At 48.5% G+C, this 71,155-nt stretch overlaps 2 protein-coding genes across 3 annotated transcripts in view; both read right to left on the bottom strand.

Annotated features, from left to right (window-relative positions):
* The window catches only part of NEIL2 (nei like DNA glycosylase 2), a 14,767-nt gene extending 11,271 nt beyond the window's left edge, over positions 1-3,496 (bottom strand). Inside the window, exons 1-2 of the mRNA XM_027087928.1 lie at positions 3,366-3,496; positions 1,400-1,539 (exon numbers count right to left, since the gene is read on the bottom strand). Of these exons, the coding sequence (XP_026943729.1) occupies positions 1,400-1,537 (138 nt within the window). The 5' untranslated portion in view covers positions 1,538-1,539; positions 3,366-3,496. The remainder of the gene's footprint in view (positions 1-1,399; positions 1,540-3,365) is intronic.
* An 8,346-nt stretch (positions 3,497-11,842) lies between these two features.
* GATA4 (GATA binding protein 4) lies at positions 11,843-61,458 on the bottom strand. 2 transcript variants are annotated; one of them, XM_027087975.1, is made up of 6 exons: positions 60,639-61,458; positions 25,283-25,452; positions 24,136-24,261; positions 16,332-16,419; positions 14,638-14,765; positions 11,843-13,569 (listed from the first exon to the last, which is right to left on the bottom strand). In XM_027087975.1, the coding sequence occupies exons 1-6, from the start codon at positions 61,252-61,254 to the stop codon at positions 13,387-13,389; spliced, it is 1,311 nt and encodes a 436-aa protein (XP_026943776.1). In that variant the 5' UTR covers positions 61,255-61,458; the 3' UTR covers positions 11,843-13,386. The 2 variants fall into 2 exon arrangements, with proteins under 2 accessions (XP_026943776.1, XP_026943775.1); XM_027087974.1 differs by having other exon boundaries at positions 25,283-25,449.
* Positions 61,459-71,155: the final 9,697 nt, after the last annotated feature.

Raw genomic sequence — 71,155 nt, 5'->3', positions numbered from 1 at the left:
GTGGAAGACAGAGAACTAGTATTTACTGACCACCTATTATGTGCCAGGTGTGTGTGCGTGTGTGTGTGCATGTGTGTGTGTGTGTGTGTCTGTGTGTGAGAGAAGGGCAAGGTGGAAGACAGAGAACTAGTATTTAGTGAGCACCTATTATGTGCCAGGCATAAAGTCGGCTTAATTCAACCATTTTAACTGGTAGGTGTTTATCCCCATTTTACAACTCTAGCAGACACTAGAGCTAAGAGGTTATGTAACTTGCTTAGAAACACACAGCTAAGAAGCAGCAGAAACCCTTGGTTTTTCTACCGCCAATTACCAAATGCCTCCTAAGTGCCGGGCACTCAGTTAGGTGCCAGGAATACAATATTGCGCCCTGTTTACTTGTCTCCTCCACTCAACAGGCAGGACAAATTCAGCAGTGAGCATCCAGCAAGAGGTACAGGGTGCCCGGGAAGCACAGCAGAGTCTCTTCTCCAACTCAGAGCAGGCAAGGCAGGCTTCTCAGAGGATGTGATGGCAAGGCTGAATCCAGAAGGAGACCAGGAATTACCATGGTAACATGAAGGGACAGGAATGGGGGTGGAGCTGGGAGAAAAAGGAAGACCTGCCCGCACAGGGGAGCAGCACATCACCATGAAGGACTGTGAGAGGAGCTCTAGATAGTTCAAAATGATTGGAGAGAGATCTGGGGCAGGGTGAACTGCAGGCCAGAGAGGGAGGCATGAGTCAGACCACAAAGAGCTCTGCGAGCCCCTTAGGGCAGGGGTCCCCTAACCCCGGTACCGGGCCGGGCCGCGGCCTGTTAGGAACCGGGCCGCACAGCAGGAGAGGAGCGGCGGGCGGAAGAGCAAGCGAAGCTTCATCTGCAGCTCCCCATCGCTCACATTACCGCCTGAAGCATCCCCCCCACCCCACCGCCCCCGCCATCCGTGGAAAAACTGTCTTCCAGGAAACTGGTTCCTGGTGGCAAAAAGGTTGGGGACTGCTGCCTTAGGGAATTCTGACTCATGCTCAAAGCAAAGATGAGTCAGGCTGAAACCCAGATCAGAAGGCTATGCTCTTTCCTCACCTCCTTGCTGGCCCCACAGAATTAAACACGGTTTCCAAACAAGGTGCACATCAGTCTGTCGGAGTCATCACCACCACTCCAGACGCTGAATGTGAATACCCAGCTCGTGCACATGTATTTTTTATAGTTCCACAGGCCACTGTGCTGCTCACCCGAGGCTGAGAAATGTCAGAAGGGGAGCTGCGTGGACTCCCAGCATGGTCGCCTCAGGCTCCAGGAAGTGACAGCATGAAAAGTCTTGAGATAAATTTAGGGGCGGTACAGGGTGTGCTGATGGAGTCGGCCCGCTGGGGTGAGCTGTGGAACGAGCCCGTCAGAAGATGACGAACTCACCTGGGTGTCCTGCAGCCACAGGGACTGGAAGCCCGCAGGGTTCAGCTTCTTACTGCTGCCCCCTGTCTTGACCACCTGCTGCCCCACGAAGGGGGAGACCAGATGGTGAAACTTCCTCACAGACGGCCCCTCCGGCATCCCTGCAGGCAGAAATGTGGAAAAGAGGCCACTGACTTAGCTGGTTTCTCTAGCACTTCTGATGGGTGCCAAGCTCCACACAGCCGTTTTTTGGGGTATTTTCGCCATCAACTTTAAGAGCATATATGGCCAAAAAGGCAATGTGCTGGGAAGGGGGGGGTCGGATCAAAGAGAAAGCCCCGGTGCAGCAGGCTGTGAGCCAGCTTCCTGAGGACCGTTGCCCCATCCCAGCCCCTCTCGCCTTTCTTCAGGCAGCACCAACAGTGTGCCAGGCATCACACCACAAGCGCCCTCCGCTTTGATCCTGTGGCAGCCTAGACGGGAGCCCACCCTTGTTACTTGTTTCCTGGACTGTGGTCCTAACTCATCTCCAGGCTTTCTCTGTCCTCCTTCTGCCTCCCCAAACCAATCATTCCAGCCCACTGCTGCTGCTTTATCTCCCCTCTTTCAGTGGAGAGATGGTCGAGGTAGAGAAGGCTGTAAGGGACACAGACACAGACGCAGATCCAGCCCTGCCAGGATCACCCTGCTAGTAGCAGCACTGCGTATGTGACAACAATGCAGGGCTCAGAATCATGACAGGTGCAGACACAGGGTCATGTCAGGTCAGATCAGGGAGACGCCACATCCGGCTTACCTAGAGAAGATTATCCCTGGTAACTGAGAAACAGCTGGGGCTCCATTTTAACCGTGATGTAGGGTGACCTGTGACCCCCACCTCTTCCTGCCCAAATCATCCAAGTTCACTGCGAGCTTGTGCGGGAGGCATTCATATGTTTGGGCCTGAGCGCTCGGCACCCCAGCTTCTAAGACACAGAAGGCATTCCCCCCACCCTTACCCTACTTATCCACCTGTTTCCTTACCTGCACAAGACTGCAAGTTATGATGAAAACCCAAAGAACTAAGCAGTTTCCTGGCACAGTGGTAGCTACTGCATTTCAATAATTTTAAGTAATATTTTAAAATCTCTGAAATGGCGGTGCCTCTTACAGTCCATGCTTTCTCAGAGTTTAATTAGCAGCACATTCCATAATATGTATTTTTAATTTGATGGTGCTTTAAACTCACTAAAATGTAGTACAATTGCCCCTAATCAGACCTTCAAGTCACTCGAGAGGCTCTCCTGACAAAACTGCGGGGCTGCAGGAAGACCGGCCACAGTGCAGCCGACCTGAACCTCTACCAGCTCTGCGCCCTGGTCTCTCCAACCGTGGAAGCTTCTGGAAAAGCTCCCCTCTGAAATGCCTCTGATGCTTAAAATCTTTCAACACAAGGGCATGTTTCTTTCTCGGGTTTATTTATGGAGATGGAAAGCTGGGCAGCGAGCTGCCTCTACCACAGCCTTAAAAGATAAGAAGCCGAAGGGACACAGGTCCCTCGTTAACCAAGGGTTAACGGGGTAAGGGGCTGGCTAGCGGACCACACTGACAGAGGAGAGGGCGTCACCGCCGCCCCCGGGAGAGTCTAAAATGCCTGCTTTGCCCAGCGCCTTCTCGGGGTGATGCGGGGGAGAAGCGGGCGCAGAGACGGGACTGACGGTCACTGCAGTAGCCTCGGTCGGGGGGGGGGGAAATGTTAAAAAGTGGTAAACAGCCAAAAAAGAAAGAAAAATTCAACCCGGGCTGCGGGTTTCTATGAGGGACGCTTCTAAAAGGTTCGGTAACTGAGTTTTCACGCCGGTAACAAGGTGACGAGGGTAAAGCTGGGGAAAGCCCTGCATTTCCGACGGGGTAGGTGGACCCGTTACAGCCAAGGACGCGCCGCTCCGCCCCCTCCCCACCCGCGCACGTTCCGCGACGCCGCAGCGGGACTCGTGGCGGGACTTACCGGCTCCCCGCCCGCAGACGCCGGGACCCCAGCGCCTGCGAGGCCCGCAGACCGCCTCCGCGCGGGCCGTGGAACACCCGGCGCCCCGTGTGCGCGCGGGTTGCTCCCGGGGTGCGCGCTTGACTCTGTCGTAGGCGGGCGGGAGAAGCAGACCTCTCACTGGAGTTGGGGAGTGGGTAGAGCGAGGCTCCTCCCTCGAGGGGGTGGGGTAGCTCGGGGCTCCGCCCCCCGGTGAGCGTAGGAGGCGGGGCTCGCCCTGCGTGGGTGGGGTTCGGGATTTCGTTGTCCAAACAGGTGCGGGGCTCTGTCCTGGGAGGCGGGAGCGGGGGGGGTCTCGCCCTTGGGAGAGCTGGTGAAGGTGCGGAGCTCCTCCCCTAAGGAGGTCGCTGGGCGCTGGGCCAATGCCGAGTGTCGCGGCTAAAGGGTGGAGAGAGAGTGAGTCTGAGCAGATGCGGGGGAAGAAGCAAACGCGTTTGGAACGTTTATTGTCTTACGAAGATAGAGAAAATTAAGTTGCTGAATAGGAGAACTTTAGGTGGTCAGGCAAAGGCAAGCCTTTGGTTTTGCTGGGCCTCCGAGCCCGGCGAGGTAATTGTGAAAAGGAAACAGGTTGTCAAGAAATCTCATGAAGTTTTTAAAGGGTGGGATTTTTTTTTTTTTTTTTACTTTATATGATTTGAATATTATTATTTGAATTTTTACCATAAGCAAATTTTGCTTTAAAGGTAATATTAAATTTTTCCAGACAATAAAAAAGATAAAATAGTAGACTATTTTAAAATAAGAATGTTCCATTGTTGTTAATTCTCCAAAGAGGATGGGGAGCCAGCACTTTCCAAGAAGTCAGCAGGGAAGTTTGGGGAAACTGATCCGGATGGCAGGCACCAGGGACCTAGCTGAGTGGGCCCTGGGGAGGTCTTGGCCAGCACAGGGAGACAGGCCCAGCCCCTCCCCAGGTTGTGTCCTGCTGATCCAGCCAGAGCAGTACGGGTGGCCCTTCTACTGAACCGGCTAGGGCAGGAAGTGAGGAGAGGAAGGCTGGAAGGTCTGTGTGCTGAGGGTGCTCAGCACAGAGGAGCCCTGGAGGGGGGATGAGGTTTGAGGGGATGGTGTTTCCATCCCCCCTGGGCCTTCTGGTCTCCCTCTTTCTGTACCTGGCGTCTTCTGGGAACAACATACCCACCACAGGATGCCACCTGCTATAGGATCAAGCACACCCTAACCGTAGCTTCTGGAGCCCCTAACTCCCCATTCTGTAGACTCTGGCTGAGCTGGGAAGGAAGCCAGAGACACAGTCCTTGCCTCACCTCTTGGACTGAATGCCTGGTGCCTAAGAGAGCTCTTCTGAGGCCGAAGGGTTGTAGAGTTGAGCAACCACGTGGTTCACAGCTTACCTCTGTCATTTACAGCATAGCTGTTGTTTGCTGAGCACATGCACTGTTCTAAGCTCCTTACATATATTGCCTCAATAGTAGTTATGGGGAGACAAGCAAGTCACAGTACCTCTGAATCTATTCAGCATGAAGTGGGATAGCTATTTCATGGTGTTATTATGGAAATATCACAAAGCAAGGTTTGTAGCAGGGCCCAAGATTTTGCCTTTTTCCCACAAGCTCACGGATGCTGCTGCTGCTGGAGGTCCAGGGACACAAGGTGGAGCAGCGAGGACTTAGGAGCACAGTGGTTGGCAGTTGGTGGGCACTTAGTAAATATTCTTTGAATGAATGGCTAAATGAGGTCTTAGATACGAAACTCATAAACTGTAAAGTGCGGTGCAAAGGTATGCAATCACCATACTAAGACAATAGAGCTGGGGAATCTGCCTGGAGAAGGGCAAGCTTCCAGAAGCGCAACTCTACAGGATAGCAGTGAAGAACACTGTTGCTGCCTCAGACTACCTGAGTCCAAATCCCACCGCTTAGTGCGCAGAGCTGGGCGAGTAATTTAACCTTTCCATACCTTAGTTTATTCGTCTGTAAAATGCAGTGAAATGCCTACCTCACTGGGTTATGGTGGGATTTACTGAGATGATTCACCTAAATCTCTTAGCACTTAGCCTGACATGTAGCAATAGATCAATATGTTCTTAGTTATTATTAGTTGCGTCCTGGACGGGGACGGGGGGCAACCTCAAAGCCCACAGGAGCCTGGGCCTCAGCACTACGGGGGGCAGCACCCAGTTTTCTAAGGGCCGTGGAGCCAATTTCTCCCTCTCCCTTTGTGCCGGTGACATCTTAAACAGGATTAAAGTTCCAATGACCATGAAAATCGATTAAAGCAAGAAAGGATGTGATGGAGAAAAGCAGTACGATGTGGTGAGGAATCTGACTGCCAATGAATGAGCTTGGGGTCCTGAACCACATGGAGGAGGTTTCATGTGTCTCTAGGAACACCTGGGGAGCCTGGAGAGCTGAGAGTGAGGCTCCCGGGTCCATTCCAGTTGCCCCTCTTTTTTGGACGTGTGACTGTGGACGGTGAGCCCTATTTTCCAGTGGTTCTAGGGCCTTCTTTCATCATGTCTAAATTGGAGAATTCGGAACCAAGGATTCTCCCCAACTTCTAGAAAGACGTTGAAAGACTTCAGCTTGGAGTGGGACCCCAGGTTGTGTGGGGTTTTCAGCTTTTAGGTTTCCACTCTTTGGGAGAGGCAGGGGGGCGGTGTTAAAGCTCAGATTCTGCAGTCAGGTTTGAATCCTGGTTCTGCATGTACTAGTTCTGTGGCCTAAGGGAGCTACTTAAAATCCATGGGCTGTATCTCCTTCGTGTGCAAAACGTGGTTGTGAGGATACAGGAAAGTTTTAATGGATGTATAATGCTACTTACTAGCGCAGCTGATTTGCAGGAGTGCTTGGTAAGTGGCAGGTACTTTTTTTAGCACAGTTTCCGGGGTGGTCTCAGATTGAATGTTTGAAAATCAGGCTGTTGCATTGTGGAGGCCACAAGGAAGAGAACGCCGGCGCCCCCAAATGGTGAGCGCATTAACTGCAAGGGAGGTATCTTTAGGCCAGTCTCGGCCTCCTTAGTGAGGGTAGGTGCTCAGTAAGTGCCCCTCTTCCTCATGCCAGCTCTGTGGCCTTGGGCAATTTCCCTCGACGATGGTGGGACAAGAGGGTTTGGACCCGATGATCTCTGAGACCCCTCATGATCTGTAAATGAGTCAGGCATGGCCTCCCAATCCAGGCATCCTTTTTCCTAGTGGGGTTATTTCCCTTCAATTCGACTTGCTCTGGTCAGCTGAGGAAGGAAACCTCAGCAATACTACCCCCAGTCCTTAGCAGCTCGTGTCCTGTAACCCCTCCTGTACTCCCACAGACTCCAGGCCCAAACCCTCCTGTAAGGAAGGGGCTACCAGGAATTCTTCAGCCCTGTCCCTGTGCATACTGCTAGATTTTAGGCTGCAGGACCTCCAGGGGGGCCTAGGGCCTTGACAACTGCCCTGGGACTGTCCCACTGCTTTACTTCATAGCTAAATGGCAAGGTTTGCTCTGGGTCCCAAGTACCAGGACACCCTGGTCAGATGGAGCTGACCTGGTCAGTTCGACCAACACAGCCTTGCAGCCCTGGACTAAACTGGAGCCTGAGTGTAGGCGTTCTTAACCTGGGGAATATGGAGAAGTTTCCAGAGTTCATAGAACCCCTGAAATTGTGAATGGTGTATGTGTACCACTCATATATGTGTACCTTTCTAGGAAAGTGGTCATGGATTTTGTTACATTTTCAGAGAGGTCTGGGACTCCAAAAATTTAAAAAAAAAACACTGCCCCAAATTGCAGAAATGACTTTCTTCAAGCATTCTCCAAGCAGGACCCTGTTCCGGTCCCATAACCTGCAGCGCCTCTCAAACCTCATCAACGCGGCTGGGTAGTGAGGGAAGACACCAAGGTCATTTGATGGACGTAAGAAAACACAGCACAACTACAGCATGGCATGCTGTCCCCATCAGTGTGACAGTGGTAAAAAACCTGAAAATGTTTCCCATCGATCTGCTTCCTCCACTGAAATCAGCTTCCAGAGCCTACAGTCCTTTCTTCACTAGCTCTTCATGATGGCAAATTTCTATTCTTTGAAGGGGGCGTTTAGGATCAGGACAGGTGACAAAAATTGGTCAAGTGATGTAATTCTATTTGGGACCCCCAAATTCTGTTTGTGGCTGAGAAGCAATAAGCTTGGTTCTTTTAGGCTGATCTGAGCAGGTCTGGAGAGCCTCTAAAGGGAGTTCCAACCTGTGTTTTCACCGTGGCTGAAACAGTGGAATTAGTAGTTTCCAAGGCAGCTACTTTGAGAGGCAATGCTCATTTGGATGAAAAGCTTCTGAAACATTTTTAAACCTCATTACTTGGGTCACAGTAAAGGTACTATTTTCCGCTTGGAGAACATCCAACCGGAGTCTCCAGAGGGAGTATTTTCAAATCTTGGGGCCCTGAGATTTCATCTGTACCAACAAGAGTATGTAAGACTCAGAGAGATGAGCCACTTTGCTCAACTTGTGGTTTCAGAGCTGCTGGTCCAAAGTGCTGGATGCTGTATCAAGTTCAGTGTGACCTCAGGGATGAATTTCTTCATGTCTTTTCCTGACCATCCTCACAGCATGACACCAACCAGCATGGGACTTGTGCTCCCTGCGTGATACCAGATATGGCAAGGATAATTTCGGATTATTTCTGCTCTCACAACTGCTTAGAGCTTAAAGAGAACTTAAAGATTCCCTCCTCCAAAACATTTGCAGATGAAGCTGCTGAGGTGAAGAGCAGTTTGGTGAAATGCCCAGAGTCACACAGCTAGACACTGGCCAAACCTGGGCTAGAATTCTGAAACCTCAGAATCCCGTGTCTAGCTCTTTCTGGTGGGCTCCTCCCTTACTTTTCTTTTCTTTCTTTTTTTTGGCCGTGCCACACAGCTTGTGGGATCTTAGCTCCCCGACCAGGGATTGAATCCGCGTCCTTGGCAGTGAAAGTGTGGAGTCCTAACCACTGGACCGCCAGGGAAGTCCCTCCCCTTACTTTTCAAGGAAGCAGAAGCACAGGGGGAAATGGGTACAGAATCTGTTCCAGGAAGTGCTTGTATGATAGTGGTCCCCTCCGAGAGCCCCCGGGACCCAGAGATTCACCCAATAGGACCCCATGAGCCATTTTCAAATAGTCAAAAAAGCCCCAAGGTAACCATCTATCCGATAGCCATACCAAGAGTGCAGAGCAACCTAAATCGGGCATCTCTGCCTAAGACGGGAATTCAATCAGCTTAGTGTTACGGACTATCTGGTAGTACTTGTCAGCAGAGATGAGCAGTTATGCTTTCTGTTCTTTAAAAAACTGAAGTGTAATTTATATGCAGTTTGGGTTTTGATCTATAAAAAGTGAGAAAAGCCCAAGTAATTATGTAGACAAAATAATTTCAAAACGTAGGGTGGGGTAAAGGGGGAACTTTGGCTATGGTAAGGCTGGAGGCCACATTAAGGAAACCTGCAAGGATGTTAAGGGGTGGGGGGACAGGAAGACTTCCTGAAAGTGTGTCCAGCCCATACCACTCCAGAGAAGTCTGGGGGATTCTCTGACTAAGTACAAAGCGATGGCTTTACACTGTAAAGCACATTAGCTGGTATCACTCATTGCTTTGTTCAGCAGAGTCCTGGTCAAAGGTCTGTTTAGGATTCTGTTATTTCAGTCTTACCTCTTTTGTTTCCCAGCCCAGCCCCAAAGTCTTAAGAGAATCAAGAACCCTAGAAATAACGGATCTTTTCAATTTTTTATTTTCATGAGTTCTAAAGGAAAAGGACAGAGGAGGAATGATAGAGCTAAATATTTCACATGTCTAATTACAACCCAATTCATCTGAGTAAATCTATCTTAAAGAAGCAGTGGCACAAGAGACTACAATATCTTGGTTGTAACAGGGGTCTACTGGTAGTGTTCACTAGTATCATTTACTAGTAGTGAACTTCATCTGAATTAAGTCCTGCAATCAGAGATTCACTGATTTGGAACTTCCAGACTGCCCAGTGATTTGAACTTCAAGTACATCTGGTTAAAAACCTACGCAGTCACATGTTTATTTCTCAGGTGAAGCGAGGCCACCACAGCTGTAGGACAGAAGGCAGTCACCGCAGAGCAGGGAGGGGATGGAGTGTGTGCGTGACGGGGTGTGGGGATCTCACGTATCACCCTTCACTCAAGAGAAGCTCCCTCTTTGCGTCTGTCTGAAAACCCCCTCGCACAGGGCCTGCCACCGCTGCTAAGCTGGGGCTCAAGAGTACCACCCGGTACCTTGCAGGCTTTTCCTGGTTCCACTGTTCCTGTTAGCCCAGAGCACGGCTGTGTATGATCGCCTCTTTCTGTAAAACTAAACCCACAATCCCCCAGGCTTCAACCAGTGATCTAGTCATGCACAGACCTAAAGAAAACTGGACTTTGAGAAACTAGGTCTGTTTTAATGCCATTCTTGCTTGGATTATTTAGTTCTCCTTGTTATTGAAGTCTTTTTGCAAATGTTACAGCTGCAGCTATTGGAGGGGAGATAAAAATTGCACAGGAGCCAGGGTGAAGTAGAGCAGCAGTGCTCCCAGGAGGCTAAGGAACTGAACAGAAAGCAACAGTGTCCAGGGCAGGGAGCCCTCAGGAGCATGGATTCCACTTCCCAGGCTAAACCTGGAAGCTTTGAGGCTGGTCCTTGGTTCTGGGAAGATACATATCTGTGTTGGTAAGGATGGTGGCGTGTTTGTGTTCCAGCTTCAAGCAAGGTAAGGATGCAATCTGAAGAGTAGTTTCCAATGTCAGAAAATGATTTAAAAAACTGAAAACCCGTCACCTCCACTCCAAAAGCAGCTTTCCAAGTGGCTGTTTCTCATGCGCTAGTATCCAAGTCAGTAAGTTCTGCGGGCTCGGAAAGGGGGGCACTTCAAATAAACTCCAGCCCAGCTCCCTCTGATGCATGTTCAGTGAATATAAACTTATTTTCACTACTGTCAACCCAAGCCAAACATAATCATGGCTAAATCTGCTACTACTCACCCCCTAAAGGCATCCAAAAGTCAAATATTAAGGATTAATGCTCTTGACTGTTAAAATGATTTGACCTGTGCTTCAGAATCTTTGTCATAGTGAGAGGTGAGCCCGAAAGGGAATGTGAGGGATGTCTGAGCCCGAACACATGCCACTGGCTGCTGCACTCACCGTATTAGGCCAGACATTTCTCGTTGCTGGCCCCCTACCCCCCCACCTCCAGCCACTTCCCAACCATCTGGGAATTGCATCCTTTTGAGTATCCTGATTGGTAGCAACTTGACTTACTCTGAGGATGCGTCGATTTGGGAAAGCAACCAAGTCTGGTGAGCAAGGAGGCTGAATCAAGCTGGATTTACCATCTGGAGTGAAGCATAAGTTATCATTATATAAGGAATGAGGTCAATCTTCTGGTAGTGTGTGTGTGTGTGTGTGTGTGTGTGTGTATATATATATATATATTTCTGAAAACCATTCCTGAAGGGAAGTGGCAAAAATGTTCTCAGCAAAGACTTCATCATCAGAAAACACGTCCTCCCCAAGGCCAACATAAATCCTGGTAGGTTTTATTTTTGGTTTTGAATCTCTTTTGTTATTCTTTGCTAGAGTTATCGGTTACTCATCCCTTTGGATGGTAGCTGTGTTTATTTAGTAGCTTTGGCTATTTCTCAGCCAATTAAAAAGCTTTTCCGATTTTACATAGAAGAATGGTTGTTAGAGTTTTTTTTTCCCTTACCTGCTCAAAAATAACAAGGGTGTTGTGAAAGGTCAAAGGCCGCCAGTTGCCCACTGGGTTTGGCATAAGCCAGCTGAGCGGCAGGAAGCTACTGCCAACAATTCTCAGTGGGGGTGGATTTGCCTGTCTGGGTTCCGTTCCCCAGGCCTTAGGGCCGCTCCCCTCAACCCTATCTCACTTTTAAGATGAAGCAATTAAGCAATTCTGTAGACTAAGAAAGTGAAGACAAAATGGACAAAGGAGAAATTTTCACCTTCTGTGCCACTGGCGTGGAGCACCACTAACCTCCTCCAGGGGCTTGTTTGGATCAAACCAGAAAGTAGGAGATGACAGAGCACGTCTAGTGCACGTCTCAAACCAGGAGGGCTGGAGAGACCACTGCCCTGCAGCTCTGCCTCATGCTCCAGCCACTGGTGTACCCGAGGGGAGGTCTAAAAATGCCCCCTTCGTTGGGAGGCAACTTCTGGGCCACAGGAAATTTAGTTAAGGGCTGGTCCAACCCTCTCCTAGGAAAGCAAGCCTAGAGGTTACCTGTCAAGGTCACAAGCTAGTCCTTGTCACTAGCCCCCGACACACACAGAGGAAGCCTCGGCCAACTGCCGAAAGGAATGAAGGGAGAAGCGATTCAGACGCAGCCTGTGAGCGGATCAGCAAAGGGGCCTCAGTGGCTCAGGGCCGCCTTGCAAAGGGCAGCAGCGAACCTCCCAGCAAAGACCTCAGAGGGAGGAGGAGAAGGGGAAGAGGAATACAGATAAATTTATTAGTTAAATACTGATTTTACAACCATTTCACCTTAAGACAACGTTAGCAGGTTTGTGGATTAAGGAAGGTATATGAAGGCGGCTTTCTTAGAAGAAAGCGATGTAAATGATTAAAACAGAACCTGGGTTTAAAGATACTCTCTGCTACCGCCAGGAGGATTTGGGCTGGGGGCTGGGTGTTTGGAGTAGCACAGAGGAAGGCCAGTCAGCTACATTCTGTTGGCAGCCAGGACACGGAAGGAAGCGTCTTCGTGAGCCCAGGGCCACGGGCAGCGACAGCAACGTGGAGAGGAGGCCGATTCCCAGCCCGCGAGAGTGGGAGGGCACCCCGCCCCCGGCCGCCCGCCCGGTGTCTTCTCATCACTCGTCGTCTCTTCCATGAGTTGTGTAGTGTTGGTTTGAAATTATGTTGAGAAGCCCCTAGCATTTGGCCTCCTGGACAAAAGACTGCTGCTGGAGAAAGGACGTGGGTGCAGGAGCTGTGCCCCTCGGATGCCCTCGGTCGTCAGTCCCGGCAACAGACGCGTCTCCGCGGAACCACGGCGCATGCGCAAATTCCAGGCTGACAACCCCGCCCCGCGCAGCGCAGCTCCAGGCCCGGCGATGGTGTCCACTAGACATCCTCTCCAGAAAGATCTCAAGTCTTGGATGAATGCTAGTCAAACTTGCTTCAGCACCAGAACCGTTTTTGTTCTTACTCAGGACCCCCCTGAGCGTGATGGGGTGGAAGAAGGATTTGGGGACGTGTTCAGGCTGCGGGCAGAGCTGAATCACCGAGAGCAGTGGAGGGGCGCTTATTTTCAAAGGCCTCGGGGATGAAGAGGAGGAGCGATTTTAGCCGCGGAAGGAACTTGCGTGGGAGGCAAAGTTGCCAGATTGCGAGTTTGCCGAAGCCACTCTGCGGTGGGAGAAGCGGCCCCTCCTCCATCTCCCCACGGAGCATGCGGTAACACTGGCCCTACCCCGTGTTTCTGGAGTCAAGATTCAGTATGAGGGATGCAGGTGTGCCGAGCCGGAAGGGGAGTGTTGGGCGAGGGCAGGACCCGCCGAGGGGCCAAGGCGTCCAAACACACGTCCATCAGATACCCTGATTCAGGCTGGAGCAGGGGCCCCGGCACCCTGCCCTCGGATCCCCCGTGCTGGGAACACCGTGCAAAAACCACCATTTCGGGCCACAGCGGTGGAAAGACAAGGGAGAAGGACATCTCGTCTCTTGTCAGGGGTGGTGAGGCAGAAAATGAGAAAGAGTCTGCAACTCCGTGGAAGGGGCTTAAGTGTGATCTGGCGAAGGGTGGGGGCTCTTCCAGATCAGAGTCTGCGCTGTCTCCAGTCCCCCACCTTGCAAAGCTATCCAATAAAATCCAGCGCCCCCTCCCCTAACCAAATCATTGACTTCAAGTTTCTTCCCAGTTGTTGTCTGGAGTCATTCCCAGACAGAGCAGGCCGGCCCCCGGGAGCCCAGAGCCTCATCTCTGCTGTCCTCCGAGTCCCAAGTCCATGCAGGAATCCAAGGAGGGAAGGAGGTGACATTATGCAGTGATTATGTCCCCGTGACTGTCAGCCAAGGCCAGGCTGTTCCAAGGGTCCTGCTTGGAGCTGGCCTGCGGTGACTGGTTGACAGAAGACGCATAACCTTGCGGAGAGAGCTTCAGGGCCGAGAGGACTGGGTGGATGGAGGACCCGTGGCCGGACATCGCGCTGACCGAGAACGTCTGAAAGTAATAAGATGTGGTCAATGGGATCCCTCCTGGGGCTCAGGAGGGGGTCTGGGCTGGAGAGGGGAGCCCCATTCCACAGCTGTGCCCAGGCTGGCTCCCACCCCAGGAAGGGGACGAGAGGACAGGGCCAAAGGAGAAGGGCAGGAGAGGCAGCACTCTGTCCCCCTGACCCCTGTGTGCTATGGGATACAGGGGGTCTGCGTGACTCGTCAGCTGCTTCTGAGCACTGACCCAGTAGCTTCGTGACTATTCTGGTTTCTCAGAAACCAGACCGCCTCTGACGGTCACACGAGGCATTTTCTACAGTCTTTTCACCATCAATCTCCATTTTCAGAAGGAAGCCATCCCCTCCCCGCCCCCCGCCCAGAAGGGGCTCCTGGCTCTCCTGGCCCCAGGGCACCAGCTTCTCTTCACCCTGACGGCAGAAGGCTCCTTAGGACTCGCCCGCCTCAAGTACAGGCGGAGAAGAGATCAGAGTTAGTGGGAGACCGTGACCAAGCTTGGGGGCATCCTGATCCCGGATGGGGGAACCACACAGGGAAGGGGCTAGAGGAGCAGGATTGCCATTGTATCTGACAGAGGGAAACGAGGGTCCTGCTGGCCCGTCTTCTGGACACACATGTGAAGCTGGACCCGCAGCCAACCCTCGTGACAATGGCATCCTGCCTGTGACCTCCTCACCAACCCCAGCCCGCCCGCCCTGCCCTCTGCAGCTTCTACACCTTTGCCCACGCCAGGAGGGGCCTCCTCCTCCCCTTCCTCCTGTTAAGATCTACCCACCCTCAAGGCCAAGGTCAAGCCACCCTTACTTAGGAGACAGACTGGCCTAGAAAGCCCCGCTCTGCCTCCCACACAGCGGCCGCACTCTGATTCCGGTTGTAGCAATGCTGTGTGCCAGCACACGGGTCCTGGCACAGAGGAACTGCTAAACGCGTGCATCACGGTCGTGTGTCCAAATCGCTGTAGCTTGATCAGATGTGCTGAAACATATCCTCGTGCAGACAGCTCCTCACCTCGGGCGGGAGCCTGGCTGCCTGGAGTCTACCCCCCAACGAGCAGTACCTGCGACAGGGAGCTGCCGTGCCCATAGTGGGATGAGAGCCCAGGCTCTGTCTTGATGGGACGCATCTCTTCCGCGCTGCTGCTGGAAGCGCTGGTGGTGGGAGGGAGGCTCTCACTGCCCGAGGGACCTGGAACAAGGCAGAGTCAGGACACCCAGCCCAGGGGCAGGGACAAACGGATGGCGGCCCTTGGAGACAGCCAGGGCAGATCCGCGCTAACGGCTTGTCTACATTTGCTGGGGAGAGAAGCAGGGTCCTTCCATCAGTGCAGGGCAACGGTTCTCACAATGAAGCAGAAGTAGCAGAATTTCAAGGGAACTTTTTCAGATGATAGGCTCACCACCGCTTATCCCAAATGCTTGGGGCTACGTGTGTCTCAGGATTCAAACTTTTGGATTTTAAAAAGGACAAAGACTGAGTATTAACAGAATACCTGCAGCGGGGTCTGGGACAACACCCCGTAATTAAATACATTAATAGTTGTACAGCAAAACATGGGAATATTCGCACATGGGATAACTGAAGACTGTAACTAGCCTGTGTCAGTTCAGATAACATTTTACTGCCAAATCTAGCTCCCTGGATTTGGAATTTCGGATAGGGGATTGTACACCTGAACCGACGCCTGCTCCCGCTGGGACGCCACCATGTAAAGAGATGAAGTTCCCCAGGGGAAGGTGCTGTTCGTATAAACAATGTGGAAGCAGGGAGAAAGGCCGAGGACCTGGTGTGAGCCAGTGAACGCTCTGCTAAGACGTGACTGCCAGAAGGAGCGAGCCACTGTCGAATCTGGAAAAGGAGAACTTTGGTCATGTTCTCAGCAGTGGAACAGGGAAACTTATCCGACTCTGTCAGGCCTTAGATTAGAAGATAAACTTTCCATCATATCAGCCGACTTAATTTCTCCACAACTGCCACATTTTCCAGTGAAATCTTTAATTTGACAGCGGTACTGAGGAGGGAGTGCTCTTGGTAGGGGACCCGAGTAGTCCTCATTCTGAAATCTAGAAATTGAGAAGGCAGAGTATATATTGAACAGAATATGGGCCCTGAAGTGAAAACTCTTGGGTTTAAATTCCAGCTCTACCCATTCACAGCTGTGTGACCCTTGTGATGTCATTGCCCTCTCTGAGCCTCAGCTTGCTCATTAGTAAAATGGAGATCATAAATGGGGTCTCATGGGGGTCTGTAAAGATCAATGAGATAATATTTGTGAAGGAGCTTGGCAAGGTACAGAGTACTACATGATGTTAATTATACACTGGCTTACAAATTAATGTTACAAATCAATCTGAACATGACTCACAGGACCCTGTCTTCCTGCACCCCACTGAGCCCAAAGCAAATTGAAAGAACTTGAGTTCCTGAGTGGCTGGAGCACCAGAGATGGAGGGACCGACTCATGTTCCTTTTTCCTCCAGGCCCTCAACCGGTCCAGCTGGACCTCTGCAGTCTTTGCAACTGGCAAAAACCAGGCCACGACATGAGTTGAGCCTGTTTTAAAAGCCCCCAATATGTTCCATGGTGATGTTACTTTTGCACGGGGTTATGCATTCTGTCCTGAACGGCCGGGGATGGACGATGCTATCATTACACCCTGGTAGCCTGGGCTGGCCCACCTGAGCACACACGATGCTCACACACTCTGAGAGCTACTGAGTTATTCATATAATTACACATCGATCTTTTTCTCACCTGCTGGTGTCTTCGATTTGTTAAGGTTCTTGGGCTTCCGTTTTCTGGTTTGAATCCCCTCTTTCCGCATCGCAAGAGGCCTGGGGACCTAGGGGGTCACAAGTCAATATATGTGGTTTTCCATTTGTACCTGACCCGTGACATTATTTACACACACACACACACACACACACACACACACACAAATACACAACGAGAAGACCAGATCTATGCAATTCCTCTACAAACCTTGGGGCTGAGACTGAGTGAATCAGGCCTGGAACTCCTGCTGAGCAAGAAATCAATTCTACCAAAAAAAAAAATGTGTTGAGCATGTCTATTCCATGCTGGGTATTATACTAAACTCTAGAGAAACAAAGACCTAAAGACACAGTCCCTTCTCTCCAGAGGTTCACAGTTGGGAAAGACAGACAGATAGAAGATAACCAGATTCATAGGTGATGAGGGAAAATAGAAAAGAAACACTGAACTGTGTCCCGGGCTGGGGGAGGGAAAGTGGCACATGGGCACATCAAGGCAGGCCTCCCTGAGGAGGTGATGCCTGGGTTGTAGGAGACTGTCAAGTCGATGAGGGGCAGACATTTCAAGCAGCAAGAACAGTACGTGCCAAAGCCGCTAACTGATCAGCCACACTGGGACACTGTGCGAGTGAAGAGGGGGTGCTACTAATAGCTATGCCGAGATCATGGGCACGCCCTGAGGCGGCCTGGAGAGTGGGGATGTAAAGTCACTCTACATGGAGCAGCTCTGCACCGTGCTGAGCCTGGCTGGGGCAAGTGGTGGTTTCCATGGGTGTCGGGAGCAGTGGGGACAATGGCGGAGAGACTGCCCTGTGGCCAATGCCTGAGTCCTTTATGACAGCACTTTAGGGCATCTGAATTCTCCTAAACAAGCAGTGACTGTCGGGCATCACACTCCTGAGCCATTCAAGATGCCTAAACAAGTGTCGGGGGCAGGCCTGCAGGGTCATCTTTCTACCATTTTAGAAGAGTGTGCCTGCCCCACATCTGGCTTCTTTCAGGCCTGGCCAACCAAATTGTTTAGCCCCTGGTCTGTGCTAGTCTCCCATATGGGACTAACAGAGGCCACACCCGCAAATACAGAAGGACAAGTGATGACCACGTCGGAGATGTGAACATGGAATTGTTAAGAAAGAAGTGCAGGGAATTCCCTGGCGGTCCAGTGGTTAGAACTCTGCACTCTCACTGCTGAGGGCCCGGGTTCAATCCCTGGTCAGGGAACTAAGATCCCACAAGCCGCGCATGGTGCGGCCAAAAAAAAAGAGAAGTGCAGTAGCATACGTGAACTCGAACTGCCTTCTAGTCAACTGCGAGTCAGATGAGACAGCACTCCCACTCGTGGAGGAAAGTATCCTCCCCTCCCTGCCCTGCCTCCCCCTACCACCCCTGCCCCCCGCGCCCACCTCTTGAAGACCATCCTGACTTCAGAAGAATCCTGTCCTCATGTTTATCCTCATCCACCTCAGTACTTTTTAAAAAAAATTGTCATAAAATGCACATCACATAAAATTTACCATCTTAAGCATTATCAAGTGTGCAGTTCAGTAGTGTCAAGTATACTCGCATTAATGGATAAAGTCACCTGTGACAGTATAGTGTAAGGAAAGGGAATGCTTTCTAAAAAGACTTTGCAGATTTTCATTTTGAATTTTAAGTGGCAATTTTGAATTTCGGCTGCCAGTGCCAACCTCAAACCTGTAATTCTTAACATAGACGTTAAGATTGTACTCGTAATTATGATCAGATATATGTTGATTTTCCTAACTTGGTGTCAGTTTCTAAGGATAAGTCTCCTCTTAGATGCCATAATTAAATGTGTTTAGAGGGCTTCCCTGGTGGCGCAGTGGTTGCGAGTCCGCCTGCTGATGCAGGGGACACAGGTTCGTGCCCCAGTCCGGGAAGATCCCACATGCCGCGGAGCGGCTGGGCCTGTGAGCCATGGCCACTGAGCCTGTGCGTCTGGAACCTGTGCTCTGCGGTGGGAGGGGCCACAGCAGTGAGAGGCCCGCGTACCACAAAAAAAAAAAAAAAAATGTGTTTAGAGCTGATGATAAATTTCTTAATCTTAATTATTCTGGGAGTATTGTCCTAGAGACATTATGTTCTTATGAAAATTCCAAATACCAAAAATGCCACAGGGTATTTTGACATAGCATAGTGATGGTGGGGAGAAGAAATGCATGTGACTGAGAGAGTCACTAATTCAGTGTTTCTTAAAACTTTTTTTTGTTTGTTTGTGGTACGTGGGCCTCTCACTTGTGGCCTCTCCCGTTGCGGAGCACAGGCTCCGGACGCGCAGGCTCAGCGGCCATGGCTCACGGGCCCAGCCGCTCCGTGGCATGTGGGATCTTCCCGGACCAGGGCACGAACCCGTGTCCCCTGCACCGGCTGGCGGACTCTCAACTACTGCGCCATCAGGGAAGCCCCCTTAAAACTTTTTTTCATCAAGCCCACCCCAAAGCCTTTTAAACTTTTTTTTTTTAAATAGTGCCCCAATGAATTTTTTTTGGCCGTGCCACATGGCTTGTGGGATCTTAGTTCCCCAACCAGGGACTGAACCCGAGCCCTCGTCAGTGAAAGCATGGAGTCCTAACCACTGGACCGCCAGGGAATTCCCCCAATGAATTTTAATATCATAGATATGCTGTATATGTATTATATCTGCTTTATACATGAAAAGACTAGGGGTTTTTTTTGGTCCTACTTGGGGGTGACACCACGTGACACCATCCCCATTTGAGAATGCGCATGCTAATATATCTTTTTTAAAAGGAGAGGGGACCTAGTGATAGACATTTGCACTGGCAGATGTATCTCTATGTGTGTCCAAATCTTGAAGCAGTATTTTTTTCTGCCAGCGTCACTAGAAAATAGAAGAACTTTGTTTTCTGCCAGTCACCATCTTTTAACAGCTGTGCTTTATACCCTTCCCACCATAGGCATCAGACAGATCATTTCCCACTGGCTTTGGAGGTCTTGCTGGATTCTTACTTGATTTATAAATGTACCATAAATAGAATCATTCAGGTTCCTTCTCATTTATAAAAATCAATTAAAATCCTAGGTGAATGAATTTATTTTAATTAAAGTTTTTCATCATAACACGTTGATAAATGGCACTGAAATTTTACTGATGAGTCGACTGTCATATTCAAGTAGGCTGCTTGCAGGAACTGATAGAACTATTGGTTGATTTAAAATGTAACACAGATGCCAAAGTTTTAGTGTACATTATTACCTAGACTACTGCATTATCTTTGTAAAAATTTCCTCAGATGCTATGTACAGGTGCCATGTAAAATAGGCTAATGTGCATTTCTATGAGAATTCTGGTAAACTGCCTTGCTATGATTTTTCATGTAAAGTATGTCCTCTAGTATTGATACAGAGTATGTCTATTCACCAGTCTACTGAAACCTAGTGGTTTAAAATATGATTATTAAGAAACAAGTTTTTGGGCTTCCCTGGTGGCGCAGTGGTTGAGAGTCCACCTGCCAATGCAGGGGACACGGGTTTGTGCCCCGGTCCGGGAAGATCCCACATGCCGTGGAGCAGCTAGACCTGTGAGCCATGGCCGCTGAGCCTGCGCGTCCGGAGCCTGTGCTCCGCAACGGGAGAGGCCACAACAGTGACAGGCCCGTGTACCGCAAAAAAAAAAGCAATAAGTTTTTAAGAAGACTTTATTTAAGTGGGATCTAGAAGATGTGATAAGTACTTTTGACTTCAAAATAATGAATTTGTAATTGGCCTCTGTCTAAAAACTTGAATTGCAGTGGATTTGTACCTAAACACAATCCTATGCGTAATTGTATGAAATTTGGTGTGGTTCAGAAAGGCTTTCCCTCCCCACTTTTTTTCCTTCTATTTAACTGTGGGCTATTAGCAGCCATATCAAATCCAATCATTTTAATTTTCCAATGCACCTATAATCCTTTTATCCTTATTCTAAGATTATCATTTCACCTCGTAATGAATTGAAAAAATGGTGAGGATACTTTACAAATTCCCTCAATCACTGTCAATTTAGTAACTCTTTTTTTTTTAAAATAAATTTATTTATTTATTTATTTTTGGCTGCTTTGTGTCTTTGTTGCTGCGCACGGGCTTTCTCTAGTTGCGGCGAGCGGGGGCTACTCTGTTGCGGTGTGCGGGCTTCTCATTGCAGTGGCTTCTCTTGTTGTGGAGCACGGGCTCCAGGCACACGGGCTTCAGTAGTTGTGGCACGCGGGCTGTAGAGCATACGCTCAGTAGTTGTGGCACACAGGCTTAATTGCTCCGTGGCATGTGGGATCTTCCCGGACCAGGGCTCGAACCCATGTCCCCTGCATTGGCAGGCAGATTCTTAACCACTGTGCCACCAGGGAAGTGCCCCAATTTAGTAACTCTTAATAACCTTAGTTAAAGTAAAAGCTCAACTGCTTGTGCCTACTATAGAGCCGTTGAGGAGACGTGGCAACAGATCTGCTCAGTCCTTTGCTTTGTAGACTTTATCTAGAGGGACCAGTCAATATCTTATTCAACTATGATATGATTAGAATGGTTATGGTTGTATTATTGCAGGTCTGGGAACTATGCATTAAATGTGTCTAATGAATTTGGGGTGCTACAAAGTTATCAAATATAACTGAACTGTTTCATTTTAGGGAATTTCCAGTCAGTGTAACCATTTTTAAATATTTTAGGATGAAAATAGTTTAAACCGTTTTTTTAAGCTTGAAATCCTGAAGGCTGTGCTTCAAGTTGACTTAGAGGTAAACCTATTGGGGAAATAAGTGACCCACTTACAGACTGAAGGCCTCTATTACTTCAGAAAGATGTTCTACATTTTCTGGCATCCTAAGAATAAGATTTTATCTCTGTAAGTACACCTCATTTCCATTCTAGTTAGGACTAATGGATCCTCGTGTGGCAAAGAGCTGAAGAATGGAGAAAACTGGATAGCTGATAATCCAAATAGTTCTTAGCACTCTGAACAACCCCAAGTACAGCCATCCAAGCCAGTAACTACATTGCTGCATTATTTCTTTGTGAAATTTGCTTCTTGTCTGTACCCTTGAAATTGAATAACATTTCATGAGACTCCTTAAAAAAAAAGTATACTTGCATTGCTATGAACCATCACCACCATTCACCTCCAGAACACTTTTCATTTTGCAGAACTGAACTCTGCTCATTAACTGGTCACTCCTCATTTCCCCATCCCTTCAGCCCTTGGCAACCACTATTCTACTTTCTGTCTTTAAGAATTTGACTCCTCTGGGACCTCATGTAAGTGGAATCACACTGTGTTTGTCCTTTTGTGACTGGCTTCTTTCATTTAGCACCATGTCCTCAAGGTCTATGCATGTTGTAGCCTGTGTCAGAACTTCCTTCCTTTTATTTTATTTATTTATTTTGTGGTACGCGGGCCTCTCACTGTCGTGGCCTCTCCCGTTGGGACGCGCAGGCTCAGCGGGCATGGCTCATGGGCCCATCCGCTCCGCAGCATGTGGGATCTTCCTGGACCGGGGCACGAACCCGTGTCCCCTGCATCGGCAGGTGGACTCTCAACCACTGTGCCACCAGGGAAGCCCAGAACTTCCTTCCTTTTGAAGGCTGAATAATATCCCATCGTATGTGTAGACCACATTTTGCTTATCCATCCATCCATCAATAGACACATGGGTTGCTTCCACCTTTTGGCTATTGCGAATAATGCTGCTGTGAACATGAGCATACAGATGTTTGTTCGAGATTCTGCTTTCAATTCTTTTTGGATTTATACCAGAAATAGATCGCTGTATCATATAGTAATTCTATTTCTAATTTTTTACAGACACAATCCTTTTAATACCTGCATAATATTCCTCTATCAGTTCCTTTTATCGTTCCCCTATCGAAGAACAATAGTTTCTTTAACCATTTTCCTCCCAAAGGTGTTTTTCCTCCATTTTCATTATTACAATGATTCAACAAGTATCCTTGTATACACTTCTTACAAAAGTTGACCCTTGAACAACATGGGTTTGAACTGCATGCATGGGTCCACTTAAATGTGGATTTTTTTTTCCATAGTAAATACTACAGCACTACATGATCCGTGGTTGGTTGACTCTGCACATGTGGAACCACAGGGAAGGAGAAATCATGTACACGTAGGGCAGACTATAGGTTAGAAATGGATTTTTGAGTGCAGAAGGTCGGCACCCCCAACCCCTGCATTGTTCAAGGGTCCATATGTTTTCTTATGAGTATTCTTAACTATATTTTTAGACTTTTTTTTTTTTTTGGCTGTGTTGGCTCTTTGCTGCTGTGCGTGGGCTTTCTCTATTTTTAGACATTTTTAAGCTCATTATAACAAGAAAACATGAAAAGATGCATGAGATTAAGTTAATAACAACCCCTCCCATCTTACTACTATCAATCCTCTGCCCATGAGGCAATTGGAATAACAGCCTGTTTCTTACATTTTAAAAAGTTCTCAAACATGTGTGCACACGTACATATCTGTATACATATGTATGTGTATTCATCCGTCCAAAAGTGTTCAATGTATATATAAGCAACTACATATAAATTATGTTCTCTCTCTTTCTTTATAAAACTGGAACCATGCTATGTACAGTGTTCTGCACAGACTTCGTTTTTAAGCACTATGTAATGGAGATTGTTCCAAATTAGAACATAAAGAGCTTTGGTAATTCCCTGGCGGTCCAGTGGTTAAGACTCTGCACTTTCACAGCCAAGGGCCCGAGTTCGATCCCTGGTTGGGGAACTAAGATCCCACAAGCCGTGTGGCCAGAAAAAAAAGAGGCTTGTAGAAGCTCTCTGTATTCTGGAAATATTAATCCTTTTTCTCATGTATGTGTATATTGGTTTTACTTTCTTGGGGTATCTTTTTCCATACACTAATATGAAATGTTATACAATCAAATATATCTAATTTTTCTTTTATGGCTTAAGAGTTTTGAAAACTTGCTGAAGAAAACGTCTCCTCCCACCCTTAAGGTTATATAAATACTCCCCCTCTACATCTTCTTCTAGCATTTTTATTGTCTCTATTTAAAGATGTTTTACGTTTCATATGTTTAATACATCCAAGTTTGTTTTTGCTTTTGGTAGGAGGTAGAGGTCAAGTTTTCTTTTTGTTTTCCAGATTGTGTCAATACAGTCATTCTTAAAAAGCTATCCCTTATCCATTGAATTGTTACCTTTGTTATATATCAAACTACCACACATATAGACTATTTTTTAGTCTCTTCAACTGTGAAATGGCAATTAGACTTACGTAACGTTAAAGATGGAAATGATGTTCCATAGCAATGTCTCTGCTATGGTCTGAATGTCTGTGTCCCTCTCAAATTCATATGTGCACAAACCTAACATGCAAGGTGATGGTATTAGGAAGTGGGGCCTTTGGGAGGTGATGCGGTCATGAGGGTGGAGCCTTCATGAATGGGATTAGTGCCCTTATAATAGAGACCCCACAGTGCTCCTTTGCCCCTTCCACCAAGCGAGGACACAGTGAGAGAAGTCTGCCACTGGACAGGGGTCCTCCCTCAACCCTGCTGGCCTCTGATCTCGGAGCTCCAGCCTCTAGAACCATGGCGGTTAATTGCTATTGTTTAAGCCGCCCAGTCTATGGTATTGCTATAGCAACCCTAACGCACTACGACAGTCTCTAAGGTCCCTTCCAGATCTACATTTCTTTGTTAAGGAGAAAATGAATTATGATCTGCAGGGAGGAAGAGGGGTGAGACCCGAGCGGTGGAGGAAAGCACGGGACACGGTCGGGGGACCCTTACGCCGTGGAGCTTCATGTAGAGGCCGCAGGCGTTGCACACGGGCTCGCCCTCGGCGTTGCGGCGCCACAGAGTGGTGGTGGTAGTCTGGCAGTTCGCGCAGGAGAGGCCCACTCGGCGGGAGGCGGACTGCAACACAGGAGACAGACCCTTCAGGTCCAAGGACGAGGACACGCAGGTGCCGCAGCATCTCGCTTCACCAGCAGCAAGTGTGGGGCACGGCTGGGTGAGAGTCTCAGACCAGCCACCGCACCGGATGCTCGGATGCCGCGTCCCTAAGCCTCTCCTGGGGGCGTGGGAGCAAAAGGGCTGTGCTGCAGGGGATGGCAGATCTTGGTCATAACTGCGGCGTCAGCAACGTTATCAGTCACTCGCGTCAGGGAAAAGCCCAGGAAGCCCTGCACACTGTAGGCAGAAAAGTTTCTCCCCAAAGTAGAACGAATCCGGGCCTCAGGGGCCGGGAGTGAGAGGGGACGAGGAATTACTGTGTCCGAGTGTCTTCAAAGACTGACCTCAAGAAAGGGAAGCACCAGGGTTTATCCCCTCTGTTCTTCTTTCCCTAATATCTGTGGAAAGCTAGTTCAAATTGGTCAAAATCAAATTTTAGTAGAAAAGACCAGGAAACTAGGAGACATAAACTTGGTTCCAACTCTTCCCCAGCCACAGGGCCCAGCATGCCCCACATAATCTCCCTGGTCTTTGGGTTTATCAACGGATCAACTGAAAACAGGGTAAGTCACGACACAAAGGATGAATTAGCCTTCCTTGTGGAGTTGATGTGAACATAGGCGATACACCAGACAACGCTGGGTCGGGGAGCAGGAAGTCTGGACTCTGGTCCCTGAGGGGAGACTCAGTGTCTAAGTGGCCATGGGCAAGGCCATTAGCTTTTCTGAGCCTCACTGTTCATTTCTGCATAACTAAGGGGTTGAACTAAATGGCCTGGACCATCCTCGTAGCTCAATCCAACTCTGAAGGTGTAAGAAATTACTATTTGCCACTCATCCAGCCCTTAAACCTGCACCTTCTCTGAAACATGACTTGAAGCCCCAAACTCAAAACCAGGAATTTCCCACCAAGGCCGAGCCCTGAAGCCAGGAGCTGACAGAAGGAGAGAAGCCTGGCTGCTGGGCGCGCGGCACTGGCTTACCAGGCGGCGCTGGGGCTTGATGAGGGGCCGGTTGATGCCGTTCATCTTGTGGTAGAGGCCGCAGGCGTTGCACAGGTAGTGTCCCGTCCCATCCCGCCGCCACAGCGGGGTGGACATGGCCCCGCAGTTGACACACTCTCTGCCTTCCGAGAAGTCGTCAAACATATCTACTGGGTGGGAAACAATACAGAGGATTAGTTCTCTGTTTATGTCAGAAATCTCACAGTGGAGAATCTAGACACCAAGGAAATAATGCCCTCTCCTTGCAAGGAGTGGAAGATGGATCGCTTTGGGCTGCCTGGCTTTTCCTCGCTTGGCCCTAAGCCTTGGGAACCGGCTCAGAGGGCTGTCCTAGCAAGCGGACCTTACCCCCGGCATCCCAGACACAGCAGGCTCTCCCTGGTCACGCGAAAGGGAACAGAGTGTGGCAGAGACCACGAGCGCCTGGATTTCTCTCTTCAGAGCCTGGCGGGGGCGGGGTTTCACCTAATACTGAGTTCCACTCAAGACCTTCTTTCTCTCTTTTTTCCCTTTCAAAATTGAGATTCCATTTCCTTTTCAATAAAAATATAATAAATATTTACTTCGGGAAAATTAAATGCTGGGATGTGTAAAAAAATATAGGAATCATACATAATCCTGTAACTCAAAGATCACCATGTTATTAACATCTTGTTCTGTTAGATCCTTTGCAACGTTTTACATATTGACATATTTTTGTCTACTTGAGGTCAAGCTGTATCATTTTGAGCCCGTTTTTTCACTTCATACCAAAGCATTTTCCCACATCAGAAATTCTTTATAAACGTATTTTAGTGTGTATTACCCCATGCTAGGACTGCACCATCCTTTATTCTCATTGGACTTCTACTTAGCCAGTTTCTGACTTTTGTAGACCCGCTCATTTTGAAAACTAATCTTGGCATTTCTGCTTATTCCTTAGGATACTCCCCCTAGACGCAGAATTACTGAGCCAGAGGGACTATCTTTTTCTGAAAGTTCTTGAAATTTTCAAACTTTCCTGCAGAAAAAGGCTGTAACTCATTTTTCTCATTTCAGTGTATCTGTATGATATGCTGTGTCATAGCTTGACATTTTCCTTGCTTATTGGAACATAAAATAAAGGTGCATATTATGAGCAATGATGCTTTAGAGTGGAACCCGTCCACAGGAACGTGGCCATCCCTGCCATTTCCCTGCACTCACTCACAGGCCCCTCCCTCCCCATCCCCTTTGTCTTCCATGTCTATAGAATTTAACAATTGACTCATCTCACTCGTGGCCATTTCAGTCATCCTGCTGAGACAGGCTGGGCCAGTTTCCTTATTCCTTGTGATCTACATAAAGTCTGGCTCAGAACTTCCAGAAGTCTCTCTGACTCCATGTATACAAAATGCTTCCTATGTTGAACATTTTTATATCCTTTCTAAATTTTCTGTCCCTAAATACAGCCACCCTGGTGTTCAGATTGTTCTTGTCCCACTACCAGAGGCAAAAGTGGATTTTTCTCTAGTTCAGGGGGGAGACTTGGGGAGGAGGGTAAGAGCTCTCCCTCCATCAGCCTAGCCCCTTACCCTGGGGTTTAAGGCCGCACATTCTGCTAGTTCTGTGGCCTCGCTACCTGCTCTGAGGGAACTCGGGCTGGAGAAGAGGATGGTGGAGGCCCTCTCCTCAACTCTGGGTACACAAACAGTCATTTGCACCTGCAAACAAGTAACTATGAGTAAACAGTGTGCAGGTGTGAGGGGCTGTTTGCTCAGGCCGGGGAGCTGAGCACACATCGGTCACAAGAGAGGCTATTTTTGCACCTGGGTCACACTGAGAACCCTCCAGCAAGGTCACCTGCCTTGAGAGCCGCACATGACACGATGACTCCTGTTCTCGGCTTGCTTCCCCAAACCCGGGGGGAGGCGTGGAGTGAAAAACCTGCATGTCACCCTCCACCTGCCCTTGCCCGGTGGCCCTGCTCCCTCGGCCCAGCCTTCCAGTGAGGGGACTGGAAAGGCCAGGGGAGCTCACAAAAGGCCCTCAGACCAAGGAGGGGCGCTGGCAAGGTCCTCATTTTGTAGAGTGTTTGCAATCAACACTAGATGGCGCTACAGCCCCTAAATTGATCCTCTGCATTCCTGTCCAAATCACGACGGAGGGCTTTTTACATCACCTTTCCAGTCCAAACAGAGCACAACCTAATTAGTCTATTTTTTTTTTTTAACAATGAAAAAATTTAAACATATTAAAAAGTGGCCCAAATAGGAAAATGAGCTCTTATTTAATCACCATCCAGCTTCCAACAATTAGTGGCCAATCTTGTCTCATGTACACCTCCTCCACCCACTTTCCCCCATCCTGATTTCTTTTGAAGAAAATCCCAGACATTCTGTCATTTCACTCATAAATATTTCAGAACGTGCCTCTCACCGATGAAGATTCACACTCTTTTCCTTTTAAAGATAAGCAAACCAACCTCTTTCCTATGTTCCAGTTCATCTAAAGAAGGCTGCACAGGGAGAGGGTCTTTCTCCATCCATTCCTCTTTTCTGGAGGGGAGATTCCCTTTTCTCTTCATATGTATTGTTTTACACCCAGGACAGGATCTCAGCCCAGGAGCCTCCCTAGCAGTCCTGGTCTCTCTACTGGTTACTGGCCTGACTACCTTGAGAACCCAGCACCAAGGCTCGCCTTAGAAATGCCTTCTTGCCACACAGAATGGGTTACACAGTCAAGCAACCATTTTACAGGCTGGGGGAAGGCACTGGAGGTTGGCAAGTGTGTATTTGTCACCGACAAATACTTACTGAGCATCTGCTCTTTCAGCGCTCCGACAGATGTCACAGGAGCTCAGAATGCTAATGACCTGGTTGGGCAGATCGGGTCAGAGTATCAATAAGGAGTAAATATTACTGGATTCATTTGGGCCACATATCTTAAACAAGGTGGGCATTACGGTGGCAGAGATTTCTTGCCTAGGGTAGGAAGTGCAGAAGTCCCAGATTGAAGAGTCAGGTGTTACAACAGCAGCCAAAAGAAGGATGGGGAGGTGAAGGCCGTGCTTCCTAAAAGCATCCCTCAGGTGCACCACGTCTCCTTACAACCCACCACACCTCCAAATGGGCAAAGTTTCCATATCTTCTACCAGAAAATCTTGCCATCCAACTCCCTCAATGGAACGTTACATAATTGTAAATGATGATGACAAAGACAACCTAACAATAAAGAAAAATGCCTACCTCCCATGTTAAATGAAAAATGCATCACGCAAAACACCAAATACACTGTGATAGCAGCTGAGACTACCAGGAAGGGGCTTCTATTAGGCTAATCAAATTGTATAGACTTTTCATTTTTTTAAAATTTTTTTATTTTTTAAATTTACTCAATTATTTTTGGCTGCGTTGGGTCTTCATTGCAGTGCACGGGCTTCTCATTGCGGTGGCTTCTCTTGTTGCGGAGCACAGGCTCTAGGCACGTGGGCTTCAGTAGTTGTGGCATGTGGGCTCAGTAGTTGTGGCGCATGGGCTTAGTTGCTCCGCAGCATGTGGGATCTTCCCGGACCAGGGCTCGAACCCGTATCCCCTGCTTTGGGAGGTGGATTCTTAACCACTGTGCCACCAGGGAAGTCCCTGGACTTTTCATTTTTTAAAACACCGTTCTGTAATGTTATAATTGCTTACTTTTTAAAATGTGAAAAAAAAATAAGAATGAAACAAAAAAAAAATTTTGATCACCTCAAGCAGCTCCCAGTACACTCTGGGAGAAGGGACTGTTTTGCTCTCTTACATCTGACACATACATATATTTCCCCCCCTTGAACTGAAGAAGGGAGAGAAAGAGGTTCAAACCCTGCTGTTTAGCACCCACTCTGGGGGAAGTGGGAGGTGACAGGCTGGGAGCCCCAAACCAGCACCATCATCTGACGCTGTGAACCTTGCTAATAACCACTTCATCAGACATGCACTGGGTGGAACTTCCCGAGGGCAAGTGGGCAGCAGCCTGATTTCTAATAAGGAAGGGCACAGCCATGGCCTTGAATTACGAAAGCCCCACCCACCCAGTGCTGGGCATCACGGGAACTGGACCAACCACTTAGAAGGCAGTGGGAATCCAGCTCTCGGAAGTGGGTCAGCTTTACCCCACATTCAGAGGAAAGACTTGTAATAATAGTTGTAAAGTACTTTGTAAATAAGAGGAAAAACTCACAACAATGGTTGTTAAGTGCTTTGCAAACACCAAATGAGATAACAATGATAGGTTATTGTCAGGGTTGGAGGGTTTGGGACGGAGTGGGGACAACCAGGGAGAACCTTGGTGCCTGGATATTGGGGGAGGGACAGATAAAAGAGCCAGGAGATTTGGGAATCTGACCTTTTCTCAGAATTGTAAATTGTCTATCACTCTCAGACTTGGTCCAGTTTGAGACTTGTGGGCAGGGAATGAACTTGCAGGCAGGTTGACTGGTCTCGGGGTCTGCTCATGGGAAATGTTAATTCATGATCATTTTAGCAACCAAAAGGAGAAAATGAATTGTGCCCTCACCCCAAGAATGGGGGTCTAACTCCTCACTTCCATCCATGCCCCACTTAAAAAAACTCTTTTTAAAGAGGGGAACAAACCCAGCCTGATTTCTTCGGCATCTAATTTAGTACCGATAGTCCTAGGAACTAAGGCAGACTACTCCCACCCAAGTGCCTGAAAGAAAAATGGGGGCCAGGAGGTTGAAGGATCCCACCCTGACTTCCCCACGGAGAGCTGACGCAATCACGGGTAGGGACCTGACCTCTCATGCCCGGCTTCATCCATCTCGGGGAACCCACCCACAGGCCAGCAGGCGAGTCAGGGCTGGGAGGAAGAACGCCAGGAGAGGAAGAGAGGGGAGGTGGAGGGGAGGAGGGAGAGGACTCAGAGGCCGGGATAGCGGTTGGCAACACCCACTGGGCGCGGCCCCAAAGCTGGTTTGTCTCCTGACTGCTGGAGAGAGAGCTCAGGCTGAGGGATGGGGCCATGCGTGTGCCAGCCTCTGGGTCAGAGCCACAGAGCCTGGCTCTGCGCTGAGCTCCACCACAGGGGTGTCCGTCACACCCTCCCTCTTTGGAGGGGCTTCCACTTGCTAGGGGAGCTGGGTCTTGAGCCCGAGCCCGGGTGGGAGAGACCCTCCTCTCCCTCACCCCTCAGGTGCTGAGTCCATCTGGTTTCTGGTGGGGAGCCCAAACATTTGCCGTGTGTGTCTGCTCTACCTGCCTCTGTAGCATGTGCTGGACATAGAGGTATACTAGGTAAAGTTGGGGCAAAAATCTCTGCCCAAAGTTGTTTCCGTCTAGCTGGGGATGCACAACTCAAAGCAAATAATTACATTAAATGTGACAAACTGCAATGACGCCTGGACTGCATCACTACCCGGCCCCCCCCTCCCCCCAGCAGCACATCCTCAGCCATCCTAGATCTCTCTGCGATCTGCAGAGGGAAGACACACAAACACAACGGAAATTACCCATGCCCAGGGTAGCGACTCAGTGCTGCAAATTAAGGCCGGCAAAGAGAGGGGAGGGGCCGCCCCGGAGACCTCCCGGAGCCAAAGGGGCTTCAGGAACAAAGTCCCCAGCCCCACCCAGACGTCCCATGCTGAACCCCAGCCCCGAGTCCCATCCAAAGTTCAGCAGAGATTGTGCCTGGATTTCCTGACAGGCCCGGCTCTGTCCCAGGGGCTGGCGCCTGGTGAGAAGCAAACAAACCCGGAGGTTTTGGGGCAGCTCCTGAGGCTTCAGTCTTCTGGGCTTCGTCAGGCCCAGCCTGTGACAGGCTGCTGCTGCGGGGAGGGCGGACACAGCTCAGGCAACGTCCAGCTGGCGGGATTAGAGCACCTACTTTGGAAGCTCCTGCCGAATAGAAGCGGTTCCCGCTGGGCTGGGCTGGAGCTGCCCTGCGGAGCCGGAGCCGGAGCCGGGGGCCCTGCCTCTGGGCGCCCAGAACAAAACGCTGGGGTTCACAGAAAGCATCCACTACATCCCGACCCGATCCACGAGGGGCAGACAGCTTTAGAAACTTACAAACAAGGAAGCTGAGTATAATCTATATGAAACATTTAGCACACTACATTTCTGGATAGCCACAGAATAATATGAGAGACCTTTAAACTTTTCTCCGGGTGAATACTGTAATTGTACTGGAAATAGATTTCCACCACAACCCCCAACACACACACACACAGACACACACACACACACACACCTCTCCAGCATTTACCTAGGACCCTGGCTTCAGGCTTGAGGTGAGAGTTAAAGAATGAGTCAGGTTAAAAAAAAAAAAAAATCACAAAGAAGCAAGGACATTCTGAAAGGAAGGAACAAAAGCACCAAAAACAGGGAGGGATGGAGAGAGAGAGAGAGAAAGAGGGAGAGAGAAAGAGATAGAGAGGGAGGGAGGGAGGGAGAGAGACAGAGGAAGGAAGGAAGGAAGGAAGGAAGGATGGAAGAAGGAAAGAAAGAAAGAAAAAAGAAAGAAAGAGAAAGGAAGGGAGAGAGAGGAAGGGAGGGAGGAAGGAAGGGAGAAAGAGAGAAAGAGAAAGAGAAAAGGGGAGGGAGGGAAAGAAAGAAGAGGTTGAAGAACAACTCTTGCTATGACAGACTGGAGGAAAATATTTACAGCATATTCCCAAGAGTTAATACCCCTAATAAGCTAAGAAAAATTACACCTCACACAGAGAAACATGAGGAGAAGACTTCACTGGGCAACCAATGCCTGTCACTGAAGGAGCTGTGGGAAGAGCCAAGCCTCTATCTTTCCATTCTGTGGACCACCTGCTCCTCCCTTGAAGATCTACAGGCTCCCAAGTATCTACCTTCACTCCTACCTGGTCTGTGTGCACAGTAGGGGCAGAGTGGGAGGGAGGCCCGGAAAGAGGAATGTCACTGGGGTTCAGAGAAGTTAGGTCTTGCCCAGGAAATAGAGGAGCTGGGATTTCAACCCAGACTGACTGGGCAGCCTCTTAACCGTGGGCCCAGAGTCCCACCAGCTCCTGCCGGCAGATAGATGGCTTGACCATCCTGTCAGGGACTCAATTCTCTTCCCAGCAGCAGACAGTATCAACGCGAACAGTTCAAAAATTAGTAAGTGAAAGACAGTCTAGGGTCGCAACATGGCATGTTAGTGGCAAGGACCACAGGAAGTCTAGGACGCAGGTATGCCCTGTTTACCCAGCTCACCTGATAACAGAAGCGTCTCAGGGCACGTGTGTTTCAGTGCTCTCCAGCGCACCAGCTTGGGAAATGCCTCCTAGCCTGCATCTTTGTGGCCTTCAAGAATCCCCACATGGGCTTCCCTGGTGGCGCAGTGGCTGAGAATCCGCCTGCCAATGCAGGGGACACGGGTTCGAGCCCTGGTCTGGGAGGGTCCCACATGCCGCGGAGCAACTAGGCCCGTGAGCCACAACTGCTGAGCCTGCGCGTCTGGAGCCTGTGCTCCGCAACAAGAGAGGCCGCAACAGTGAGAGGCCCGCGCACCGCGATGAAGAGCGGCCCCCGCTCGCCGCAACTAGAGAAAGCCCTCGCACAGAAACGAAGACCCAACACAGCAAAAATAAATAAATAAATAAACAAATTCCTACCCCCAACAACAACAACAAAAAGAATCCCCACATGTAGGGATATAATTACAGTGTAAAAATTTCCCCACGACAGATGGGTCAGTCACTGGCCCAGGAGAAATTTCTCGGTGCGTTAGAATTCACAGTTGGCCCTCAGTGACCATGACGTCCTGAGCCTCCTGCATTGTGCAAAGTTAAGTCCATGATGGATACAGACTGCCACGCGGCTACTTAGGGTTCTGTGGTGTTAGGTTCTGAGAATGTGACTTCGTTTGCCAGATCTGGAAGTTAAACACCCGAAGACTCCCAGGAGAGGGTCACTGTGGCCCTTCCCACCTGTGATCCACGGGCTGGGAGACCGTCTTCAAAGTAGGCAAATGAACTGAGCAGGAAACACTCAAAGATTGTGTTGTGTTATAATTTCTATTGTAAAACTCTTGCTGACGTCGATAGTTTGTCCTTCTAACAATAAGTGTTTTTACGAACACTGTTTTGCCCAGTGGTCTCCTCGTCCTCTGTGGGCTCCCTCCTGTCCATTTCTACCCAGTGGATGAGCTGCCTGGAGTCTTCCCCGAGGGGCCTGGGGAAGAACCCTGCGGGACGTTGAGTGAAGACTAGCCAGGGTCTCTCTATAGGCTGCTGCGTTCAGCAGACACCCTGTCCTGTAGCCTCCACCCTCTTAAACCCGGGACCACTGGCTCTCCTCCTTTCTAACACCCCTCGGGCTGGGTTGGATGCCACACACCTCATCATCCAGAATGGCACGCTTCTGAGGGAAAGGTGCTTATTACCAATTATTCTGGGACAAGAGGCTTAAAATCAGACGTATGGCCACTTGCGGCCGAACTCCAGGTATGAGACCTACCACCCTGACACGCTTACTCCCCCGTGGTCCCCTGCACACTCGTTTCTCCCCAGTGCCACCACCTCCCAGGCAGGGTGCATGCAGAATGCAAGGAAAGGGGTGCCGAAAACTGCTCTAAATGCTGGGTTCTCTAGTTGGTCACTGACATCTCCCAGCTCCCTGGGTTCAGGCTGGGTTCAGCCTTCGGCTCGGCTACAGCCACGGGATCCCTGGGTGGCCATCAGCCATTGAAAATGTTTGCTACTTCCCGGACTCCGGGTACCGAGCCCAAACCCTACCCTTCCTTTTCTGGGCCTGGTAAGTTCTGAACAGCCCCTCATCCTGGTCGCCCTGTGCTGGCTCTAAGGCTTCTGGGAGGGCAAGCACGCAGTCTCGAAAAACTAGAAGAGGTGTTTGGGTGACTCCGTGGACGTGCAGTGGAAGAAACCAAGGTCCAGAGATGGTGAGTCACTCACTTAAGCTTCTAGAACATTTCGTGACCTGATCTTTGCCCTGCGAGCACCACGCTGCTCTCAGGCTGGGTCACTCCATCTGCAGTGCTCAGCACACAGCAGAAACTCAGTGCATTTTGACCGATCGGATTTCAACAAATCAGCATCCTAAAGCCTCTAACGAGGCAGCAGCAGGATGGTGTCAATCTGAAGGCTCTGCCCCCGGCCTGCCTGCCTGGCCACTAACATGCATGTTCCTGGACAAACATCATAATTCGACTGACAGAATATGTGTACATATAATTATATATACAGATGGATGGATGTGGAAGAGTGCTCCGTGATGCATTAAAAACCAGCCCACACTTGCTAGTGATAAAACTGCTCTAATAATTCATTAGTATACATCAAAAGGACCCCATCACCACCACACAGAGAGACAGAGGAAGAGAGAAATATTTATTTTTAAGGTGTTCATGGCAGGGCTTCCCTGGTGGCGCAGTGGTTAAGAATCCGCCTGCCAATGCAGGGGACACAGGTTCGAGCCCTGGTCCGGGAAGATCCCACATGCCATGGAGCAACTAAGCCCATGCGCCACAACTACGGAGCCTGTGCTCTAGAGCCCGCGAGCCACAACTACTGAGCCTGCGTGCCACAACTACTGAAGCCCACGTGCCTAGAGCCCGTGCTCCCCAACAAGAGAAGCCACCGCAATGAGAAGCCCGCGCACCGCAATGAAGAGCGGCTCCCGCTTGCCTGCACGCAGCAACGAAGAGCCAATGCAGCCAAAAAATAAAATGTAAATAAAATAACTTTATTTAAAAAAAAAAAAGATGTTCATGGCAAAACACTGGAAACAACCCAAATCTCCACTGATAGGGGAATGAGTAAGAAAACTAAGCTGCAGTAAAAAAAATATGAAAATTTGAGTTGATTTTTAAAATGACAATTACATGGACTATGTTTAGATTTTCTCTTCCTATAACACAGCTCAAATTCATTAAATCAGCAGCTAATTAAATAAGCATCTCTGTATTTGGGGAACAGGGCTAGAGGCAGAGGGAACAGCAATGCAAAAGCCCTGAGCTCGGGGGAAATGGATGGTTAAAAATAATATCATGTACCGTGAAAGAAGCTGGTCACAAAAGACCACTGAATGTGTGGTTCCATTCATACGAAATGCCCAGAATGGGCAAATACACAGGGACAGAAAGTCGGTTAGCGGTTGCCAGGGGCTGGGGGAGAGGGAATGGGAGTGACTGTTAATAGGTTCAGGGTTCTTCTTGGAGCGATGAAAATGTTCTCAAGTTGACTGTGAGACGGATGCACAACTCTGTGAATATACTAAAATCCACTGAATTGCACACTTTAAATGAGTGAACTTCACAGAATGTAAATTACATACTACTTGCATAATGCATATTAATAAGGCTGTTACAAAATAACTAATACCATTTTTTCCCACATATACTAGTGTGTATCTGTGAATCCCAAACACTAATACAATTTTTAATTTACTTTTCAAAAGCATCTCTGCCTAGGAGTCGAGGGATTAGAGAGATGTCTACTTCATTTCTTCAGTTTCCCATGATCCTCTCATTCCAGTGACAAAGTGTCTTCTCCACTGTGGGCCCAGGTGCCTCCCCTCCCACAAAGGTGGCCCTCTCTGGGCTCGGGTATCCACTATGGCACAGACTGTTCTTCCCACCCCACAGAGGGAAAGACGAAGGTCCTTTCCACAGGGGGCACGACCAGAAAGTGTGGGGACGTATGACAAGCTAATGAGAAGCTGCCTGCCCATCTTGCTGTGGACAAAGTCCGGCGCTGCTTCTGGCTCCTTGGAGTCCAGGCCTCCTGCCAGCCTGCCTCAGTTACCTAATTGTGCCCTGGGAGGGGGGTGTGGGGAAACAAGCAGGCAGATATTGATGGAGAGCAGGACATGGTACTGCCTGGGGCTAGGGAGATGGGCAACATGACAATATCTCAGGAAGAGTATAAACACTTGCACACTTGATCTAGAAATTCCACTTCCAGGAATTTATCCTGCAGATGCACTGGCGCTTGCGTAAAATGGCTGACGTACGGGGATACTCAATGTGGCATTTGTTTCTGCAGTGGCCGAGGACTGGGAAAACAACTTATATGTTCATCAATATGGAACTACTGTCAACTCAGTTAGGGTGCACTGTGTAGCCATAAAGAATGAAAATCTTTTACACACTGATATGGAATTCTTTCCAAAATATACTGTGAAATATTAGAAGGTACAGAACAGGGCATATGACACTCTCTTAAAAAAGAAGAGGTAGGCATCTATACACAGATTTATTTGTATGCACAGTAAAAATACCTCTAGGAGGATGGACAAGAAACTGATAATAATGACTTGCTTCCAGGGAGACTGTAACCTGGTAGCTCAGGGATACTGTTCACTGTATGTTCTTGTGAACATTTTGAATACTGAACTATGCTAATTTACTTCCTAATTGCAATAAATAATTCTTTTATAGGTTAAATAAAGTAATAAAGTAAATGAACATGCCCTGACTAGCATCGTCACTGTTTCATGCAGTAATAGGTTTCATTTAGAGCAGGGAAGTTTCCCTTTTTTGATTTCCCACAAGAGCATCTTATCTCCCACCATTTTCCAAGTGGGTTCTCAGTCTAACTGACCCGCTGTCATCTCTCAGAGCACCCTGGTTCCTGTCCCAAGGGCCCCCCAGCCTTGCCTTCTCGGCAGGCTTAGGCCCCAGACCCCGGCGGATCTGGCTTGGCTTCTAACGCTCAGTTACACCCATGCACACCGCTTGTTTAGACCTTGTTCCTTTTATTAATTAGAAAGACTGAGAGGGAGCTATCGCCAGGCCCTTTATCAGGGCCATAGGCGGAGACTTATACCAAGGCAGTCTGGGCCCATTTGACTCTGCAACCCCTCTTTAAGCTTGTGACAAGCTGGCAGGAGGGAAAGGAAATACTGAACAAATTGGCAGACCAGCTCCCTCAGGGATCAAGACAATGGGTCTGGAGGGAAAAGGCTTTTCCTTCTAGCCCAGTGGCCGTCAAAGGGAAACAACTTTCCTTTCACCTCCTGGAATGGCAGCAGCCAGCCAGCCAGCCGGGGAGATTTATGGAGATATAATGTGACCTCTTTATTGCTCTGAATGCTAGGGAGGCATTTCAGGGGAGATTTATGCCTTTTAGAAGGGGAGCAGCGCTACGGTGTAGAACTGTGTACACGGGACTATTTCCCCCTCTGGGGCTTTCTTGAGGATTATTTAATCAAACTAAGGTTAAACTCAATCACCAGCACTTTATATCTTCTTCTCCTGCTAATCCACCTAGTTACCCTGCAAGCTTTTCGCATGAAATGTGATTCTAAGGAGAGTCAGGAGGGCTCTGTTTAGCTTTGAGTTCACTTGACGTAAAACAAAACAAAAAATAAGGATGAAGATCGCTTACAGCAGGGCTGGGCGACGGTGTCCCTCCCTAGCGATGGACCCAGGCAGCATTCGCTGTACCCGCCTATGACCAGGATCTTTTTTGTAAAATGGGGGTGTCAGACCACATATCGAGGCCCTTCCTAGTTCTAAAATTATCCAGATTAGTATCAGATCAAATGTATAAATGACTCTGCACCAGTGATTTTGATGTCACTTGTTTTTTTTAAGCTGCAGATCCATTTCTTCAAAGAGAATCTTATTTAGGAAGCTTGACATAAAAAGACAGAGAAGTGCAGCTGATTGGGTGAAAGGATGAACCAGACTCTTCCCAAATCCCCCTGGACATATCTATATCTACTCACAGTGGCCTTGAGGAAAGTCCTCCAACCACTAGAGGGCGCAGAAGTATAGCTGCAGGAGTGTTTCTCAGGACTCTCTGCCTATGATGTCAATGGGGTCCAGCCTCTGCTTCAATATCACAAACTACATTTACCAGATTTAAAGGCTGGGAGTAATGAGAACCAATTCCAGAAGCAACTGGAGGCCAAAATGTTCAGCAACAGTAACGTTACCTCTCTTGCTCTGGTCTCCGCAACTCAAAAATGAAATATTTGGAAAAGATGATTTCTAGCTCCCTACTTTTTGAATCATCTAACTTGGCCACCACATTGTAACTCTTCTCATATATATATTTATTTATTTTCCCCTAATTTATGTTTAAATTGTATACATCATAACTGCTATAAGAATTCAAATACTCCAATAAAGATGTTTAAAAAAAAAAAAGAATTCAAACAGTACAGAAAGATGTCACATGAAAAATAAAAGTCTCCACAATTACCATTATCCCACTCCTCAGAGGCAACGGTGGCTAACAAATTTTCTATTTCTAGACATTTTCTGTTATTAATTATAATTTTCATTTTTAGAAATTTAGAATTACAGAAAAGTACCAAAAGTAACAATCCCTTTTATTCCCTATCAGCATCTCTTAACCAACCACTATTTTGAATTTAGTGTATATTCTTCCAATTCATTTTTATACTCTTACACACATATATACGTACCTCTGAACATTATAAGTATGGCTTTGTATAAATTTACATGAATGCGCTCACACTGTACATTATGTTTACAAATTTACTTTTTAAAAAACATGGAATATTTCAGTAATTGAAAAGAAAAGAATATTAAAAGACTCCTGAAGCCAGCACCTAGCTTTGTTAAATCTTAACATTTTACCATATTTTCTTCTGATTTTTCAAAGAAATAAAGCACTGCAGATAGTTGACTTCTGTGTATCCATCCCATGATCCCCGTCTCCTCCTTCCCTCAGTAGAAAAAAACCTCTATCTTGAATAGGTTTATCATTCACGTGAATGTTTTTACTCTGGTAATATATGTGCATACTTTTTTAAAAGCAATATGTAATTTTTTTTGCATGTTTTAAACTTCATAGAAATAACATGATTTGTATCCTTTTTATTTTTCATATTAATATGCTTCTGCATTTTAATTATGTTGATACATGTGGAGCTACTTTATTTGAGTTGCTTTATACTTTTCCATTATATTCACATATCATATTTAGTTTGTCTATTTCATTATTGATGTATATTCAGGTAGTTTTCAATTTTTGCTGTAATAAATGCTGCAACAGGCATCCTTGTACATATCTCTACGATATATTAGGCACGTTATAGACATGTTCAAAACCTTCCATCCCCTGTAGTTATTGACGGCATGTGCCAGGCTTCTAGAAATTAGTATGTTAAACTGAACCAACTTGATGGGAGTAACTATCCACTGGACTTGTTTTCCAAAGAAAAGTACTGTTTAGAGTAGCAAAATTATAAGCTTACCTAGACATGTTGTAAAGTCCTTGAAAAGTAACTCAGAGCCAAGTTTTGTGAATTGGAATGCAGTGCTCAAGTCACATTCTGCTTTAAAACTTGTAACAGATAAAGATGAATTAAAGAGAAAAAATATATATATTCAGAAAACACTTATGTTTGGTTTTGGTGCTGTTTAACAATGTATCAGACAGCTTTTGTAGGTTATGCTGTAACAAACAATCCCAGAATCTCAGTGGCTTACTATATTAAAGATTTATTTTCTGCTGTTCACATTACATGTCAGTTGTAAGTTGGCTGCAGTTCTGTTATATGTGTGTGCTTCGCTCCAAGACCCAGGCTGAAGGTGCAACCTCTGTCATACAAGCCTCATGGCGGAGGCAAAAAGTGATGTCAGAACTACATAATGACTCTTACAGCTGTGTTTGGAATCTGCACAAGTGACTTCTAGTTACATGTCATTGATCAAAGCAAGTCTCATAGGCAAGCCTATGTTATCAGGGTTGGGGGATATAATTCTGCCCCGGGAAGGGACACCTGGAAGAACAGTACCATCTGCCCTGAATGTAAATGGGATCATACCACACAGACTCTTCTGCAGTTTAGTTTCTTCATGGAAACTCATGTAGTTGGATATTTTCCCATATCAGTACAGATCTATCTCACTCTTTTAAAAGGATTTATTAGTTTTACACTGTAAAGGTATAAAACATTTATGTTCTAATCCATAATTCCCACAGTTGTTTAGCTGTACTTTGATATCGGAAAGGGTACATCATTTAATGACAGTCTTTTTGTACCACAGCTTCCCCTTTCCTAATGCCTTGGCTGAATTTCAGCAAGTAATTTTTCATTACTACATACAGCAGGGCTGTAATGAACATCATTGCCTTAATTTCTGCCAGTACCTGTTTATTTTCACTTGTTTTGATTTCTGATAGCACAAGTTCTCCCTTCTTACGTTTTCTTTATAAAAACGATCTTGGCTATTCTTGCACAATAACTCTTCCACATAAATTTTATAATCAGCTTGACAAGTTGTATTTAAGAAAGCCTGTTGGGATGTTTGCTGGGACTGCATTAAATTTATAGATTTTGTTTTGGTGGGGGGGAATTTGGAAGAAAGAATACTGCTAAGTTTTCCAATCCGAGAACATAGTATCTTTTCCCACTTATCCATGTCTTTTTAAAATATGTCTTTTAAATGTTATAGCTTTCTCCATAGTGATCTTACATATTTGTTTACCAAAGTTGACTATTTCATCTGCAAATAATGAAAACATTGGCTCTTCCTTTCCCATCTCATCTATTTTCTTACCAGGTAGGTCTACATGGGCTGGAAATCTGAGAGGTATGGATCAGCTCTCCAAGTCTTCCCCTTGATGTGGTGTGAATTTCCATTATATTTGAGAGTATTTCTGTAGTTGAGGGAATTTTCCTAGTTTCACTGGAGATGAACTTTTTACTGTATTCTGAGGGTTCTTTTCATCTGATTTATCAGTATTCAGGGAGGAAGGGGAGAAGGCATACTTTACTCTGCTATCTTCCCCAGAAAGTCTCTACCCGCTTCTTCACTGTTTTTTGCGGTACGCAGGCCTCTCTCTGTTGTGGCCTCTCCTGTTGCGGAGCACAGGCTCCGGACGCGCAGGCTCAGCGGCCATGGCTCACGGGCCCAGCCGCTCCGCAGCATGTGGGATCTTCCCGGACCGGGGCACGAACCCACGTCCCCTGCATCGGCAGGTGGACTCTCAACCACTGCGCCACCAGGGAAGCCCCTGCTTCTTCACTGTACAAGCATCCTTCTCACATCCTAGCACCTGCTCTTCCTCTTCCTGTCATGAGCCTTCCTAGACTAACCCGATGCTTCCATGGGTTTATTCGGCAATTTATCACATTGATCTTCAATTGCCTGTTCGTGTCCTTGTCTTGGAGTGTCATTTACATCTCTTGGTATGACTTCATTCTTCTCTTCCAAACTATATTTTGTTCCTAAACCAAGTTATAAACACATGGAGATCAGGGTATAATTTATACCTTGTTTATTGGGTTAGTTTTATTTTCTTTCTCCTTTTTTCACTCTAGTCTCAGAACTCTGAGGCCAAGCAGACATTTACAAATTACATATAAAGATGTGGAGTTTCTCCACACTGGGGGCCGCACAGCGCCAGCTCTCAGCCCTTCTTTCTCCCACCTGAAGCGCAGCAGCTGAATCCCAGCGCTCCTGGACCGTTCTTGATGACAAAGGTCTAGTAGTTCAACCCGTCCTTTTACAACTTTCACAGACTTGGCAGACATCTCAGGAAAAGTGTGAAGCTGCTACAGAAAAGCAATCTTAGAGAACAAGTTCAGAAGAGATAGTACTACCAACTCTTAGATTAATACTGCTTATACCTTTGTGGAGGCAAAGAGTATGCAGTGTTGGGGACTTGCTAAGCTTTTACACCGTCTCTCTTTCTGTTTTTTATTTTTAATAGAGGTAAAATACACACAACATAAAATTACCATTTAACTGTTTTAAGTGTACAGTAGTGTTAAGTATTTTCATATTGTTGTACAACCCATCTCCAGAACTCTTTTCATCTTGCTAAACTGAAACTCTGTGCCCATTAAATAACTACTCCCCTCTCCCCTCAGCCCCTGGCAACCACCATTCTGTCTCTATGACTCTGACCACTCTAGGTCCCTCATGTAAGTGGAATCATGCACAGTTTTTTGGCTTATTTCACTCAGCATAATGTTCTCAAGATTCATCCGTGCTGTAGCCTGTGTCAGAATCCCCACATTGTACATACACACACCATGTTCTGTGTATCCACTCATCTGTCTATGGACACTTGGGTTGCTTCCACCTTTTGGCCACTGTGTCTCTCCCTTTTAAATCAATTATTTATTCATCTTTACAAAACAAACAAACAAACAAAAGCTAAAAATCAGGAACAAATGCAGAGCTGTGCACTGAACAGCCGAATAAATCAGTGAGATCTCGACCACTACGGCTCCGGTTTGCTGGCCCAGCTGGGGAGATTCCTCATGGCAGGGTCTTCCTACGGCTCTGTCTTCCAGAAAGAAACTCAGAGGTAGTAGCAACTTCAGAAAAGCCAAGACAAAAGGAAAATCCTGTGGCGGCAAGATCCCGAGGGAAGGAAGACTGCCCAAGTAGCCCAGCCTCAACAGAGCTGTTCAGGCACATGTGCGGTGGCCTCAGCACACACAATTCCCTGAATCCTCCATGATGATGTTAACCAAGTGGTGCTGGACTTGGACCCCAGGGAAGACCCCACTGAAGCAGCTCAAGGCGGAAGGGGTTCTCATTTACTGTCAGACTCCCAGCGACAGACCCCAGCCGGGCCTCCTCAGGACACATACCCTCCACAGACGCACCACACAACCCTTCTTCCTTTCTAAGTGGTTTCTTCGTTTTTTCTCTTTTGTTCAGCTCTCGCTGGAGGCTGACAACTGGCTCCACCTTCCTCGGAAGGACTTAAAAAAACATTCCAAAGCTATGACAAAAGTCACTCTTCAGGTGTCTTATAAGCCCCATTAGCCTTATGGACATGTGCCCCCCCCCCAGTATATAGAAGAAATTACAGACATTAAGTTGGATATGGGGTCTATGTCCCTAAATGTAGACTAATACTGAGAAAGAAGGCCACTTCGAACAAATACAAAACCCTCATTTAATTCCACCTGGCAACCTAACCTTTCATTAGTGGAGCCAAAAAATCCTGTTTGAAATAATATCTGTTTAATGATAACAGTGAACATTTACTAAGAGGTGACCAGTGACTAACACTTAAGGATGCTTACCGCACGTCAGGTACTATGCATTATGAACATTATTCCAATTACTCACCACGACCCTATGAAGTGGCTTCTATTCAATTTTACGGACGTGAAAAGTGGGGAACACTGCAATGGGTAATAAAGCTGGAGTTTTAAATCGGATGTCTGACTCCAGACTCGCTCCCTCCACCACAAGCCTCTTCCGTCGCCCCGTCATCAGCTACCAAACAGTAAAAAGATGGACGTCCCAACAAGATATATAAGCAAGAGTTGTGACTATGACGAAAACCAGCCCAGCTAACGGGCTCTGCCTTCACCGAGAACAGCTGGTCAGATGGTGCGCTCGGCCAGCTCTCCCTGGCCCGGCAGATCCGTCCTCCTGGTCCTTCTCCACCGCCCCCCGCCGCCCCTTCTGCTTTGTCTTGGGAAAAGGGTCCCCTTTATTAATGCTATTCCTGGAGATGTGTTTACACAGGGCAGGAAACTTAATATCAACATTCCCTGAAGGAGAGTGTCTTGTCACTTCTGTGAAGCACTTCAGGCAGGCAGAGACCAGCCTCCCAAATCAACAGGCACTTATGCCCTTTAAACAGAGTCTGACGGGAGAGTTTGTTTCTACAGAGAATCTCTGAGTTCCTGAGCCCGTTTGTTATGATGAGTTTGAGAGGCGGTTACCCGTATACACAAAACTCTCCCTGGTGCCTTAAGAGGCTCTCTAAGAAGGATCTCAAGGAATCTATTCACAGTGAGGAGGAGGGAAAAGAGTGGATTCGGGCACTCAACGGGTTGGAAAGGACAAACTTGACGAGTGAAATTCTGCAAGTCTCCATACACTGGCAGGGGGAGATGGGCTCCAGGGCCAGAATTCTGATAGGATGTGAAGGCTTGGTGGCGGGGGGCGGGGGGGGGCCTTAGGAAGCCCAAGGGGGCACCATGAGGGCTCAGCAGAGCATCACAGGATCAAAGAACGAGCTCAGGTGGGTTTTGCGAGGTGAAAATGGAGGGCACGTAACCGTCGATTTTTTCAGCTTCCTTTCTTAGCTCCTCTTGTCAGGCATCTCTTATCTGTTACCCCTCCCACCTCTGAAGGAGGCCAGCACTGCCCCCCCAAGCCCCCCGTCACTGTCCCCACGACCCTGGGGGCTTTCTCCTGGTCTCATGGCTTCAAACAGAGTGATGATCCCAGACTCCAGACCCGGCTACCTGCCTCCTGGACATCCCACCTGCCTGTCCCTCCCCCATGCCTCTGGCCCACCATGTCCAATACGTTGTCCCACCCCTAGGTGCCCTGTTTCCTTGCTGTTACCTTTGAGGACACATCACTAGAGCCTTCTCTGCTCTCCCCTCTCCCGCCACCTCCTAGGTTTGGGCTGCCTGAGCATGATTCTAACAGCTCTTCAATATCCTCCCCTCCCCACCCCCCAGTCCCACCAGATCCCTCTCCCTGTAAAACTGATCATGATGGAGCCATGCTCGTCCCTGGACCCCTCCCCCTCAGGTTCCTTTTACAAGGATGGTTCCCTCCTCCCAGCCAGTCTCAGTGGACCCGGACTGCAGGTATGAATATATGAGCCGGAGGGGCCATATACTTTGTGATGAATTCCTGATTTTATCTTTTCAGATAATGAACGTTTACTTAGTATTTACCATGTAATCGTATCATGGACTCCAAACTGAGTGAGGTATAATTCTTGCCCTGGAAACACTTTCAATCTAGAAGAACTATAATCCAAATAAAAGGACAGCACCATGGAAACGGTGAGAACGCTGGCTGTGTACGATTCTCGGGGATTCTGCCTGTAGGTGAGTCAAAGGCTGCCTGGAGAGACGAGCCCACCCCAGCTCTCTTGCATTCACGACAAGATCCACCTCTGCTCCCTCTTGGCTACCGAGAGGCAGTGTGAACCTGATTTCTTTGATTCTTCCTTGTTTGCTTCTGGTTCTTCCACAGGCAGGTGAGTGAGAAGAAGAGACCAAAGTTGTGTGCATGAAAAAGCCACTGTGGAATGACTAGGGTAGAAGGAAAAATGAGACCATCAGATACCAGGTGGCTTGCCAAGGCGTTTCCTCCCCAGGACAGACAGCAGGCAGCCTGGCCTCTGGAGTTCAGAGCTGAGCTCAGAAGCTCCCACCATCTTGGCCTTGCCATCAAAGGCCAGGACTCTCCAAGCTAAGCAGTAAAACCCAGGGATTCTCTGGAATACAGTAGAATTTGCCCTTCTCTCCACAGGAAAGTAGTCAAATAAGAGCCCGCCAGCTCTCCTTGGCGGCCTCGCTTAGAAGGGCCAGGTATTTTCCGGGCTGTCCCAGCAGTCGGAGGCTACCAGGCAAAGGGGAAGTGATGCCTCTGATTCCCCAGGCCTTAAATGGGAACGTGCGGGTGAGAAATTCTACCTAACAGTTTACTCAACTCCCTATACACAAGTTCCTCCAGACTTTTCCAGTGCAGCAAATCAAGGTACTGGGGGTAAGGGGTGTGTGTTCCTGATGGGGAAGTGGAATCCCAGACAAGGGAAGAAGTGACATTGGCCTGGTCCACACAACAGGTCAGGGATGTGAGGCCTCAAATCCAGGATTCCGACCTCGATCCAGTATCCCCTTTGCTACCGTGTATCCCCTCTTTCTCACCCCCACTCCCACCGGGAGATTATCAGCTAAGTGGAAGGGCAGCGTGGTGGAAGAACAGTTCAGATTCCCAGAGAAGGGAAGCAAACTCAGATGCCACCTCTGGGCCAGCGACTGCGGGATGACCACCCCCAGCCCGTGTAAACTGGGGGATGAGGGGTGCATGGAAGCTGACATACCACTGTCTTCACCCATGCCTTTCCTGCAACAGTCTGGCCTGGTGACGTCTCAGGCCTTTCCTTCCATGTCCTCTGCCATCACTCACTCATTATCCAGGCTAGAGAAAGCCTCTGACAGCCTCTAACTGAACCAGAGGCCTTCTGTCTCCATGCCAGCCTCCCTCCCTCCCTCTCTCTCTTTCCCACACACACACACACACACCTCTGTGTGTATGTATTCCCAATTTATTGCTTCAATTACGTTTGCCTCTATTCATAAAGTCCTAAACTCCTCTACCCGACTTTCGAGGTCCTCCACAACTGGCCCCACTGTGTCAACCCTGCCAGTCCCTAAAGGACAACCAGGCCGCTGGAGCACTGGGAAAAGGTCTAAGATGTGGCGGATGACGTGCCAGATGCCCAAGGTGGTCCTCTGGGGTGCAGCACTGCATCAAGAAGCAGGACGTAGGGCGAGTTGCCGTAAGCAACCAGCTCGTGTAGTTGCAGAGGAGCCCAAAGCCAAGAGCTGGAAACACTGGAGGTAAATCCGAAGCCAAAAGGCAAGGAAGGACCAAAACAGACAGAACAGGTTTCAGTAACTGAGTGTCAAGGTTAGCGTTGGTACTGGTCTCCTCAGACTCTTACGGATGTTATGGCATAAAGCAAACGAGGAATTATGTTGGGGGTTTTGAGGATGAAGATTCTTGGTGTGGATGAGAAGATTTAAAGATGTAAAATGGTGCAGTCGCCATGGAAAACGGCATGGTGGTACCTCCAAACCACACACAATTACCACACGATCCAGCAACTCCACTTCTGGGTATATTCCCAAAAGAAATGAAAGCAGGGACTCGAACAGATATTGGGACACAGGTGTCCAAACAGCACAATTCACAATAGCCAAAAGGCAGAAGCCACCCAAGCGTCCGTGAACAGATGACTGGATAAACAAAATGTGTTCTATCCGTACAACGGAATAGTATTCAGTCTTTAAAAGGCAGGAGATTCTGACACAGGCCACAACATGGATGAATCCTGCGGACAGATGCTAAGTGAAATAATCCAGACACAAAAGGACAAACACTGTATGATTCCACTTACATGAGGTAACTGGAATAGTCAAATTCCTAGAGACGGAAAAGAGAATGGTGGCTGCCAGAGGCTGAGAGGAGGAAATGGATACAGAGTTTCACTGGGGGGGGGGGGGAGACGAAAACGTTCCGGAGACAGATGGTGGTGATGGAGGCACAAAAATGTACATGCACTTAATGCCAACTGAAGTGACACTGAAAAACTTGTTAAAATGGTCAATTTTATGTTGTGTATATTTTACGACAGTTAAAAAAAAAGGATGCATAAAGGGAAGTGAAAGTCTTTCAGTCCTAAATTTGAATTGGAAGTATTAGCATCCACACATGATGTATTTTATCTTATCTTCAGGTGGACGGGGGGAGTATTTCCTAACTCTCTACACGGAATGACTAACCCAACAGCAAAAAGCACAACTAGCGGGGCCAACTCTAAGAGTGGTATCCAAATGCCATTTCTCACTAAAAGGAGTCAGGCTTTCCTGGAGAGATAGCCAAACCCAGGTCTGGGAGGAGAAAATGTATAAGAGCTTGGAACATTTTGTAGTATGGAAAGCAGGAAAGGATCAAACCAAGATTTTGTCAAAAGAACTCAGGAGCCAATTTGGACGAGTTTCCACTGGCAAAAGATGGGACAATGTGAACATCAATCAGGATAATAAGGACATGGGATAACACATCATATCTGTTTAAATCCATGAGTTCTTAATGATACTAAAAAGTTTTTATTTCACTGGTAATCTTGGAAGGATGCTAGGGAACTAATTCACTATTTTGAACACTGAAGAGTAAAGTGAAAGAAGCCAGCATTTATCCTGCCTTTCCTATACAAACTGTATCTCAGGGTAAACAAATATTTGATAAACTAAAAAAAAAATTTTTTTTACTGTTATAGACGTGTATCAGCTAATAAATGAAGGAGTGAGAGCGTTAGAATGTGACCGTTTGCAACCCCTGATGAAATAACAGATCTAGGTAATGACTGTCCATGGCTGCCGAACATTACCTAGCCTATTTTTCCAATCACAGATTTACACGAAAAACAGGGGACAGAGGAACATGTTAAATGAGGGAAATGCAATCAACAAAATCCAGGCTGTGGGAAACCTACAGGAAAAGCCTAGTTTCTTTAGTAAACATATTGCAGGAAAAAGAAGAGAGAGTAAAAGGGGAACTATAGGTTAAAAGAAACTTAAGAGACATAAACAGAGGCAACGTATGGACCTTATTTAGATCCCAATTTGAACAAATTGTTAAAGAAAATTAGACAAATGGGAAATTTGAACACCGATTGGATATTTAATGATATTAAGGAGTGGTGGTTAACTGTATCAGAGTGATACTGGTCCTGTATTTTTTTTTAAAGTGTCCTTATATCTTTTAGGGATACAGACAAGTATTTAGAGATAAAATGATAAGTTGTCTGGAACTTCCTTCAAAATAACCTAGTGTAGGGGAATGGGGGGGGGGGCGGATACAGATGAAATACAGCTGGCCGAGAGTTGACATTTGTTGAAGCTGGGGGATGAGTAGACACTCTCTACTTTTGCATATGATTGAAATTTAACATATTCTTAAAAACTTGTTTAAAAGGCAGGAATTGAACTTAAAAGTCTTAATCTTCACCTCTAACCCTCCTGGGAGGGAGGTGCTGTGGCATCTGGCTTTGCACACCTGCATAAACAGTATTTTCCCCTGTAATTATCTGTATTCCTATTCAGGCCACTCCTGGCCCTTTACACCTCACCTTTACAGGCAGAATCACTGAGAAGAAGAGGGTGGGACCCCACCTCTGAGGTCAGATCAGCCACGGCCCCATCCTTTCCAGGGCAGGGATCTGGTTTGGGAACTAGAATCAGCCTGGATTTCTGCCCCTTCTTCTACCTCAGCCTGGACACAAGCCGCCCAGCCTCACTGTGCCCTACTGCTAGAGCACCCACAGACACACAGCTCCTCCACAGCATCTTCACAGCGTGCCTCTTCCTTTCCATCAGACATCTTTCTCTAAGTGGGAACGGGTGCAGAAATGCAGAGGGAAGGCGGTCATCACCTTGCAGGAGCGAGGCAAACGCAAAACAAACAAGAGCCACTATTTTTAGCCTTTCTACACTATAACCAAAATGACATATCCAAAATGCTACTTGAATCCTGCCCCTCCACTGTCTAAGTCTTCTCTTCCCCAGGCCAAGTCCGAACTCTCCAGATGCCTCTGCCTGCTGCGTGGCCCCCTCACCCCACCCCCCGACACTGCAGAAGGGCCAACTCAAGAGATGTCCTCAGCTTACCATGTCCTTCCTCCCATGCAGCAAACTCCTAATCATCGTTTCAGACTCCCTATAGGAGTCCACTCCTCCAGGAAGCCTGGTATCTGTCGGTTTGGCATCCTGGACTCGCGTGGAACCCAGATTTACCCCTCTATAGCCCTCCATATACTCAGACTCTCACAATTTTTTTACCTCCCCTGCCAGACTGTAGGCTCCTGGGATGCAGAGACCACCTTGTTCGTTTTCGATCTCCAAAGCCTAACGAGTGCTCAGCTCACAGGAAGCAGGAAAAAAATATTTGTTGGCTGGTTGGCTGATGAGGCAAATGATGTGTCTGGTACTGGTGTTTGTAACAGAGCTCTACCCTCTGTGGATCTCCACGGCCGGCGGGGACCTTAGGCACTGAATGGGTTTAGTTAATAACAGAAAAACAAAACCAAAGGAACCACAAACTGAGACCAACTCTGAGGTCACTTAACCCATGGTTTCCCACCGTTGTTTTTACATTTTAGTAGTTAAGTATTTTATAAGAAAAAATAAAATTAGCCCATCAAACTTGAAATTTCACAGATACTATTGCTTAAAATGAGGCAGGTAGCCATGGAAACCTGCTCTACACAGACTGCATGAAGGCAAGTGGATGCCAGGTAAGCTCAGGAAGGTGACATGTTACTATGGTAGCTTTGCTGTAACAGCCAGCATGAACTATTGTCATGGGCACTGCCATCAGACCCTGGATTGATTTGATTTTCTTTCTCCTTCCTTCCTTCCTTCCTTCCCTCCTTCCTCCCTCCCTCCCTCCCTCCCTCCCTCTCTCTCTCTCTCTCTCTCTCTCTCTTTCTCTCTTTCTTTCCTTTCTTCCTTCCTTCCACTGTGGGCCTTAAGGAATCTTAGTTCCCCGACCAGGGATTGAACCTGGGCCCACGGCAGTGAAAGCGTGGAGTCCTAAACACTGGACCGCCAGGGAATTCCCAGACCCCGGATTTTAAATACCCCTTCTCACTATTTCTGTGCCTGGCCTGATTTCTTAACCTTACCAGTGCAGATACTCAAGCTCAGAGGGGCTTCATAAGTTGTCCAAAGTCACACAGCAGGAAGATGAGAGCAGGGGACAGGATCTTGGTGCTGGACTGATACACTTTCACCTCACTGACCTCCCCTTCTAAAAAGTGGGTTGAAAGCTACTTGCTCACGTTTCTCAACAAAGCAGAGCCTCAGAAATCAACACATCCTGCAGCTGGTCACCTCACTTCAAGGGGGCAACCACTTAAAACTTATAAATATGCTGTAGCCTTAACATGGCTAAACATAACATACTGTAAGATTGAAAAGCTATGCTTTTACACACAATGCTCCCATTTGATTGGCTATTTATTATTGGCAGTTCTTTCGGTCAATTGCCCAGTTTTGTTCTATTTAAGAGACCAGTCTTTAGGAGCCAGGCTGGGTCACCAATCTTATGAAAACTTTCTTCAGTGCTGAAATAACTAAACAGTAACTTTTATGACTGTTTAAATATATAGATATACACATGCCTGTATAAGTATGGTAACTAAGAAGTCAAGGATTAATGTCTAACAGTGGTTATCTTTGGATGGTAAGATTACAAATTCTGTGCGTTGGTTTATATGAGTTTTTCATTTCTCCATAGTAAATATACCTGAGTTTAATAAAAGAAAAATAATTAAGTTTTACTGATACTATTTGAAAAAAAAAACTGTTTTTCTGAAGCCATCTTTGACGTGGAAAACATTCTCTTTTTTCAAATAAGCAGTATTTTCCTATTAGGTATACACTGTGAGAACCACGGGTCAAGTTAAGTTCTCTCTATATGCTAGCGAAAGGTTTTATTTGTTGTTTGTTTTCCCCCGCCTACTCAATTTTGATGGGTAACCTGTATTATTGCCTCTCTTTGCCTGGTTTGATTTATGATCCTGGAAGTCAGGTCATTCTCTGCTAGGTCAAAGAAAGAAAGAGAAAAAAAAAAAAAAAGGTTTCCCCACCTAATACCTGATAAAATATCTGAAAAGGTCATTGCAGACCTTGACAGAAACACATACAATTTCAACCCAATCTGATAAAACAGCAACTAGAAAACTTTTATCAGAAGAAAATGTAACTTGCCATTTCCCAGCTCAGTTGACTGAACTTTTTTTTATCTGAAATGACAGACATCATAAGATAGGAAAAGCTGCAGATAAGAAGAGTTGTCTTGAATCAGATCCGATTGTCTGCCTGGGTTCAAACTCCCACACCTGCTCTGAATGTGTCAATGAGAGTCTCTTGGCATGGTCCCGGAGGGGTTTGGAAACATTGCAAAAGTGGTGAACTTTGAGACTCCAGCGTTTATTCTGCGATTATAATTAACCTGCTCACCAGTTGCTATCGATCAATACTGAATGGAGCTGATAAAGTTTGACTGGATTTCTAGAAGTAGAAATGGAGACTTAAACTAGGAAGAAAAAAAGGAAGATTAAAAAAATACTTTAAGGATTTAATTCCATTTTAAGCAGCAAAACTGAATCTGTGACTGACGAATCCCAAAGCCTGCGGCTTAATAATCCTCAAAATTTCCCACCATATTCTGGTGGTAACTCCTTGATGTCTCATCCTCCGAAATAAAGTTCATCTATGATGATTCAACACAGAGTGAAAGACATCCTCATGTTCATTCCATTTGCAGAGGGTGAACCACATGGCATGGCTTACCTGTCTGGATTATATTCCTCCTTTGGCAAAAAAAAAAAAAAAAAATATATATATATATATATATATATATATATATTTAAAGACATGAAGGCAATTTGGGGCTCCTGCAAAGTACTGAAGCCCAGAAAACCAAATTCCCTTCATTCAGATAAGAGGCTTAAATATCCTGGCTCAGTTCTGATTACAGAGTAGCAATAGATAAAACCCTAGGCCCCCTGCCAGAAACGAGAAAGCTTCCACTCATGGCTTCTGTGATCAGCTCAGACCAATTCCATGGGCTCTTCCAGCCTGGGGTTTTATCCACTGTCTTGATCCATGCCCCTATTCTCATCTTCATTAAAAAATATAATCACTGTGATTCCTCTCCTCCTTTCTCAGCTCCGACCTTCGGAGAAAAGGGAATACGGAGAAGACGGTTCTAGTTTCCTTAAGAAAAGGGACTTTTGAGAGAGCCAGACGGCTTTGCTCTTCTTCTGCAGCCAACAGTCCCCCCCAGGGTAAGAAGAATCTTCTAGTTTGGAGGGTCTGAATTCTGGGCAATCTCTCTTTAATTCTCCGCACACCCAAATCAGGATGCTGAAAGGAAGCTTGTGTGAGGCAGGGATTCCTGGCATTGCAAGTTCTGCAGTATCAGAATGAGATGGAGAGACATTGGTGGGAAACAGGAAAACAGAGAAGAGAAACTACACTGGGGAGAGGGAGCAGGTAGTGAGCAGAGTAACAGAAACTCCTGAAGTTTACTTGAGTCCTTCAAACACCACGTACCTTCTGGATCTGAAGAGTGGAGCGCCCTTAAGCTTGGCAAATGCAAAGTGTGGCAAACAGGGAAAAAGCACGGTCCTAGAAGTGGGACTTACCTGGGTTCTAAGCCAGGGCTGTTTACTACCAGCAGGAATTGGGGCAGATTAATCATTCTGACCATCAGCTTCCTCTTCTGCAAAATGGAGATCACAATATCTAATTCTCAAGAAGGACTTAAAAGTTCCTGTTACCTGACAACTTCCTCATTGACCCTCGAGAAAGGATCCAACTTACTTGCATATATGCACAGTACACAATACGTGTGTATATATATATATATATATATATATATATATATTCATATATGGTACAAGATATAGGTTCCTATCCCTAAAAAGTTGAAAGTTGTTAGCTGGTTTCCAAACATGAATGTACCCAAACTTGTAAACTTATTTTGTATAAATTAAAACAGGTCAGAGGTTATTCCTAGTATAACCCCACTCATATTATTTTCCCTTACCTTCTTGAGAAGGAGACAAAAGAGTAGCTCTATAGTAGCCAATAAAACGTTTAAATAATCCTCCCTGGAGTGTGTTACATGAGACCATGTCATGGGCCATAGAAGGTCAATATAACAGAGTGATACTCATTCCCAAGCCTTGAGAGAGCCTTATCAACTGCACCTTATGCAGGACTGGAGGTCAAAGAAGTCACCAGCAGAAAAATACTTTCCGATGTCAAAAAGGCCCCTTCAAGATCTTAAAACAGCAGCATCCCTGGACCTGCAAGAATTGCCCACTTCTAGAGCAAGGCAATGGGAAAACCTGCGGTCCTTCCTCTTTCTTATGCAAACAGAAGCAGCAACGTTTGCAGCTCTACATTCAGTACAACTCAAAGGTCTTAAAACGACAGGTTGAAAAGAATTGGCTAAAAGACTTACCTTGCCTCGGGAGAAGGTACTGTGGTTTTCTAACACAATCCCATCACTGTCCTAGGTTAGTGGTTTTCCATTCTGGCCCCAAAATAACCTGAGGGAGAAGTACCCACACCAGGAAGGGTCACCAGTGTATGTGCCCACGAGGGGATCTTAGGAAGTCACGTCAGTGGGGTTGGGTTCGGGGAGGGGGGCGACATCTGACAACTGTGGACGGAGATCTTGCTCCCAGAAGGCATTACTGAGAGTAGGATAAGGGTTTTTTGACCCCTAGGTAAAGGAATCTCCTGTTGGATAAGCAAAAATCAAAAGCCGAATTCAGTAACTAACAATTTATGTTTTAAAGTACTCTTCCTGTACATCCATAAACTCTAAATATAGAACTCTATTTTTTTTTAAAAAGGCGGGAGACTTTCAGGAAGTTAATTCATGAATACTATGTCTTTTTAAAAATTTAATTGGTCTAATGTTTTTTTAATTGGTAATATAGTCACATGGTCAAAATTAAAAAGGTTCCATTTGTACACCCACGTCCACAGCAGCACTATTCACAAGTCAAGAGGAGGAAACAACTCAAGTGTCCATGACGGATGAATAAACAAAATGTAGTACACACATACAATGGAACATTATTCAGCATTAAAAAGGAAGAAGTCATATCACAGGCTACAACATGGATGAACCTGGAGGACATTATGCTAAGTGAAATTAGGCAGTCACAAAGAGATGAGTGCGGTATGATTTCCACTTACATGAGGGATCTAAAGTAGTCACATTCATAGAGACAGATCTGAAGTAGTCAGATTGGGCTTCCCTGGTGGTGCAGCGGTTAAGAATCCACCTGCCAGTGCAGGGGACACAGGCTCGAGCCCTGCTCTGGGAAGATCCCACATGCCGCAGAGCAACTAAGCCCGTGCGCCACAACTACTGAGCCTGCACTCTAGAGCCCGTGAGCCACAGCTACTGAGTCCACGCACCACAACTACTGAAGCCCGCGCGCCTAGAGCCCGTGCTCCGCTACAAGAGAAGCCACCGCAATGAGAAGCCCGCTCACCACAATGAAGAGTATCCCCCGCTCACCACAACTAGAGAAAAGCCCGCGCGCAGCAACGAAGACCCAACGCAGCCAAAAATAAATGAATAAATAAATTTATTTAAAAAAATAATAGAGTAGTCAGATTCATAGAGACAGAACGGCGGTTACTAAGGGCTGGGGGAGGGTGAAGTTCGGAGTGTTGTTTAATGGGTATAGACTTTCAGTTTTGCAAGACAAAAAAATTCTGAAAATCTGTTTCACAAGAATGTAAACAACAACTTAACACTACTGAACTGTACACTTAAAAATTGTTAAGGCAGTAAAAACAAAACAAAGTAAATCTTAACTTTAACCTCCCTGTATTTTAAATGTATTTTCTTGTTATTTAATGGATTAATAAAGAAGCACAGAAAGGACAATGAAAGCTGGTTAAGGTGGTTAAAAATTCAAAAAGTTCCAAGGCACAGATGGTGAAAGTCCTTTTCTCACCCTTTCCCCTCACCTCTCCAGTTATTCCCGACGGGCAATCAATGCTACAGGTTCCTTGTGAATATTTCCAGAGAGAAATTAAATATTTCCAAATGCATATAATCTTTTCTTCTCTTTTTTTACACAAATACAGTGCTACACACACATCCTGCACTTATAAATGTCTTGAAGAGGATACCATACCATTACATAATGAACTTCCTAATTTTTTATGCTGGCAAGATATCATATTGTTTGTACCATGTGAACACAAACACTCCCCTAATAATGCGGATATAGATTATTCACAATTTTGGTTGGAATAATTAGTTCCAACGACACAACAGTGCTGCAACTAACATATGCCCATAGAATATATTCTATATTTGTAGAATAAATTCCTAGAAGTTAAATTTCTAGGTCAAGGGTATCAGCTCTGTAATTTGTCAGATATCACAAACGGCTCTCCATAAAGGTTGTACCAATTTACACTCCCATCCACAGGTATCAGAGTTCCTGTTTCCCCACACCTCGGAGTATGTTTGTTTTCTTAGCTCGTTTAAGTAAAAAAAAAAAAAAAAAAAAAAAATAGGGAGGGATACTGAAGAAAGTGTTATCTAAAGCTGTCTCCTGTGCATCATTTCACCTGAGTGCTTAGAAAGCACCTAACAAATGTGGCTTGACCTTTCAATGGGACACCCCTGGGCAGGTGACAGATCTCACTAGAAGCAGTGACATATCCCTGGCTACGTCCCCCTCCCCAGCCACACACACACCTTCCCCATTTAAATGGTTCTCAGGGCAACACCACAGACCGGCCCCAGCTCTGACTGACCTGCTCAGGGTGGTAACGGAAAAGTTAAACAACTTTGGTTTCTCAAAGACTGACGAATGATTCTCTAGCCAAACAAGCTACCCTACGGCGAGTTGATCTCACAAAGTTCCCTACATAAATGCACTGGCTCTGAAAGCAAGTGGCTTAATTGATAAGCAGTCCCCAAAAGATCCAGAAAACACTTCAGAGTCTTCCACCAACCTATACCATAAACAAACTCTTAGAACACCGTGAATGAGACAAAGCTTTCAAAGAAACCATTTGGCTAACACTGAGTGATATACATGCATTTCTTTGTGTTGTTATTTTTTTTTAATCAACCCTTAAAATGATTCAAAACTGTTGCACTCCTTTGAAATTATAACTGCTTGTTCTTCTATTACACAAAAGAATTGTTATTCCATCATAAACTATATTTTCATAGCTTTTCCAGTAACATCTACCACAATGTTATTTTCTTTAAGGCATAGTCTCATATAATTTCCAGTTTCCTTTTCAGCCTTAAGTATTTACAAGCATTAATTGGTACAAAAGTCAACGTTATTGTGGTGTAACGTACACACAAGAAAACACTCCTATTTTAATAGTATACATCCATGAATTCTGACAAATGGATATGCCTACGTTAACAACCGTGATCGGGATCTCTAAAAGGAGACAGCTATATCATCCCGCCACAGCTAACTCACAGGCACACCAAGGCAGACCCGAGCCCTTGAAATGCAAGAGTCCCCAGCACAGCTCCACTGGCAGATGGCCACACGGTGTCTCCTTAAGCACTTTCAGTGCCCAGGGGTGCATGAATAAGACATAGCCATTCCATTTCAACAGCTACAATCCTGTGTGCAAAAGTGTTCTTCTCAAAACTAATGTCTGCTCACCTAGAGCAACACAAAGTTAAAAGGACATGGACTTTTGCCTTTTAGATATTTATACAGAGACACTCTCTCCCTCTCTTAACCACCCTGGGACTTCTCCAACGGAAACTGCTCCAGTGGTTTCCCAAGGCTTCAGGAACCCTCTCCCATCTGGCTCACGCCTCCCCAGAGCCCTCCGGTGGGTCTCTTCAGCAGCCGTGGTGTGTGGTTTGACCTGGGCAGAGGACTGCAGCAACTCCCTCCTGCATCTCCAGTGAAATATTTGCTCAGTGCCCAGCGTGTGCCAGGCACTTACACATGGGTGAGACTCTGTACCTGGTCTCAGTAAGGTCACATAATTCCATCAGTGCAGCCTAATTCATGAATTCAATGGTTGTGTCAGGGCTCATATTGAACTTGGAATGAATTAAAGTTTATATACATGGCAGTCAAGGCAGAGTCATTCCTTCCACCCTAAGTCCAGAGCTCTACAGAGGCCCCTGTTTGCTTTTATTACTTTGCTTTTTGCCTTATTCCAATAACCAACAAAAGAACTCTGGCAAGATATGAACTATTGTTAATACTAACGTTTAATACTTCATAGAGAAATGAAGGTGGTCTCTTTTTTCTCCTCTTTGAAATTAAAAACAGTTTCTGTGTGAAGAATGAGTTAATCTGTGTGGTTTCACCTATGGTGATAAATACATCATTTAAACAAAGCCAAGCTGGGTTCTATTATTTCATGGTACCAGACAGTGTGACAGTAAATGAGGGCATGCATTTTCTTTCTTTCTTTTTTTTTTTTTCTTTCCAAATTGCAGGTACTTTTCCTGACAAACTTCTATTTACCCTTCAGCACCAACTGCAGACAGCACCACTCAGGTGAAGACTTCCAGATTCCTAGACAGAGGGAGGTACACCTCTGTCTTCTCTCCTCTGCTCTCAGCTCATGGCCATAGCCCATTGCTGGGTCACTCACCCGTCTTCACGCCTGTTTAGGGGGACCAATTATCTCCGTTTGTTGGGGGCCTGTCCTAGGTTTAGCACTAAAAATCCCCAATCCTAAAAAGCCCTCAGTCTTGAGAAAATCAGAAACATTGGTCACTCTGCCATGATAGTGACTATTTACTCAAATAGCCATCATTTACGTGCCCAAGCCAATAACTTCACAAACGTTACCTTATTTTTCTAATTTAAAACAACAGTAAAAGTAGTTACAACCATCCCATTATACAGGAAAAGAGAGGAGACTGAGAGAGGTAAGTACCTTGCCCGAGATCACAGGGGCACCCGAAATTGAATCTAGGTTTGCCTTTGTCATACCACACCCTGTACTGCCATCTTAGGACCCAGTGGCAACTCCCCACAGCAAGCTCTCAATAAACACCACGGACTCAGTAATCACTTGTCATCATCCTTCGATCACTCAGCATCAGTTAACATGTCAGTGATGGTCCTCGATAAAGCTACCAGGCATTAACAGGAGGGTCCATGTGATAGGAGGAACATATAAAAAGCACATGTACATATGCTGCTTTTAACTGGCTTTTATGCAAGTACCACCCGCAGAACATGCTGGAGATCTGAATGCCAACAAACTCAACGTGCCTCCTGTCCCCTCACACAGGTAACGTGGAACCATTCACCACTTGACCACTTAAAACACCTGGCTGTGTACAGAAGAGAAAATCCCACTGCTTGGCCAGACCCCAGGACTGTCTTCAGGTGGGACTTCCTGAAGTAGTGGGACAGAGCACTGCGTGCCAGGAAGACAGGCCACACTTGTCAGCAAGGGGGCCCTCCTTAAAGGTCGGCTTGCCATCTGTTGACACTGGAGTGTGGGAAACACTACTTACTCCAACACCCTCCGGCCTGGTATAGGTTACATTTGAGAATCTAAATACTCACTGTGTGCACTCCTCACACCGTATTATTTTTTTTTTACATTGTTGTGGCTGTAACTCTCATGACCACAAAGAATCCCCCCCCATCTTTGGATGTCAGACTTCTCTTTTTGCCCTAACCAAGCACCAAATTCTCAGTCCAGGATCACAAGGGTTAGGAAGCAACCTCCCCACCCCTCCCCCAAGTTCGAAGAAGTGAAACTGTGTGGACCATTCCTCCCTATTTTAAAATAGGAGTTCTAGAGGGAGCTCTAGAGAGAACTCAAGAGGGTTCTAAGAACGTGGGGCCTGAGGGGCCCACGCCCAGCATGCTCACCTCGAGCTGCCATTGTATGGAGATGCTGCCGAGCTATCTCTCAAGGTCCTCCCGAGGGTCTCCGGAGCCTGGGGAGGGGCGGGCCCTCCTCTCTGGGGGTGCCGTCTGGCTCCCCCGTGACGGGGAGGGGGAAACTGGGAGCCACAGCTCCAAGCCCCGGCGCCACATCCACGGTTATCAGTTTACCTGAGATGTGTATTTGGGCGGACACCCCTGGGGATCTTCCCCAGGCCACCCAGGGTCTGAGGATAAATTAAAAGCTCTTCAAAGCCTGGACCCTTCTCGGAGCCAGCCCAAGACTGGAAACCTGGGAGGAACAGACTTTACTCTTCAAAGTGAGAACAAATGCGAAAGGATTTAGCACTTAGTAGGTAGTCAATAAATGTTAACTTTGTTGCTCAAGTCTGGGCTTCCCCTCCCCTACAAGAGTAGCCTCCATCCAAGCCCGATCCCGCCCCTTCCTGAAATTCCACAGGACCAGAGATCATTTACATTTTGAACTAGCGTTGCCACTTCCTTCTCTCTCAGCCTGAAGCGCCGAAGCCCTTCCTCGGACTTCATTTTGTTCATCTGTAAATGGGAGCAAGGGGCACACGTTTGATGTCCTTCCCAAGGCTGACATTCAAAGAAGCTATTAAAATTGTGCCCATTACGATTGTAATTTCTAACCCCAGCCCTCGGGACCGGACGAGGCTGAACACTTGGACCTGCGGCAAAGTCTCCACTTCAGTCGGGCATTATAAAGATGCACCTCTGGGCTTCCCGCGTTCCCGGACACCGACCTGGAGTGCGCTTCCAACGCAGCCCTGGGCACCTATGCCCCGCCGACCAGCACATGGTCACAGCACGCTCTGGCCCCGAGGCACCCACCTGGCACTGATCCCAGTTCAACCCATCTCCATTGTTAGGGTCCCTCATTTGTTCCCGGTGTGAACTCCCCGACAGCAAAATCTTCTGCCACCCCGAGGGATCCTCCAACTGGCCCGCCAAATGGCCCAGAAGATGTTGGGCCCAAGCCATGTAATCAGTTCCCTGCGGAGGACGCTGAGCAACGGCCGAGAGGAGGCGGGAGCAGAAACCCGGTGCTCCCAGCACTGTGCAGCCGGGTCGCCCGGCGGCCTCCGCAGTCACCTACAGACGGGCGCTGCCCGGGCGCACGTAGACCCAGACACACCCGACGCCCGGGGCCACCCTGCAGTCGTCTCTCCCTTTCAGAAAAGGATCTAGAAGGCAGGCCCGCCCTCACTAAACAGAATCTGGGTTCCGTGGGGCTGTGACCTTCACCGCCGCTACCGCCCGCCCCGGCCGCCAGGTTCTGTCTCCCAGTTTGCTTTCCTTGGAAAAACTCCCGTATCCCCTCTATCCCCTGCCCCCGCCCCCGCATACCTGTGAAAAATTAAATGTCCCAAACAAGGCTCAGGACTACCTCTGTTCCGGCCCCGGACCGCCCGGGGACGCGCGCTCAGCACTCACCGAGATTGGGGTGTCGGGTTGCAGGGTTGGCCCGGCCGGGCAGGCTGTGCAGAACCGGGCTGTCGAAGGGACCGGCGGAGGCCGCGGCGGCCGCGGCCCAGGACGCGCCCACGTCGGCCATGTAGGCGGGGTAGGGGCTGGAGTAGGAGCCCGCGAAGCCGGCTCGCCCGTACTGCTCGCGGCCCGCCAGGCCGGCGCCCGCCGCCCCGCCGCCACTGCTGTAGGCCGCGGCTTCCCGGGCCGCAGCGGCGGCGGCGGCAGCGGCCAGGGACCCGGTGGTGCCCGGGAAGGAGAAGCGCGGCGACACTGGCGGCGGGGTGTAGGCGGCTCCCTCGGCTCCCGCCTGGCTCCAGCCCGGGCTGCCCTGCTGGGTCCCGGGCCCTGCGCCCGACGGCGCGGCCCCTGAGCTGCCGCCCGAGGCGGCCCCGGACACGGTGCCCCCGCCTCCGCCCTGGAGGTAGGACAGGCCGAGCACGGAGGAGGGCACCCGCGGCGTGGGCACGTAAACCGGCGAGGACGCGGCGCCTGCGCCGTGCATGAAGGCGCCCGGGCCGCCCGCCTCGTAGGGGCCCGGAGGGGGGCCGTGGTTGGCGGCCATGGCCAGGCTCTGGTACATCGCCCCGCGCGCTCGCAGCGTCCGAGTCCTCAGGACAAGGAGCAGTGCGGGGAGAGAAAATAATAATACAAAAATAAAAAGACGAATAATGTACAAGTCAGGGGCTGTCACAAAAATGAAGATCAAAAATCAAAGGTTAAAAAAAAAACCACGAATCCTTCAAAAATATATGCGTATTAAATCCAGCATTGAGCCAAAGACAATAGGCTCTGGTTTACTCAGGAAAATCCCAAACTGAATTTGCGGTTGTTCCCGGAGGTGGTGGAGGAGAGGCCGAATCCGCTGCAGGGACTAGAGGTCGCGAAGACGCGGGGTAGCGCCCGGGCGCGGGCACGGGGCTCCAGCCGGGGGCACGCGGCCTGGCCTGTCGCTGCGCGGCACCGCCGTCTTCAGGACACCCCGGCCTGCGGTGCAGGGTGCGGGAGGCTGGCTCCAAGGCCGAGGGCCGGGCTGGCTCCTTTCCTCCGAGATGCAGCCGCGTCTAAAGAGGGAATGACAAAGAGGGAAATAAGTTCATCCAGAGATTCCAGAGCCCATTTCCCCTAAACTTGGTTGCTTCTCCCGCCCTGCAAACAAAATCGCCACTCTCGGGGGCCCAGCTTCGGAGGCCACCCGGCTCCGCGGGAAGCTATTCTGCAGAGGCCGTGGGGTCCGGCTGCCTGAGGGAAGCCTCGGGGAGGGGCGATTTAGAGACCCGGGACTTCCCAGTTATTGGACATGAAATTACTGGTTATGATCACGCTCATTTTTTTTTGTATTGCTTGTCAAGAAGGACTTTAATTTTACCCTATTTCTAGCATATTCTTGTCACAGTATTTTAAAAGTCCAAGGGTTTCCGGTTTCCGCACAGAACCTAAACCTAAGAAATCTCGCCCCATCTCCTCTGTCCCCCCACCTATCCCCAACTGATCCTGGCCATGAAAGAACTTTAGATTGCCCATGGAAGACAAGGACAAACTTTATAAAAACCAGCAGCCTAAGAAATTTTTGTTTGCAATCTTTTTTTTTTTTTTTAACTAGAGGCAGAGTCTAAATATTTATAAGTGAGCACAGTGTCTGCTAAATCTCGGTGAAAAAGTTTGTGGAACCTCTTATCCATACGCTATATCACGTGGACATCAAATTAGACAAGATACACGTTTCTCGCAAATAGTTTTATTTTGGAGATTTTGCAGACTGGATATTAAGAAAAGTAAGAGGAATGTACAAAGTCACTTTACAGAACTACAGTACTCACTGAACCATTCCAATTCATCGAACGGGTTTTTCATATGGAATCACTGATCCACCCACATATGGAATCAGAACACCAATGAGACTGCTTGGGGGAAAGAACAGTTTGTAGGACTTGATTATATCCTTGTATCCTGTGTTTTTATTTCACCAGGCAATTTTTCTGATAAAACTAAGCAGTACGCGTTCTGAAGCACCTGCTTAGCTCCAGGTCATTTTCTCCACAATTCCACTAAGTAAAAGTGTCTCTCCTCATTTTACAAAAGAGGGGACTGAAGCATCGAAAAGTTTTGAAACTCCTTTAAGATCAAAGTACAATTAAAGGGGGTAGGGGACAGGATCTGTAGAACTCCAAGGGTCTAAGGCTGTCCAGTCCATGCCCACTTTTCTCCTTAGGAGAGGCAGCCACCCTTAACATTTTTTTTTTAATTGCAGTAGTAGACTTACAGATATATTAACTCAACTATGTACTAAATCCAGGCTCTGCCACTTACTGAATGAATGACTGTAGACACATTTACTTAACCTTTCTGTGTCTCAGTTTCCTCATTTGCAAAAATTCAAATATTAAAGGTAACTATCTTGTATGGTCATTGCGAGGATTATAAATTAATATATGGAGAGCACTTATAATAGGGCCTTATAAAACTTTTATAACAGGCACAAAGAAAATTCTATACAATTGACTATTACTTTTACTACAATGTATCATGAGAAAATGCTTCAGACGTATTATGTACTATAATAAATGGTCATCTTTATTCTTGTAAAAAAATTCTGGAAAAGGAATGTCTAATACATACTATATAATGCTTTTAACCGCTTTTGCAACATCACTAATAATAATAATGTTATAGCACAGTATTATACAGTCATATGTTAACTCCTAAGTGGTTTATTATTTGCTTTCAAAACTATACAATAAGTTATTGGTTTTGGGAACATTTCCTTCCAATAAGAAGTTTAGTTAGAGGATGGATATTTAAAAATTTGACCTGAGATCACCAACTTTCCCCTTTGAAAATGAAGGCAAAAAATTAATACCTATAGGAATCTCTGGGCTTCAGTAAGTAAATACATAGGTTTACCTTAATAAAATATTCGGTATTTGATTTAAAAATCAAATAGTTGACCTATTTCATTGTATTTTCTGGAATACTCCTGCAGTTCTAAAACAAATGTCATAAGTTTCTTTTCTCAGATAGCTGCAGGAAAGGAAGATTTATAATTTTGTAATCCAACTTCCAATATACATACAGATGCTAACTTAAGCTTTAAAATGGAAACGCTGAAAACGCCATAAATCTAACATCTGTCTTTATTACATTCTCTGTCTTTTTAAATGGCTGATACATTACCTCAGAGTTGGATTACTGAACAATAGAGGGGGAAAAAATACCCCTCTATACCTTTCTGTTAAGACAAGAAATGAACTACTCTCTTTAAAAGACTCTTGCTTGTTTCTGTAATTGACCCTCCTGCAGGCCATCCCGGGAGGGAGCGGAACGAGCTCCTGAGAATGGCAGAAGAGGTCTGGCCTTGCTGTGGGGATCCGGGCTTATGCCCCAGTTTTCCGTATCCTGCTCATCACCCATCCCAGTTCACCCAAAATTCACAAGCCAGACAGGAAAGCTTTCTTCCTTTTGCTGAGTGAGCTCACTGCCCTTTTCTGATCTACTTCTGAGAGCGGAGAGGATCGAGAGCGTCCTAACGTTCCCGTGCATTTACAGGTCGCTCCTGCTGCTTCGGTTCAGCTGGCGCCTTCGCCCTCGGCCTGCTGCGCAGAAAACTGTCACACCCGAACGCACAGCCAAGCCGGCAATAACGGACCTGGTCGCTGCGGGGGACGTGGAGATCCAGAAGTGGAGGGGGGAGTATCACCCCGTCACCCCAATAAAACCTTTCTCTCGTTAAAAGCCTGAAACCTGCTCTTGGCTGCAGTTCCTTTTCTGAGAAACACAGGAAATCCTTCCCCGAGGCGCTTTCCCAACTTTCCCGGCAGCGCTGGCCGCGACTCCCACCGGCCCTGGGACTCTCACCACCCTGTTCCCCCAATCGCAAGGCCCCTCATTCTTTCAACCTGGCGGCAGTCTACCACCTGGGCATCCTCCTCTCCCCTGGGTGACCCCCGCCCCCAGCCCAAAGCCAAGAGACATAATTTCGTGGACCGGGGTAGCTAGCCATGGCCAGCTGAGGGACATCACTGCTCTCCGCCGGGTTCCCGCCCTCAGCCAATCCCACCCAGAAGCAGTGTGGGTTTAGTCCCCTGGACCCCAGATAGGAAGACTGGGAGGCATAAAAAGTGCGGGCGCTCAGCAGCTATTCCCGACTTCGGAGCGCCTCCCCGGGGCCCGAGGCCCAGTTGCGCCGCCTCCCACCGCCTCTCTGTCACCCACGGGCGACACTCCTCCGTCTGACTCCCTCCGTGTTCGAGCCACCGTGCAGCCTGTGCAGGGTAGTCGGTCAGGGGGATTTCTCGCGGCCACCATCGCCACCCAGGCCCAGGCCTGCGAGATGCAAACAAGGTCTGGGAAATCTGCACGCGGGGGCGGAGATTAAACACGTTCAAGTTCACACAAAAAGAATCCAGAAGCACTTCGAGTATCCCTGTCCGCTTTCCCCCAAAATCTTACTCTGCTTTGAAGAAGCTGCTAAGCCAAAGCAGAGCCGGCTTTGGGCAAGGTTAGGGAGAGGGGGATGACCAACGTCTCCCTTCCATCCGCTGGTTACCTCTCTACTCCCAAGCAAACAAGCGCGGAGGAGACGGCAAAGAGCAAGGAGAGGCGCGGGAGAAGCCGTACCTGCAGCGGCTCGAGCTTCCTGGAGGCCGGCGCGCGCTTCCCTGGGCGCCGCGGGAGCTTCGGCGGTGGCGGAGCTCTCGCAGCCTCCCTGCCGGCCGCCTCGGAGTCCCCCAGCTCGCGGAGCGGATCCCCTCGTCCCTGCGCTCCCGCTCGCCGGCGCTGACTGGCCCGCGGGAGTCACGTGCAAGGACAGGGGGCGGGGGTGCGCCGCGGCGGTCTGCACCTCCTCTGGGCGCCTAGCTGCGGAGCTGTTCATAAAACTCCCCTAGCAGGCAAAGTCCAGGCGCAGGGATCTCCTCGGAAGACGCCGAAGTGCGACCGCCGGGGCGCGCGGGCTTCACCCACCGCCCTGCCTGAGGTCGATTCGGTTTGCGGTTTTGCCCAGGGTCAGCTTTATTAACGAGTCGTCTCTCTCCCACCTCCTCCCCTGCCTTCCACCTCCTCCCTCCTCCCCACGCTTCCTGGTGGTCCGGTTCCAGCCGCGGCCCTGGACGCGGGGGGCGAGGGGCGGGGCTGATAACGGGGAAGGTGACCTCTTGGGCGCGACCCCGGCTCGGGTGTGGGGCCCTGGGTCACCGGGGGTGCCCGGCTGGTTGCAGGGCTCCGGGTGATAGTGGGTAGTGGGATTCTCCTAGCCCCAGATTCTGGGGAGGAGGAAGAGACACCAAACTTGAGATTGCCCCCTTCAATCAAAGCGCGGACACCTAAGCCTCCCTTTCACCTTCGCAGTAGCCCGGGGAGTCGGCCAGGCTCCTGCGCTCAGTTTTATGTTCATGCAGATAAAAGTGCACGCTTTCAGGGCGAAGCTTCCCAGCCCCCGCGGCCTCCTCCCTTCAGATCTTTGCGTTTTCTCTGCTGCCTGCGGCGCCGCAGCTCCAATCCAAGGGACTTAGGGACTTGGGGAGCTCGGCAGTCCAGCGGAGTTTCTCCGCCGAGAGGACTCTTCCAGCGGCCTCAGCCCCCCTGCCTAGAGCGGGGGCGGGGAGGGTGGCAGGCCTGAGTTTGGAGTCGGCGTCAGTGCCTAGAGGCCCCAGCTCAGCGGGGCTGCGAGCCGGAGAGTCCCTCAGACAGGTCTAAAGGTTAATAGAGCAATCACAGGGCCCTATTACCGCGTAAAAATAACCCATCGATTACCGCAGCCTTCAGCTCCAGATAACAGCCGGCCGGTGGCTCTCAAGCTTTCGGTTAAACTTCCCCCCCATCCCCCATAAGGTCGCGTTTCTCTCCCTTGCGCAGGTTTCTCATACCAGATTGGAGGGGTCGGGAGGGGGCCGGGGATACCACCCTGAAAGAAACCTGTGCGCCTCCGAAGTAAGGGTACGGGCGAGACCCGCTTCCGCAGTCTGTAATCGGTCGTGGATTCCCGGCCTGCGCTAGGGCAATCCGGGCGCTGAGGCCGAGGCTAGGACGCGGGGCTGATTGGAAGGAAACCCCCCAAAGGGATCGTGGCCAACTCGTGGGGATTCTCAGGAAAATCCCGGAGGAAGGACTGAGCGCGGCTGCGCGGGGAATTCTCTTCCCCGAGCTGAAGGTGCGGAGGTCCAGAGGGGCTCAGGCCGAAGAGAGAAAACTGAGGCGCCCGGCAGAGCGGCGGAAGGGCTGAGCGCCCGCTGGACTCACCGACGCCTCTCCCTGGGCCGCTGCCCGCCTGGGCCCCTTCGCGCCCGGGAAGCTGAGGGTGGCGTGCTAGGGGTCCCTTCTCCAGCTTCCTCCAGCTCCTCGCCAGCGCCTTGCAGAATTTGGGGCTGCAGATCCCAGGCCTGGGAACTTAAGAGGGAGGTGGTCCTGGGGATCCCGGAAGCTGGACCTGGGTAAAGGCGGTTTCGCGGGGACACTCCGACCGGCGCACTTTCTGATGCAGCCGAGAAGGGCACGCGACCCCTGTGCTCTTTGAAACGGGTCCTCCTTCCCCCTGGGGTGAGCGAGAGAGCCACGAAGCCAAAGGCCTGCGCCAGGGGCCTACGAGGGCTTTCTGAGGAGTTGCAAGGCTGAGCTCGGAGGAGCAGGAAGCTGCCCCGGCATCTCTCTTCTCCCTGGGAATTTGTGGCTCCAGCGATGCCCCATGTCTCAGAGCTGCCTCCCGCGCGCGACCCCCAGAGGGCGAAAGGGTCTGAACCTGGAGACTGGGCCTTGGGACTTAGCATCTGGCGGAGCGGCCATCTGAGCGTCCTCCCCAAAGCCAAGGACGCGGGCCGCTCCCACGCGGGCTGCTACCTTCGTAGTGCCGGGTCGGCCGCGGCGCCAGAGCGCGTGTGCTGAGGGTCGCAGTAGCTGGGTGACCAGCGGCCAGCCTCGCCCCACTCCCCCCGCCACAGCCTCCCGTACAGTGGTGGGGGCAATAGCAGGCCCTGCTCTGTGTGGCTGTTGTGAGACCCCTGATGGAAGAGACTGCTCTTTCTAAGCGCTTCCTTTCGAGGAACCCCGGATGCACCAGGGGGACGCTCCTGGCCAGCCCTGCGACAGAGCTCCTTTACCAATACCACCGACACACACCAGCCCCCCAGCCCTGTCCGCGCTCTCCTGGTCGGCTGAAGCCTGGGAGTCCGTCAAAAATTCCTTGCTTCTAGGAAGATGCCTGGAACCGAGAATTTTGTGTCTGTGTTCTGCGTTTTCCCCTCCCTTTGGGCCCAGCGCCCCAACTTTCTCCCCAGAGGGCTCAGCTCAAGGACGGTCCCGAGAGTGGCTGGCGAGCGGCCCGCTCTTTTAGGGTGTTTCGTTTTCCTTCGCTCCCTCCCTCCTTCCTTCGCTCACCCCCTCCCTCCTTCTTTCGCTCACCCCCTCCCTCCCTTGGGCGAGGCGGGAGCAGCCGCGGCCGCCGCGCCGTTGCCAGGAGCGGAGAGCATTTCAAGGCCTCGCTGGCCCGCCGGCTGGAGGAGGTTTATCGGCTGCCGCTAAGTTCCCAGGCTTCTCCCTCGCTCAGGAGGCCGCTGGGAATGGAGTTGGGGGTGTGTGTGCGTGTGGTGTGCTCTGAGGTTCGGACTCCTGGCTATTTTTAAGGAGATGTCTCTGGGCTGGCCTGGGATATGGCCCAACCCCATTCATGCCCTCTTTCCACTTTTCTTTCCCATAATCTACAAGGAAAATGTAATACTGTAAAGTCTTTGACGTCTTTTTTACTAAGGGCCTGGGTCTAATGAAGAGTCAAGTCGTGAAATTTAGACAAATAAGAATTACTAAGATGTGCTATTCGATTTAAAAAAAAAAAATCTCTCCAGGACACAAGACTAAGTTGCCGGAAATTTTTGCTCCATTAAGGCCTCTGGGACTTGACCGGTCCATAGCTTAGAGACGTATTTGTAGGGCAGGACATGGAGTACAGAGGAATCGGACCTCTAGTTCCCTGAAAAAAAGTTAATAAACAGTGGACGATGGGATTCACAGCGACAACAGCGACGGTCTCCCCGGGCGGGGCCCAAGCGGGCTTGCTTTAAGCCGAGCGCAATGCCGGGGCCACAGTCTCAGTTCTGGCTGGTGCGGCCGCCGGGCACCCTGCGGAAGTCAGCCTCGGCGGCCGCCAGCCCTCAAAACCAACGACGCCTGAAAGAACAGCAGGCCCCCAAAGTCTTCTAATCGGGAGCAAGAAACCCGCAGAGAGACAGGACCGGGGAGGGCACTGGAAAAGTCACCCCTCGTCCTGTGTAACGAATTCCTCCGACATGTAGACGCATCTCTGCGAGCTTGTACCTAAGGGCTCCGGGACAGACAGGCAAAGGGACCCGCGCTGAATGTTTGCCGGCTCCTGTCCCCACGCGGCCCTCCAATTCCCCCGCCGGGCCTGGCGCCGCCGGCACGATTCCTTCTCCCTCTGCGACAGTCGGTCCTCACTCGCGGGGCCCGCACTACGCCCAGTGTCACCCCACACCCCACCCCGCGGGTGGAGCACAGAGGATCCGGGTGCGGAGCAGGGCCGTCGCCCGCGGACGGAAAAATGGAGAACGAATTAAGCTTCGAGGCTAGTAGACCTTCTTTCCCTCCCGAGCCCCTGTGCCTTGGCAGCGGGAATTCTTGGGGGGGGGGGCTAGAGATCCCCTCCCCGGGAACCGAGCTCTGCCCACCAGGAAGCGCTCATCAGCCTCCTGCCGGTGGACGTGAGGAGAGAAGTCAGCCACGCTTCTTAATTCTGTCTTGCTTGTAAAAATACTACTAGGTGCTGCAAGGCGAAGCCATGCTCTGTCTCGGAGATCGCAAACGCTTCCTGCTGCTTCCGGCCCTGAGGACTAGAGTTTCTGGCACACCCTACCATATTTCCAGATTACAGAACTCTTTCAAATTCCATTTTTTTTTCGAGGAAACAACAACATCGCCGCGCTAGAGGGAGGGAGAGAAGATGTTCCCATCCTCATACAAACGGGAACTAGGAGACCCAGAGAGGTTAAGACCTTGTTGGAGGTGGCAAAGCCGGGGCGGTCAGCAATAGGTCTCGAATCTAGATTTCTGAGTCTTAGTTCTTTCATCCATTCTACTTATTATCGAGTTTCTATAACGAAACGCTTTTTAAAGCCCTCGTTTTGCTTTTCAAATCTTTCTAAATTTCATTTAATGAGGACGTCTGACATTTAAACATTAAAATCAAGTTTAAATAAAACAGTTCGTGTCTCATAATCTAAGAACCCGTGGGAAGGGAATGAAAAGGAGTCTCCACGTTTTCACCAAGTTCGGGAAGGATGCCAAAAGCTTTCTGAATGGGGAGGGCATTCCTCAGGTCCCGGGGCAGCGGAGGCGAGAACTGAAACCCAGTCCAGGCGCCCGCAAGTCCGGGCTCTGCCGCCAGCGGGTCGCCGAGCACCGGGCGCCCTGCGGCCAGGCTGACGCCCTAGCATTCGCCCCTCTACCCTCGCCCAGCCTGGCTCCCTCTCCCCTCCAAATCCGGGGACTTCGGATGGGGGTGGGGGAACAGCAGCAGGCGGAAGCTTCCGGTACCCACTGCCCAGGCTGCACCGAGACCCGCTCTGGGTCTGCAGAATCTCCGAGCTCTCCGGAGGGGCCCTACTCTTGGGGACCGAAGCTGTCACCTCCAGGATCTCTCTTGGTGATGTGGACCCCATTCTTTCCCTTGTGGGTTCTCCCTCCCTCCTACCCTGTTAGGGACTTTTGAAGCTGCAGCACTGGCTGCACCCATTACAGAGCAAGAGCACGATAAATGTTCTTGGAATACATAAAATGTGACTTTGCTTAATTCCTAGGTCTTCTGTTCCCTGGAGTTACAAATTCGTTTATCTGTGGTTGCTTATACACACCCCTTCCTCCCACACACACCCCAGAATGTAGGCTCTATGAGGACAGCAGCCGGGGCTGGCACATAGTAGATGCTCAATAAATGTTTGTTAAATGATTACAATTACAAAAGGAGTTGCTAATAGCATCTCTCAGGGTTGCTGGGAGTTGGAGAAACAACACTCCCTTCAAAGGCGAATGCATCCCCTGGCACACAGTAGGTGCTTAGAGTCACCACCATTTCTCAGAGTAGGACACTGAGGCCCAGGTCAGACACGGAGAGGCCCAGTCTGAGTCGCTGCAGAGTGTTTATCTGTACCGCCACCTACAAATCTCTCGCCCAAATCTAGGCTGCCTCTAAGGAAACCGGGGGTCCCAGGACTCTGGGGTCTGCAGGAAGAAGGGATTTCCAGGCGCACAGTCAGGATTTTGGAGGTCGAGTTCAGCTAGGGACCTGGTTAGGCGCTTAGGCTGCGACGACTGGACAGGGAGGCTGCCCAGATCCCTAGGACAAAGGCCGACAAGAGACGCCAGGTGTACCATCTCCCGGTGCGGAGACGGCCCAAACCCGTACCTTTTGGAAAGCTGGAGGGACGCTGTCCGACAGCAAGACCCAGAAAAAAAGTGAGGGAGGGATGGCGAGAGGCAGAAAC

The sequence above is a fragment of the Aethalodelphis obliquidens genome, unplaced genomic scaffold (genome assembly GCF_003676395.1).
Source record: "Aethalodelphis obliquidens isolate GAN/ISIS:26980383/991018 unplaced genomic scaffold, ASM367639v1 scaffold61, whole genome shotgun sequence".
Lineage (NCBI taxonomy): Eukaryota > Metazoa > Chordata > Mammalia > Artiodactyla > Delphinidae > Aethalodelphis > Aethalodelphis obliquidens.
The sequence above is the reverse complement of the archived record's forward strand: the minus strand, read 5'-3'. Positions and strand labels throughout refer to the sequence as shown.

Excerpts from the sequence above, each read along its gene's own strand:
- GATA4 (XM_027087975.1), bottom strand. The coding sequence starts at position 61,254 with ATGTACCAGAGCCTGGCCATGGCCGCCAACCACGGCCCCCCTCCGGGC. Across the intron at positions 24,262-25,282 it reads TCAAGCCCCAGCGCCGCCTG|TCCGCCTCCCGCCGAGTGGG; the intron begins GTAAGCCAGTGC and ends CCTGTGTTGCAG. Across the intron at positions 13,570-14,637 it reads ACGGCAGCTCCCTGTCGCAG|ACGTTCTCGGTCAGCGCGAT; the intron begins GTACTGCTCGTT and ends TATTACTTTCAG.